A 72089-nucleotide genomic window follows, 5' to 3' on the forward strand; every position below is an offset into this window, starting at 1 on the left:
ACAGTTTTTATATAACCATGATGTTATACAGTTATTAAAGAATCATGGTATACAGTTTATACAGAATCATAGTAAAACAATAATACACAGTAATAGTATTATACAATATCAAAACCCTAATGGACCAAAACATATTACAGAGCACGGTGTCATAGTTACACAGTATAGATAGTGCAACCACAAATCTCAGATAGAGTGTGAAATTTATAGTCGATTGTGCCTAGAGGAGAGACAAAGGCTCCCTGGCAGTCAGGTCTAGGTTGAGGAGGCCAATTGTACTACAGAGGTTTACAGTTTGACTTAGCCTGGTAAGCTAGCCAGAGTTAAGTTCAGCCCACGGGCCGCACAACCCAAGCATGAAAGGTTAATTCATGCATACATTTATCCATCCAGGGAAGCTTTCAAAGTTATATAAATAAATGTATATAGTTTTACAGAGAACATAAACTATCTATTACAACTAAAAGTCTGTTCAAATAGAAAACTTATTTTAAAAGGCATATGTGTGAGTTATGATATGTTTTACATTGAAATGTTATCACAGTTATAGTTGATTTAATAATTATATTATTGAAGTAAAACTCATTTGCCACACACTAGATGTAACTTATTCCATCTTACTAAGAGGTGTCTCACCTTAGAATTCCAAACATTTCAGGTGATCCAGATAGACGTGCGAAGCGAGCTTCAAGATAGAGGGGACTTTAGTATTGCCATAGCTACAGGGTAAGTTTTTGAGTTGGGAGTTGTATTTTTGGGTATGCCCTAGGGCATTGTGTTGAATTTGGGAGATGTATATGTATATTTTGGGAAATACTAAAACTCTGGTATTGTAAATAAGGTTAAGGTGTTTTATGTTTTCCACTGCATAGATGGTATGTTTTAAAACAGGTATCCTCGGTACCGCTTTAGGTTTGAGACGTTATAGTGAATAGTATTATGGGTATCAGAGTAATAGTATATTATAAAAAAACTGGTAATAATTTTTGGGTCGTTACAAGTTTGGTATCAGAGCCTAGGTTGTTAGGTTCTGTAGACTTTGTGCACAGCGGAAAAAAATACCAGAGTATAGGAATGGATTTTGACGAGGGTAGATAGAGGAAGGACTAAGATTTTGGAAAAGTTAATGTGAGGGATTAATAAAAGAATTTAGGATTTTATCTCGCAGTTTGGAGATAGGAACTTCGGGGTGATTTCTGTGTTTTTCCTAGGGTGACGATTTCAAGAAAGTCATGGTAAACTATCGTCGGTTTTGTTTCCGAATAGTAAGATTGAGCCTTAAATTAGTGGGTTGGTGGTATGAAGATATGTTATGATTCTTAGTTAGATTAATATAAGAATTGTATTATGAAGTAAGGATTCTCATATTATTCTCATGTTATTGTAGGATGGACCCCGAAAATAGCAATGCACATGTTGGTGGTAGTAGTGATGCAGGACCTTTCGATATGGGTGGTAGTAACTCTAACCAGGTGCTGCACAGTGTAGCATAGCAAGTTATGGCAGAAATTGCCCGAAACAGTAGAGAACAAGGCTTCCCATTAGTTGATCAGAGTTGTACAATCCAACAGTTCACCGACATGACCAACGTTCTCAGGGGAAGCCGACCCTGTAGTTGCCGAAAATTGGATGCAGGAAATTAAGAAAACACTGATGGTGCTGCACTGCACTGATGATCAGAGGGTCCTCTATGCCACATATAAGTTGAGGGGTAAGGCTAAGAGGTGGTGGACAACTGTGAAGTTGTTAGAGGAACAGAGACCCGTACCAGTAGCCATAACTTGGAGCCGATTAAAGGAGGTGTTATTCAATCCGATATTTCCCCACCACTATTAGAGAAGCTAAGGTAGAGGAATTCTTAAATTTTATGTAAGGGCATCTGACGGTCCAGTAATACGTGGCAAAGTCTATTGAGCTGTCGCATTTTGCCCCATATATTGCCCTAGATGAGGCTAAGAAAGTGAGGAAGTTCGAGAGGGAATTGAGGTAGGAAATCTATGAATAGGTGGCAGTTTTGAAGGGGCAAGACTTTTCAGAATTGGTCGACAGAGTCGTTGTAGCATAGGTGAGCAGGTAGAGGGGTACTGGGATACCGAGCTAGAGAAAGAGGCCCATGCCTCCTAGGTTTCATGCATGCACTAGTCTGGGCCCATGGAGGGGAGACCGGTATGACGGAGGTTAGAGGCAAGTGATGGGAAACCATGGATATCAGGATGAGCAGACTTGTCTTATATGCCCTAGATGTGGCAGGAGGCATATGGGACAATGTTGTATGAGAGAGAATATCTATTATCGGTGTGGACGGCCCGAACACATTGCCAAAAATTGCCGAGCTCAGCCAACTAATTTACCAGCTCCTAGACCATTCTGGAAAAATAACCAAGCACCCCGAGGAGGCCAGCAGAGGGGCACAGCCCCAACGAGGGTCTATGCGATGACACCGGGAGATGCTGAGACTGCGGGTGATGTCGTGATAGGTACTATTACTGTTTATCATATAAAGTTGTTATTTTATTTGACTCAGGGGCCACACATTCTTTCGTGTCTATTGGGTACGTCAAATTATGTGGGATAGAAACTCAGCTGTTAGACACCAAGTTGTTAGTAGCTACACTGATAGGGTCAGTAGTGAGGTGTAGATGAATGTTTAAAGGTTATCTAGTGGGTATTCAGGAAAGAATATTGCCGGTTGATCTTGTGGTATTAGATATGCAGGGATTTGACATGATTTTGGGAATGGATTGGCTAGCCACTAACTATGCCAATATTGATTGTCATTAGAAAGAGGTGATATTTAGGCCTCCTAGAGAGCAGGAATTTAGATTCATGGGGTCTTGTGTGCGCGCCTCATCACAGTTGGTGTGAGCTATACAAGCAAAGAGACTACTCTGGAACAGTTGCCAGGGGTACATAGTTTGTATAAAAGAAATGCCAGAGGGAGAATTGAAACTTGCTGATATTCTAGTAATCAAGGAATTTTTAGATGTTTGTCCAAAAGAGTTACTTGGTTTACCACCGGATCGTGAAATTGAGTTTGCTATTGATTTATTTCCAAGGTCGGCACGGATTCCTAAAGCACCCTACAGAATGGCTCCAGCAGAATTGAAAGAATTGAAAGACTAATTGTAATAATTATTAGACAAAAGATTTATCAGGCCTAGTGTGTCGCCCTAGGGAGCACCAGTTTTATTTGTAAAGAAGAAAAACAGGACGATGAGGATGTATATCGACCACAGAGAGATCAATAAAGTGATAGTTAAGAACAAGTATCCTCTTCCCCGTATTGATGACTTATTTGATCATCTCCAGGGAACTCGAGTCTACTTTAAGATTGACCTCCGGTTAGGATATCATTAGGTAAAAATTAAAGCAGAAGATGTTTCGAAGATAGCCTTCTGAACCAAGTATGGCCACTACGAGTTTTTGGTTATGCCTTTCGGATTGACCAATGCACCGACAGTGTTTATGGACCTAATGAACAGGGTATTCCACCAGTATTTGGAGCAGCTTGTTGTTGTTTTTATTGATGATATTCTGGTCTACTCAAAGAGTTTTGAGGAGCAAGAAGATCATCTTAGGATGGTGCTACAGATATTAAGAGAAAATAAGTTGTATGCTAAGTTTAAGAAATATGAATTCTGGTTTAGGGAAGTTACGTTCTTTGGACATGTGATCTCCGGGAGTGGTATTTTGGTAGATCCGAGCAAGATAGAAGCGATGGTGAATTGGATGACATCGAGAAATGTTTAGGAGATCTGAAGTTTTTGGGTCTGGCGGGATACTACCAGCAGTTTGTAGAGGGTTTTTCTAGATTATCAAGTCATCTGTCATGACTTATGAGGAAAGTGTGAAGTTCGAGTGGACCAACGAATGTGAGCAGAGCTTTTAGGAGTTGAAGAAGCGACTCGTCACCACACCAGTTTTGACCATTCCATTAGGGGATGGAGATTTTTTGATCTACAATGATGCGTCTCTAAGAGGACTTGGGTGTGTATTGATGCAGTAAGGAAAAGTTGTGGCATACGCTTCTCGGCAACTCAAGGAATATGAAAAGAATTATCCAATGCATGTTTTAGAATTGGCTATAGTGGTGTACGCTTTAAAGATCTGGAGGTATTATTTGTATGGTTGGAAATGTGAGATCTTTACAGATCATAAGAGCTTGAAATATTTCTTTACATAGAAAGAGTTTAATATGAGGAAGAGAAGATGGTTGGAGTTAATTAAAGATTACGATTGTGTCATTAGTTACCACCCAGGGAAAGCAAATGTAGTAGTTGATGCCTTGAGTTGGAAATCAGGGAATGCCTCTATGTCAGCCGTGGTGATGCAACATCATATTAGAATGGATTTGGAAAGGCTTGGGGTAGAGTTGGTGGAGGGAGATCACCAGGAATTTATTGCTAGCCTAGTACTTCAGCCAACTTTGCTGGAGAAAATAAAGATTGCTCATATGCAAGATATGGAATTAGTGAAGATCAGAGATAAAGTATAGAGCTGACAAGGAACCGATTTTACTATTTAAGATGATGGTGCTCTAAGGATTGGTACCAGACTGTGCGTACCAACAGTTACTGAAATTAAAAGAATCATCTTGGAGAAGGCGCATTGATCCTTGTATACAGTGCACCCAGGAAGCACTAAAATGTACAGAGATCTTTGGGAATCCTTTTGGTGGAGCAATGTGAAGAAAGAGATAGCTGAGGATGTATAGCAGTGTTTGACATGCTAGAAGGTAAAACACTGAACACTAGAGACTAGCTGGACAATTATAGTCACTCCACATTCCTGAGTGGAAATGAGAACATATTTCTATGGATTTCATTATAGGGTTACCGCCGACATTGCATGGACAGGACGCCATTTGGGTCGTCATGGATAGATTAACGAAGACTGCCCACTTTCTTCCCATCAGAATTGGCTACTCCATGAGTAGGTTGGTAGAGATATATATACAAGAGATAGTGAGACTATATGGAGTGCTTGTGTCCATCGTCTCCGACCAAGACCCACGGTTCACATCGCAGTTTTGGAAAAGTTTGCAAAGAGCCATGGGTACACAACTGACATTTAGTACATCCTAGCTGTACACATACACACGTTTCCCAAAAAGTTCTAAAACACTATGGGCTCCACAGACCAGCCCAAAACTCACCCCCAAAAACTACATTGACTTTACACCAACTCTACTTATGAATCGGCCCTGGTTGCCTTTTTGGATTATCCAAAATGTTTAATAATTTTGGGGTGAGACACCTCTCAGTTAGGAGAAACATGTTATCACTAGTGTGTGGCATATGAATTAGTTGGCAACATATCATTTAATTAATACTGTATATGATATACATCAAGAAAACATCTTTATAATAACATATGCTTATATCATATAGAATATGAAAATTTCTGAGTTTTTTATTTAAAAGTATTTCTATCAATAATATGTAACTCTACTTTTTGTGTGTATTATATATAGCTATATATCTGTAAACTTCCCCCTAGATGGCTATATGTCATGACTTACCCCCTCATGATTGGGTTGTGCAGCCCAAAGGCAGGGCTAAACACTGGTTGGCCCTCTAGTGCTAGCCTAACTGTATGCATATCTAGATGCGTATAGCACGAAAGGCCTACTCCACCTAGTCCAGACACCATGGAGCTAACAATTCTACACGAGAGCACAATCAGTTATACCATACTCTATTTGAAACGTATGGTCGCACTGTTTATACTGTAACGCAACGATACTGTGATTTGTAAACTACTGTATTCCATCGGGGTCTGATACTATATAATAATATTTCTATATAAATTTAGCTGCTTTACGATGATTCTGTATTTCTGTAATAACCATGATTCTATATTGACTGTATAGCCATGACAGTGTAATAACTGTATATCTGTATATTCTGTAATGTTGTAACCGTAATTCTATATTTTGTATGTCATGACTCTATATTCTGTATAATTTGTATTTCTATATATCATGGTTCTATAGTCTATATATCATGATTCTATAAAATTTTGTATAATCATGGTTCTATATTTTGTATATCATGGTAATAAAACACTGTATAATCACTCTATAAAATACTATACAATCATGCTCTGAAATATACTACATAATCATAATTCTGTAAAATACTGTATAAGCATGATTCTGTAAGATATTGTATATCATATAAACTATATTTTTATATAATCATGTATAGTTGTACCTCTGTATATAAAACTGTATAAGCTATGTTTCATAATTCTCTAGGCTATATAATCATGCTTCTGTAAAACTGTATAACATATTTTATAATATTCCAGTATTTCTCATGCCACACAATTTAATAAAACTCTATAAATATGTTCTGTAAAATTGTATAATTTTCATGCTCTGATCAAATACTATATTATACTAATAAAATGTCTAATAAGGCTGGCATAACATGTATTCCCCTTACCTGGCTCTAGCTACTATTTAACAATCTTACGCAAGCAGCGTTTATAATTTTCAACTCCCTGAAATAACACCCATATAATCCCTAGTCACAACTGAATTTACTAGAATAATTATCACATTCATATTTTCCCTAACTCCACATATTCAGCATTTCTAAACTATAATTTACCTAAGTTCTTGGAAATATATCCGCTGGGATCCTCAACCCATACCTGCAGGGTCCCCAAAAACACCCTAATCCTGAAAACATAATACCCCAGTTTTAATCCACAAAATACCAGTATATTCCCATACAACACAGAATCTAAACTCAGAAAAACTTGGTAATACTAAAAATACCCAAATATTCAACTTACCTTGGTTTTGAGATGGTGCTCAAGTTGGCCTAAATAACAATCTCTTCTAACAGACTTGAAGAGAATCTTCCTAGGAATAGCATGGCGACTTCCTATCGTCGAATCGGTGAAGAATGAAGCCAGAATCGTAGAGAGAAGGAGGAGGAGATGAATTCTAGAGAGAGAGAGAGAGAAATTTTGCATGAATTTCTCACTGAAAATCGAGTTAGGCCTATATATAAAATGTGGATTCATCGACGAGACATGTCACCTCGTCGACAAGTCCATGAAGAGAGTTTGTTGACGAACTCAAATCCCTTGTTGACGAACTTAAGGCTCTACTAAACCCCTCTCGGTAAGTTCTCGTCGACGAGACACGTGTCCATGTCGACAAGCCCAAGAAGTATACTCGTCGACAAGCGTCCTGTGTTCGTCAACGACGAGACCTTGTGAGTCCCTTTTGAAATTTTACTTTTCCTCTATTTTCTTTTATTTTTTAATTATTATAATTCTTTGGGTCTCTACATGGCATGCACCTCAACTAAAGAAATATGGGATAAATTAGATGTTACATAAGAGGGCACTAGAGATGTAAGGGATAGTAGAATTGACATGTTAACTAGTGAATATAAGGTATTTAGAATGAACTCTGGTGAATCCATACAAAGCATGGACACTCGATTCAAACACATCACTAACTCATTATATGCACTTGGTAAGACTTACCTTACTTATGAAATGATTGGGAAAATAGTTAGAGGTCTTCCACCTATCTAGGAAGCTAAGGCTACTGCCATAGCCGAAGGAAGAAATCTGAAAGCTATGTCACTGGATGAACTTATAGGGTCACTCATCACCTATGAAATAGCGATAAATGAGAGAATAAGTGAGCACAATAGAGAAAAGAAAGTGACAGTACTTAAAGATTCTACTAGCTGCTCTAGTGATGATAGTGATGAGGATCCAGATGAGTACATGGCACTACTGACAAAAAAATTTAGTAAATTCTTTTGAAAGAACGGGAGAACGTCCAAAAAATTTCAGAGCTCAAAATTTGAGAAGGGAGAGTCGAGCAAGAAAAAGTAAAAATCAAATCCTCTAATTTTCTATAATTGTAACAAAGTCGGTCATATCAGACCCAAATGCCCACTGTTGAAAAAGGATTCAAAAAAGAAGAAAAGGGCAATGAAAGCCAATGCATCTTGGGATAAACAATGTACCAACGGCTCAGGAACTGAATCCAGCGGCACTGAAGTTGCAAACTTGTGTTTAATGGCGCACAGTGACCACAAGGTATCACCATCTTGCTCTTTATCACCTTATTATTCTAGTGATGATTCTAATTATGATAGCATGCCTACATTTAGAGAACTGCAACTTGAGTATATTCGTGCATGTAAATCACTTGAAAAAATGACTAAGAAAAATAATGATTTGGAAAATAAATGCAATAATTGGTCAAAACTATTTGAAATAGGAAAACACTCTCATTCTACTTCACTGAAAGAAAAGATTTGAAAATTGAGTGTCTTGAAAGAAAATTGGAAGATTGCTCCAAAATTATTTATAAATTTAGGGAAGGCCAAAACAATTTTGAAAGACTCCTTGGGGCCCAAAGAAATTCTCTTGATAAAGAAGGCCTTGGTTTCAATGGGATAGAAAATAGGAGACAGAAAAATCTCTACATGGGAAACTTTGTAAAAGAATCAAAATCAGTTACCCCATCTAAAGACTCCTATAGACATACTACTTGTTTTAAATGCAAAAATATAGGCCACATTAAACTTGATTATCCATTTAAAAACAGAGATGTAAAAATAAAGAAAGTCTGGAGAATCAAAGGAGTATTAGGCACTAACTCCTATGGACCCAATAGAATTTGGGTACCAAAATCAGTTAATTGAGTGTTTTTTGTAGGGTCTGCCTGAGATCATCCACCTCTAGGGAAAAATGGTACATGGATAGTAGCTGCTCATGACACATGACTGGAGATAAGGTCAAGTTCGCTTCCATAAAATCCCAAGAAGGTGGATTCGTGACCTTCAGAGACAACGCGAAAAGCAAGATCATCAGAGTAGGTAAAGTTGGTAAGTAACCCTCTCTTGTTATAGATAACGTTTTACTTGTTGATGGATTGAAGCATAACTTGTTAAGTATAAGTCAGCTGTGTCGTAAAGGCTAGAGGGTGTCCTTTGAACATGACAAATGCATTGTAGAAAATAAATCTGACAACAAAATTTTGTTTACTGCTGAGCGTCATGACAATGTGTATACAACTAGTTTTGATAATTTAGCCTCCCAACATGTGATATACTTTTTTTCTTTAAATGGGGCTAGTTGGCTTTGACATAGGAGACTAGGACATGCTAGTATGGATTTATTGTCAACGCTAGTTAAAAAGGAATTAGTTAGAAGTTTACCAAAGACACAGTTTGTGAAAGATAAAATTTGTGATGCATGTCAATTAGGTAAGCAAACTAAATCTAACTTTAAGAAAAAGAAAGTCATCTCCACTACTAAGCCACTTCAAATGCTACATCTAGATTTATTTGGTCCTAATCGAATTTAGAGTTTAGGAGGAAAATCATATGCTTTTGAAATTGTTGATGACTATTCTAGATTCACATAGGTATTGTTCCTAGATCATAAAGATGAAACATGTGAAAATCTAGCTAGATCATGTAGAAAGATCTAGAATGATAAAGGATATAAAATCTTACATATCAGAAGTGATAGAGGAAGAGAATTTAAGAATAAAGATATGAAGGAATTTTGTGATCTTCATGGTATATCTCATAATCTCTCTACACCTAGGACTCCACAATAGAACGGTGTAGTTGAGAAAAAGAATAGGTCTCTACAAGAAATGGGTAGAACAATGCTCAATGAACATAAATTACCTAAATACTTCTAGGATAAGGTTGTTAACACTACATGCTATGTTATGAATAGAGTCTTGATTAGGCCTACTCTAAAAAAAACCCCCTACGAATGGTGGAATGGCCATAGACCTAATATTTCCCACTTCACGTTTTTGGTTGTAAATGTTTTGATCTAAGGGATAATGAGAACCTAGAAAAATTTGATTCGAAATCTGATGAGGGTATATTTCTAGGTTATGCATTAGATAGAGTCCATCCATGTAGTATTTGATTAGTCCAATCCCTTCTCCAGGAAGACTGATGGGGATGATATTGAAATAACTAAGAGATTATAGAAAATTTCCATTGAAAATAACACTAAAAAGAGCACAAAAATTAATGAAATACCTGCTCAAGATTATCAAGAAAAGAATAAGGCACATGAGCTACCTAGAGAGTGAAAGTTTGTAAGAAATCATCCCATGGATCAAATCTTAAGTGAACCCTCACGTGGTGTTGCCACCCGTTCATCCCTAAGAAATCTTGTTAGCCACTTTGCATTCTTATCTTAAGAGGAACCTAAAAATGTAAATGAATCCATAGAGGATGAATCATGGGTAATGTCTATGTAGGAAGAAATAAATCAATTTAAAAGAAGCAAAGTCTGGAATCTAGTTCCTAGACCTGAGGATCATATCATTATAGGAAACAAATGGGTCTACATAAACAAGAATGATGAAAATGGTGTTGTAATTAGAAACAAAACCAGATTAGTTGCCTAGGGTTACAATCAAGAAGAGGGAATAAACTTTGATGATACCTATGCTCCTGTAGCTAGGATGGAAGTCATTCGAATGTTACTTGTATATGCTACTTTTAAGAATTTCAAGTTGTATCAAATGGATGTTAAAAGCACTTTTCTTAATGGGTACATCAATGAGGAAGTGTACGTAGAACAACCTCCAGGATTTGAAAACCGTAAATTCCCTAATCTTGTTTATCAATTGACCAAAGCCTTATATGGATTGAAGCAAGCTTCTAGAGCTTGGTATGAGAGGCTAAGTGATTTTCTACTTGATAGTGGATTTGCTAGAGGAAAAATTGATGCAACACTTTTTATAAAAACTAAAAATGAAAACATGCTCCTAGTACAAATTTACGTAGATGACATCATTTTTGGAGCTACAAATGATGAGTTATGTAATAAGTTTGCCAAATGCATGCAAAATGAATTTGAATGAGCATGATGGGTGAACTTAATTTCTTCCTAGGTCTTCAAATACAATAGGACAAACATGGAACATTCATATGGCAATCAAAATACATTAGAGACTTGCTCAAGAAATTTAACATGGAAGATGGTAAAATTTTAGGAATCCCTATGAGTTCTTCTACAAACTTGACAAAGATGAGCAAGGCATACCGGTAGATGTTAAACTCTATTGTGGGATGATTGGCAGCCTATTGTACTTGACTGTGAGCCGGCTTAACATTATGTTTAGTGTATGTATGTGTGCTAGATTTGAGGTTGCACCTAAGGAATCCCACTTTATAGAAGTCAAGAGGATACTTAGATACCTTATTGGAACTATTGAGCTTGGATCATGGAATCTTATGTACACCACTTTTAAGATTGTCAGTTATTCTGATGCTGACTTTGCCGATAGTAAAATAGATTCAAAAAAGCACAAATGACACTTGTCATTACTTAAGACAATCTCTGGTTTCTTAGTTCTCCAAGAAATAGAATTATGTTGTTCTATCCACAGCCGAGGCTGTATACATTGCGGTCGGGAGTTGTGCTCAAATGCTTTATATGAAGCAACAACTGTTGGACAATGGATTGCACTATAACACAGTAACCATAAAATGTGACAATACTAGTGCAATTAATATTTCAAAGAATCCCGTCTCACACTCACGAACTAAGCACATTGAGATTAGATATCACTTTATTCGTGACCATGTGCAAAAAGGGGGATGTAACACTTGAATTCGTGTGCACTAATGAACAATGGGCTGACATTTTCACGAAACATCTTAAGGAGGACAAATTTATACAGATTAGACGTGAATTAGGCCTAATGCACAGTAGAGAAATTGCCTAGAGATATGATGGAGTGCATAAATTGAGAGGGAGCATCTCACTTAAAATAACTACGGCTCTAAAATTCTTTTTACTTTCTCAAACTTATATATATACTTAATGTCTTGTGAGGAATAAAATTCCCATCTTTATTAAAATGAATGTTTAAACTATTTTATGGATCATAGGGTGAACTTCTTTGGACTATATTGAATACTTTGCATGCGTGCTTGTAATGCCTCCTTCATATGGCTGATGCAGTAATAAAAATTGCATGCTTGATTTGAATGATGTTCAATACTGTCAATTGCTTACTAAAATCAATCAAGTCTTTGATGTACATATTTTTTTTTTTGTTTTGGGAATTGCTTTATTTTCAAATGGTATGCTGCCAAAATTACATAAAATTTATCTCAACCATAAATCATGTACTTGAATGACTATGACTCAATGAAGACAAAGATTGTGTTCAGATTGATTATACTTTTACCTTAACCCTTTTGTTGATGCCAAAAGGGGGAGAGATAACTTAGCAAAAATTGGGGAACAAAACAACACATATTTGAGCTATATTGATTGCCAAATAGGGGAGATTGTTGACTTTATAAGTTCGATCCTATTTTGATCATGACAAATCACTTTATTTCTTACCCGTGCACTGAGTTTTTAAACAAGATTAATTCTTAACATGCATGGATGGTAAGGACACAATGGAAGTCATAAGGAATTCAAAAGCTCCCACCATATGATGGCTATTAGAAGAGCAAAGGGAATGAAGACCTATAGTTTCTCAATTGTAAAAATATTTTATTCTTAGTCTGTAATAATTGCATCTCATGCATGATAAGGATTAAATGCTCAAACTCAAAGGTCATAGATTGACCATAGGTTCCAAAACCCTTTAAACTTAAATGTCATAACTTATTCACAAAGGGTTGAAAAAGTTTAAAGAACAAAAACAGGGCCAAAGCTTTACGTTTAAAGAGCCTTGGTCGACCAACCCATACATATTAAAATCACCTCAGCCGACTGAACTTGCCTTGAGGGCAAAATTGTATTTTTGGACATGTTTAGCCGACCAACCCCATATTGAACTATAATGCCTGACTGACCAACCATGTGTATATGATCTCTTATCCAAAGCCTCGGCCGATGATCCTTTTAGTTCAAATATGCCACAGTCGACTGACCTGCATGAACAGCTGACTGACCTTATGCCTAGGTGGACCGATCCTACGAAGGGTTCAGAATCTCTTCGGCCAGTTGACCAACGGTTTCCTCAGCAAACCGAGTCTCTTTTGACTTGGCCTGGTCGACCGGCTATGCCCTGGGTCGATCGAACCTCTCGGGTTGTCGAATTTTTACTATGCTAATCAAGGTTATTTTTTAATTAAATAAATTTTAAAATTCCCACCATGTCCCTAGCGATCATAATTTTTGGGAAACTTATATATACCCCATCATTTCTCCTGATTAGTAAAAATTCTCTCTAAAATTATTTTGTGTTCTCATTGATAATATACTCAAATTTCAAGAAGATTATACATAATCTCATTCATTCTTTCTTGCTAAGATCTTTTTAAGAAGAAAGCATTATTTTTTTTATACTCCTCATTTTCAAATCAATTGCAACTTGGAAAGAGTTTCATTTTCATTGTTGTGGGCATATTCATATATCATCTTTCAGCATATACACTCACATATCCATATACATTTTAAAATCTTTCTTAAGAGTTAGCTTTGATATTTTTCCCGTATTATTTCAAATTGATAAATATTGTTGGGGAAATCTCCTCTTAAGCTTGTGAGTCTTTTGGCATTTTCATTGCAAAACTCAAAAGATTTTTTTTGTGCTTATTACTAAAAATATTTTTGTGAGCTATATCCAACATCTCCTAAACTTTATCTTGAAAATATTTTTGGAGATATTATTGCAAGAATTAGATCTTTGAAGAGTTTTTAATATAAAATTTATTATAACTCAAAGATCATTATCTCTTACATATTGCTTTTGAGAGATATATTTACACAAACTCTATTGAGCATAAATCTTTATCATACAAGAGTGCATTGGTTATATTGTGGTACATATTTGCTTAGTATAGAAGCACTTTTATTATACACAAAATTTATATTTGTTGATTATATTCCAGGTGTAGCCTGAGGAGGTGTTGATCTAGCCTGTAAGGATCAATTGTAAAGGTTGGGTTCAGCCCTGTGAATGTGAGCTGGGGTTTCCTTTGCCTAGTAAGGAGAGGGTGTTGTAAACGGTGTTGCTCCACCCATTAAGTGAGCAATAATGGAATCCTCAGGCTAGTTAGCTAGAGGTGGGGATGTAGGTACAATTGCCAAACCTCGATAACATATAGAGTGTCACTATTCTTTTATTTCTCTTTACATTCCTGTGCTTATTTGCATTTTGGTATTTTTTGAATTCATTGCACTAATATTTTGATGCGTATTTGTGTTTGCTTGAGAAATATTGGAACTGCTTTATTTGTCTAACTTATCTAATCATCCTTGTATATGTTGAATTAGAAGTGTCTAGAAAAGACCTTAGGTTGAGTTATATTGATTGTGGATTGAATAGAAGTAACATAAAAAATTTTAAATATCCAATTCACCCCCCTCTCTTGGGATTACACTAATTACATCACATACCTATTGAAATACACTACATGCTTATAAAATATTGCAAGTAATATGTATACACCATGCTAGAACTCCATACACACATATACACTCACCTCACCATACATACACACATACATTTGTAAATATAATCTCACCTGTATCTATCCAGATAGCTATATACCTACTAGCATGCATATACACTCACCCACTTAATTGTATACATTCAAACATATACAAACATACCATGCATACACTTGTGTCAGAATATGCATTGCTATAATCCAAGAGCACGTAAGGGACTTTTGGATGAGAGAAATGATAGTTTCCTTCTTGAAATGTGTAGGGTAAACGATAAATGTAAATTGTAGACCAAAAAGGATATGAACAGTGCTACTGGGCTACTTGAAATGATGACGTTTTAGGCTTCCTACCTATTTTTTATTTTTCAAATCAACATATGACGAAACGATGTTATTTTTTTATTTATTTTATCAATAAATATAAATTGTAGACCAAAAAGGATATGTACAGTGCTACTGGGCATACCCATGAGAAAGGAAGCCAAGACTCCCAAGCAAAAGAAAAAAAAAAAAATCAAACCTGGGTATACCTAGGGCCCAAAAAGGCCAAACAAAACTGTTCAAGACAAAAGAACAGACTTAAAGCATGAAGACCAATAGGGCTGAAGTAATCAACTACAAAGGAAAAGGAATGCTAAAACAAAATCATCCATTTTAAGAAAGCAAGCCAATTCCAACATTCTTCCAAGACTTTGAAAAATTTGGGTATTTCTTATAAAGAATTTTGAAAGTGTGCGACTAAATAACTCAAATCATAGAGGCCACTGAAGGATCCTTTCCCTCAAATTTCTTTTTATTTACGAAATGCCACAGTAGATAAATCATGGAAGTAAAACATACTCATTTGGCAGTGGATTGCACTTCTGTTCCTTTATCTTCCTTATGAAGCCATTTCAGGAAAGCTTTGATTGTAGACATTTTTCTAGAACGGCCCAACCAACTTATAAGCTACTCCCAAACTTCATTCAAGACATTGCAATTAAACAACAGGTGATTCGAGGATTCAGGTTCTAAGCTACACTGAACACACAAACAATCTACACATCCCACCCTAATTTTATCAGCTGTAAGGAGCTTGCCCCTAACACACAGCTAGGAAACAAAAGTGTGCTTTGGGATACTGCCACTTTTCCAAATAACAGAGCACTAGGGTTGTAACGACCCGAAAAAATTAATTAATAAAAATAATAAAAGAAGAGAAAAGGGAAGAGAAAGAAATATTTTAAAGGGAACCAGTAAGAAATCGTCGACGAACCAATCGATCTTGTTGACGAGCATTTTGCCTTGGCTTGTCGACGAGGGCACATGTCTCGTCGACGAGGAGTTATCGAGAGGGATTTTCATATAACTAAAATTTGTCGACGAATTTTTGGTTTCGTCCACGAACGGTGTGCTTGGACTTGTTGATGAGTTCACGTGTCTCGTCGATGAATCCCTGCCTATAAATAGAGAATCATTTCATTTTCAGCGAGGATTTCTGCATGTACCCTCTCTCTTTATAGAAAAACGGACCACTCACCTTCTTTATAAGTTTTTGGCCCCGTTTCTCCTCTATTCAACGATCGGAAGCAACCATGAGATTCCTGGGAAGATTCTCTGCAACATAGGAGGAGCAGAATTTCGATCTGAGAAGTTTGGGAATCATCCTAAAACCAGGGTAAGTGAGATAATTTAAGGTTTTATTATTATTTTGAGATATATGGAACCTAGGAAGTATTAAATGGGTATTTTTCTGAGATTTGAGAAAGTTAGGATTTTTAGAATATAGGGTCTCGTTTTGTTCGGTTTAGGCAGGAATCTCGAGGAGCAGGTAAAGGGAAATATTTTATAACCGCATTTTTATTAATTTTAAATCGACCAATTTTGGGTATAAACTCTACATATTTAGCTATAATTTTCTAAACGTGTAGATATTGAAAATATTGTTTTTGAATATATAATATATGGGGAAAAATTGTGTGGCATGAAAATAGCTTTGAAAATTTAATGGTTGCGAGTACTGTGGGATGATGATTTATTATGATTATGAATACTGTTTGGGTCGCGATTTCTGTTTGGTTGGAAATATTGATTGGTTGTGGATACTGTTTGATTGTGTATACTATGGTAGATGTGTGGATGTGTGTTGAGTGGTTGGATTTGCTTTTGATTTGTGTTTTTGTTTATGTAAATTGCGATATAGCGTTGGTAGTGGTATGAGGAGGTCGTTATATCGTACCTGATATAATCGTCATATAACGTTGGTAGTGGTATGAGGAGATCATTATATGGGCATTTATATTGGGGGGTAAACATTGGCAGTGGTATGAGGAGTTTGTTTACCTATTTACCATGAACAGGGTGTTTGTGTTGTAATCTATGTGATGATTAGTCCTGTGTGGACCGTGTAACCTGTGTGTGTATGATAGTCCTGTGTGGACCAGTCTTGTGTGGACATTGCATTTTGTGTGGATATAAACCCTGTATGGGTGTGATTGAAGAATGTGTGAATTATCCTGTGCGGATTGATTGTGGTATGCATACATGTGTCAAACTCTATGAAATGATTGGTATCGATTGTGTGTAACTTTAATTACATGAGTGTTTATGGTAAAGTTAAATTCTCCACCCGAGGGCTTGTTGAGGAAGGCGACTACTTTGGTAATTATTTGTGGATACCAGAGTAGAGGGAAACCACTTGTATAGGCGGGTGACCTTCCCTATTCTTGGAAACTTTACCTGGATACATAACTCAAAGGTTTACTGAGAAATGTGAGTGCCCTGGTGTTAGCACTAGAGTAGGGGAAATCTACTTGCATGGATGGGTAGACTTCCCTATTTTTGGGAATTATCAGTAAAAAATAATTATGTATGTGTGTATGTGATTGGGTGATAGAGAAGTTGACAATGGTGTGATTATGAATGCGTCTTCTTGGCTGCTATTGGTAGTGAAATACAATTGTATGTATATTTTGTAATATATATTAAACACTTCAGTCACACACTGTTGTAACTTATTTCTTCCTTACTGAGAGGTGTCTCACCCCGTCGATTTATCAATCTTTTCAAGTCTTTTAGGTGATCGAGCTTAGAAAGCTCCAGGGCGGGGTAGTTTTGTGAGTAAATAAAAAGAACAGGTATGTACAGTTTTATGTTTAATTATTCTGGTCATGTAATATGGAGAACGTGGTTGTAGTTTATGGGTTTGCATATGTAAATATAGAACTCTGGTGTTATGTTTGAGTTTATTTAATTTAATTCTCCTACGTGAATGGTATTAGAGGCATATGGATGGTCTCATAACACTTCGGGCTCCACGTGGTGGTTCCAGGGCGTTACAAGGGAACTTTCATATTTTTTTTCCTCCAGTATTGGTAAGCAAGAGCCACAACTTTATTTCTATTACTACAGGACTGAAGTTGAAGATCTTCAATTTCTATAATTTTCATGATAAGAGGAGAGTCTTCATGTCTGGCCACAAGGTCCTAGATGCACTTTTTTTTAAGTACACTTGATTGACCCACTTAGACCATAAGGATTCCTTTTTAGAATGAATGTTCCACAAGACTTTTGTGATTAAAGCATTGTTCCGAATATTAAGATCCAAACCCCAAGACCCCCTTCATCCTTTGGCATCGTAATGTCCTTCCAAACAGCCAAGGGTTTTTTCTTATCCCCCCAAAGAAAAACTCCACACAGCTTGATGATGAGTTTAAAAACTGCTTTGGGAATCGAAAAAATAGCTAGCCAAAAGCAACATGAACCTTGCAGGACTGATTTGATAAGCTCAAATTTTCCAGCATACGACAAACTTTGACAAGGTCATGATCCAATATGACTACTAATCTTATCAATGATAGGGGAGTACTGCATAATATGTAACCTTGATGTAGTCAAGGGAATGCCCAAATATCTGAATGTGAATTTACCTTTTGAAAAACCAGTAAGCCTATTGATCATCTCCAAGTCATGGCACTTCACCCCTTCCAGCTCCTTTAACAATCTAGAAAGGTATTGAAGGCAAAGAACAAAAAGGAGAGGGGACAAGGGGTCTCCTTGACTATGTTATTTAACTTAGGCTCGTGGGTGTACGTAGCTAAAAATATTTGACTACTGACTTGCCAAAGAGGTTTGGTGTGTTGGCGCATGCAGCCACGTGCTAGAATATTTTTTTATATTTTAAATTAATTTTAAAAATCTTTTAATTCACTAAAATGAAGAAAAATACAAAATGAAACCACCCCCCCAAAAAAATCAAAAAGTCTAGAAAAGCCTAGAAAATAGTATAAAAGGAGGCAAATCTTAAATGATAGAGGTTTTTCAAATTTCGTGCAAAAAGTTTGAAAAACTTTCTTGAAATTAGGAATAACTTCCCAAGAGGGGGTGTGAATTGGAATTTTTTTAATTTGATGAAGTACTAGCATAAAACTTAGCTTCCTTAACAAAATATCCCATGTATAGCTTTTTATTCCTTTTATTTGCTTTACCGTTGAAGCCTATTCTTTCTTTGTTTCCATGAAGCCTTTGCTGTCCAATCATCTTTTCAAAGTTTTCGTTTCCTTTGGTAAAATCATAGATAATCTTGTCATTATCCTTAATTACTTTTTTGAGTTCATTTATTTCTAAATCTTTCTTATTCAATCCTTCTTTATGAGTGTTATCTAACTTTTGTTTTACTATGTTTATTTCTTCTTCCAGCTGCTTATTATAAGTATGTCTTTCTTCTTCAATAACTTTGAATGATTCAAGTTGCTTTACTAGTTCTTGATTTTGATCTTTTAAAGTTATATTTCTTTTAGATACTTTTATAAATCTTTTATGTAGTGAGAATAATTCAATTTGTAATTCCTTATAAGAAGGCAAGCTATCACATGACTCATCACAAGACTAATTTTGAGATTTAGATGAAGAGTAATAAGAATTTACCTCTTCATTGTTCGCCATGAAGCATATATTTGTCATCTCCTATTCACTTGATTCGATTTCAGTTTTTATGGAGGTCGAGTCATCCCAAGTAGCTTTCATTGTTTCCTTCTTTTTCTTCTTGTCTTTCTTGAATAATGGACAATCTGGTTTGATATGCCCTGACTTTTTGCAATGATAACAAATTGGTAGTTCATTCTTACCTTTACTTTCTTTTCTACTTGTCTCTTTTTTTTCAGTTTTCTTTTTATTAAACTTTCTAGGAAACTTTTTATTTCTTCTATAGAATTTTCCTAGTCTCTTAGTAATGAAAGCCAGCTCATCTTGATCTAAGTCACTTGTTTCGCTTTCTTCTTCACTAGTGCTATAGCTAGATGCTTTTAGAGCTATGGATCTTTTATGCTTAGGTTCAAGATTTCTTTTTTTCATTGCCATTTCATATATGAGAAGTGAACCTATAAGTTCATCCAATGAACTAGTTTTTAAGTTTCTACCTTCCGTGATGGTTGTGGCCTTTGGTTCCCAAATAGAGGGTAGGCCTCTTAGAATTTTTCTGATCATTTCATAAGTAGTATAGGTTTTTCCTAAGGCACTTAAGGAATTTATTATGTGAGTAAATCTAGTGTACATGCTTGAAATCGTTTCATCAAAATTCATTTTGAATGCTTCGTATTCACTCGTTAACATGTCTATCCTATTATCTTTAACATCTTCCTTCATAAGTTACTTCTAGTTTATCCCAAATCTCTTTAGCTATTTTGCAGGCCATGACTCGGTTAAACTCATTAGCATCCAATGCACAATAGAACGCATTTATAGCACTTGCATTTATTTGAAGCATTTTATAGTCTAGGTCAGTCATATCTTTCTTTTCTTTTGGAATATGTTTTCCATCGACTATTTTAGTGGGGATAAGATTTCCATCCATAACTACTTCCCAAGCTTTCCAATCCATGTGTTGGAGATATATTTTCATTCTCTTTTTCTAGAATGTATAATTGTGTCCACAAAAGATTGGTGGACGGGTTGAGGATTGGCCTTCACCAAAGGGTGCTACTCCAATGTTTGCCATTAGATCTTTTTATAGTTTCTTGTTAGGAATTTCTATAACTAGGCTCTGATATCAATTGAAATTAGGAATAGCTTCCCAAGAGGGGGGGTGAATTGGAATCTTTTTAATTTGATGATATTTAATCTTTTTTTTTTTTTTTAAGATACTAAAGAAAGCACAACAGATAATTTATAAGCACACTTTAGAATACTTGTAATTTAAATGAACAAGACAATCAATAAAGCTAAAATAATTCAATCACTCAATCAAGGATAATTTTGCTTTTGTTGATTTCCCTATGAATGTTTATCACCTTCTTTGAATTAGCTTTTAGTATGCACTTCTCTTGATTAAGATTTCCGCAGATTAACCAACGTACTCCCTTTTGGGTTTCCGCAAACGGTTAATCGAAACGTACTCTCTAAATACCAAGAGTCTTTGTTTCTTTCTCTTTGGAACTTGTAACCTACACTTTGAAATTATACAACATAGCAAGTATAGTATGTAAAATAGAGAGAAAGACACAATATTTTTACGAGGTTTGGCTTCAACACAGCCTACGTCCTCACTTTTGGCAAAATACCAAAGGATTCCACTATAGCAGTTCTGTTACTGGGTGGAACAACGCCTGTTTACAACCACTCCTTTAGTGAAGGCTAGAGCCCGCCTTCTCCAAACAATATGCCCTTTTTTGGTCAACGTTCCAACAGCCTGGAATCGTTCAAAATCTACAAGAGAAATATCAAAATTTGGTGTACAAGAGAAGCTCACACAAAAAGCAGATTAGTACAAATAAAAAATATGTACTTCAAAAGATAAAATATCAAGAATGAAATAAACTTTTGAAGCTTTTCAAAGAATTCACCAAAATCCTTTTCTCTAGATGAGAAATCAGTAATTCTTTAGGATTTGATGAACAAAAGATCACAACAACAATACTTTCAGCTTTGCAAGAGATTGAGTAAAAGAGATTTTGAGAGCAAGAGAGCTTTGAGAGAATTTCAATGCTTGGGATAAGTTTTTGATTCAAAAGAACCATGTATTAATAGGCTTCTAAGTAGGTTTCCTTAAAAAATTTCCTAAGATATTAGAAAATTTGGGTTTCAAATGGCTACAATTTAAAAATAAGAGTTTTAAAATTTTTGCCCATTGAACAGTGTTCAGACATCTAAAGAGTCAAGGTTAGACGTCTGAAGTTCCTGAAACCTTTGATAAATAAAACTGGATACAGAGTTAGATGTCTAAAGTCAGGGTTCAGACGTCTGAGGTCGCAGGTTCAGATGTCTGAAGTCTCAAGTTCAGACGTCTGAACTTACTACTGAAATTCTCTGCCTATTCTGTTAATTCTTCAGACATCTGCACTTAATCTTCAGATGTTTTAAGTAATTCTTCAGATGTCTGAACTTACAGTTCATTTATCTGAAGTCTCTACTTCAGTCATCTGAACTTAAAAGTTTAGTCATCTGAACTATTAAAAATCTGTTTTATAAAATGTCTTTCTTTAAAATTATATTTCTCTCCCATGATCTTTATAAAAACTCAATTTAATATATTTAAATAGGTTTTTAAATCTTTATAATCTCTTTCAAAAGCTTCAAAATATATTTCAAATGATATTTTGCCTTTTGAAATACTTACAAATATGTTTCCTAAGCCTTCATGCTTAGGTTCTCTTTACTCTTGAGATTCTTTGAACAATTTGTTTGAGTTGGGCTATATTTGAACTTTGCTTTAAACCACACTTGATCCATATTTCCTGAAACACCTTGCTTTGAACCACACTTGATCCGTATTTCCTGAAACACCAAAACTCAACCTTTTTCAAGTTAAATCATCCTTTGTTTGTTATCACCAAAACCAATTGAAAGACCTTGTTAGGCCAACAATGTCACGACCTGCTTATTTTTCTCATTTTTTTAAAAAATAAAAATAAAATCAATATCATATATCTTAAAACCCAGCTCAACCAATCATAATCCACCTGGACCCGTGGGTACCAGGGATACATCAGAACACAACTGGACGCCTAAGTAGCAGGAAATATATATATTCACAATATTGTAAATGCAAAACATCCATCATTTTACGACAAATACAAGAGCCACTACAACCACCGTATTTCCGTATATACATCTCAAAAATAAGACCTAAGGACATTTCCCCAAAAATCTAACCGTCCCTACAAAACTTACCCTTCAAAAGGGCAGATAAACAACACTAGTTCAGTGGGGCTTTTTCCACTCTCTTATCTGGGGTTCCTGAAAAGTTAATAAGATTTAGGGATGAGACTCCTCTCAGTAAGGGAAATAAACTAATACTAGTGTGTGACAACATGAGTATTCTGTGTTCAACATATATCATACATAACATGTTCAGTACTGTTTATCAAATCTGGGAAAACATACATATACCATCAAAACATGGCAGAACATACTGCATTTTTCATAATCATATTTCATCTCATAATAATAATAACATAAAACATTCCTGATAGGTTAGCTGGCTGTTGTCATGTATTACCCCCACATGACTGGGTTGTGTGGCTGAAGGCGGGACCTAACAATGGTTGGCCGACCACTGCCAAGTCAAACAGTATTCTGTAGGTCCGATGGGTCTTCCAGACCTAGTCCGTACACTAGGGGTGATCAGCACACTTCTTATAAACCACATCGATCATTCAATCTCACACCACTCCGTACAACGGCGTTAACACAAATATCATGATCACGAAGACCATGGACACATAACAACGGTACCGTGCAAGTGTTAGCGTAGACCAAGCCAACCAGGTTCTGATATCATATACATATACTAAAATCGTGATACATGGATATATCATATCAATAATTATCAAATCAATCATATCATTTTTCACATACATATTTCATGAAAATCATCAGCCCATATGCCGGAATTACACATTTTATCATAACTCGGCCCGTACACCGGCAAATCATAGCACAGCCCGTACGCTGGCAAATCACATCCACATAGCATGGCCCGTACGCCAGAAAATCACAGTCACATAGCACGACCCGTATGCCAACAAATCATATAAAAATCTCAGCCCGTACGCTGGTTTTCCATCATTAAAATTCATATCATCCACATTCCCAAAAAACAATATTTCACAACATTTTTACTCATGCCACACAAACAGAATTTCACATATTCAATCATACGATCATTTTCACAGTATTTTGCAAATATAACATATATATATATAAATATATTTATTTTCCATAAATCAGATGCTAAATATATATATATATATATATATATATACAAGTATTTTTTCAAAACAAAACTAGTTTAGTTTATCCCCTTACCTGACTACTGAGAAAGCCCCCAAAACAATCTAGTCTAACCCCCGTAAGATTTTCCTAACCAATACCCTGAAATCGAAAATTTTCAGTATTAAACTTTAGTATTTTTGTACGTACACATTTTCTATAACAGCCATAAAATCAAATTTGGCTTAAAAAGTCTTACCTCAACTTAGGGATGATTCCCAACGTTCCCAATCAACACCCTTGGAAACGAAAACTCCCAGTATTAAACTTTAATATTTCAATGCGTATAACACTTTTCTCAACTGTCACAACTTCAAATTTGGTTTAAAAAGCCTTACCTCAACTTAGGGATGATTTCCAAATTACTTTCTCCAACGATTTGCTCTGGCAGATTTGCAAAGAACTTCGCCAGGAGCGTCGTGGTGGCTTCGTTTTGTCGATCCAGCATAAAACTGGCCCGAAATTGAAGAGAGAGAAAGAGAGAGTTGTAGGAGAGAGAGAGAGAGAGAGAGAGAGAGAGCATTGGCGCAGGAAATCCAATTCCAATTGGATTGTCCAAAATTAAAGCAAACTTCTTGAAAAAGCTTGTACAATTATATATATATTAATATCATAATAACTACTAATTAAGGTAAAGCTTCTTGAAGAAGCTTGTACAACTTTATATATATATATATATACCTTTAACTTATATATATTAAATATATATCATAATAACTTTTATATATATATAGATGTTTCAATATATATATATATTTTCCTTATCATACTATTCATTTTACTTGTTAATTTAATTAATTTATTTTATTATTATTATTATTATTTTTAAATTTTATTTTTCCCGATTACTACAAACAATCTCCCCTTTTTGATGATGACAAACAAGGAGTAAAGATAAAAGATTTATGTAAAATGAATTACTCCCCCTTACTATGAACATTAACAAGCAAGTAAAAAAAAATACTCCCCCTTGCTAAAAGCCATATAAAATTTTAAGTTCATATATCAATGTAGTTCATATATAACCAAGAACCACGTTCTCATGTAAATTCACATATATTCATAATCAAGTTCACACATGGATCATCAAAATATGTTGTAGTTTATCCATCAAGATCAAAGTTTATTCATCAAGATCAAATTCACATATATGTTTGTAGTTCATTTAGCAATATCAAGTTCACATATAGCATTTTTCATTTAGCCTGAAAGTATCTTTTTTTAAGTTCACTTGTACTTTTACTTAAGTTCACATGTACTTTTTCATAATCCATTTATTTTCAATTTTTATCTTTACTAAGCACTACTCTTTCTCCCCCTTTGTCGTTATTCAAAAAGAATAAGTCAATTATAAAGAACAATCAAAAGTCATTCTCTAAAGAGATAATATATATATATATATATATATATATATATATATATGTTCCATATAACAAAAAGTTACATTGTAGCAAAAGTACAGATAATTTAAGATACATAAGTTGTGATTCTTTTAAACAAAAGTTACATAGGAACCTAAACTAGAGAACATCTAGCTTTCCTAGTCCTCTTCTTCAGAGCCATCTCCTTTCTCTTCTTCTTCTCCTTCTTCTCGAGTCCCTTCTTCTTTAGTATTTCCTTCATCACCTTCATCTTCAAAATTTCCTTCTTTTTCTGTAGAAGCATCATCATCATCATCGCTAGCATCATTAGCTCCACTCTGAGGTGCAGAGCTAATGTCCATGGGATCACTGCTTTTAGAGGATTTGGCTTGGTATTTTTCCATATGAGTGACCCATTTGTCAAGTGATGTGACCTTTTCTTTGATATTCTGAAGACCAGTGCGTACTTCAGAAGAGAAACTAGAGAAATCTTGTTGAAATGATAAGAACCAAGAAGGTGCTTCTGGAGATGAGCCAAGTTCTTGTGTGGAAGAGGATTGAGTAGCTGTTGATACTGGAGCAGAGGTTGAGGCTGAAGCTGAAGCTACTGCAGATGCAGGTGGTGCATGTGTAGTCTTTGCAGCTTTCAAATACCATTCGGAACTTCCCTTATCATATCCCATTTGTTTGAGAGAAGTTTCATTAAAAAGATCATATCGAGTCCTTTTTATTAAAAACTCAGAAACATTGGTAATGTTAAGTTGAGTAAAGAGGAGAGTAAGAATTCCTCTATAAGGAAGAATAACTCGATTTGATTCCAATTTGGTCCACATCCAACGAACAATCAAACTAACCAAATCTAATTTCTTGCCTTTAAGTAGACACCAAAGAACAAAGCATTCGATATAAGAAAGATGATCAAAAGAGCTTTGTTTTGGTAAGATATTATTTGAAATTAACTTATGAAGAATTTGGCCTTTTAAATTCAATTGCTTGTACAGTGGAGGATGTGCAAAATAAACAGGCTCATGTTCCATAATCATAGGAAGAAATTCTGTAGGAGTGAATCCTTGTTCTAGGATCCAAGACTGAGCAAACATAGGACTATTAAAATCTCCTGGAGTAATTTTGAAAATGGGAGATAATATTTTAGAATTCAACAGTATTTTCTTTCCTTTAACTTCTGAAGAGAAAATCCCATCTTCATATTGCATATTTGCATAGAAGATTTTAACTAAATGAGGAAAACAACCCTTGGGTTGTTGAGTGATAAAGTCATACCATCTAATATCACGAAACAAGGTAAGGATATCCGAAATTCAGTGACAAAGAATGATACATCCAAGACTTTACCTAAGATTGGTTCTACAGAACTCAAGAAATTTTGATAACAAGGTCGAGCTCGAGGAGCAACTAACCATTTGTCGATATTTTGAGTTTCCCTCCCTGAGGAAGAACCTTTGTTCGCAGTCTGTTTGATTCAAGGCATGGAGATACAAACTTTTAGAAACCCTAGATGTCGTGTGATGAATCTGAGTAGGGTAGAGGTTTCGGAGTGAAAGGAAAGTGAGGGAAGATAAAGTGTTTGAAGTTCAGAGGTCTGAAGTTAGGGTTTAGTGCGCTGGAAATATATAGATCCTGCGACTTCAGATGTCTGAAGTTTTAGAAACCTGGAAATTTAAAAGTTAGTATGAGTTTAGACGTCTGAAGTCCTAGGTTCAGTCATCTGAACTTTTTTACTACAGTGTTCAGACATTTGGGGTGTGAACATCAGACGTATGAAGTGCATATAAATTTTGGAATTTTACTTCTAATATACTTCTCTGCTGTGGATTAACCCAAGTTCCCTCCTAATATGTATAAATTTTTCTTTACTTAGAGGTTTTGTAAAAATATCAGCCCATTGATCACTTGTATTTATAAATTCAAGAATGATATCTTCTTTTCTCTCAAAAAATGATGTCTTATGTCTATATGCTTAGTTCTTGAATGTGAAATTGTATTTTTAGATATATTTATGACACTTGTATTATCACACTTTATCGGAATTTTTTTATATTCTAAATTAAAATCCTTTAATTGTTGTTTCATATATAGAATTTGTGCACAACAACTTCCTGATGCTACATATTCAGCTTCAGCGGTTGATAAAGCTATAGAATTTTGTTTCTTTGAAAACCATGACACCAATGATTGTCCTAGAAAGTGACATGTGTCACTTGTACTCTTTCTATCAATCTTACATCCTGCATAATCAGCATCAGAATAACTTATCATATTAAAATCCGTGTCCTTTGGATACCATAACCCTAAATCAAGTGATCCTACCAAGTGCCTAAGAATTCTCTTGACGGCTGTTAAGTGTGATTCCTTAGGGACTGATTGAAATCTAGCACACATACACACACTAAACATAATATCCGGTCTACTAGCAGTTAAATATAATAAGCTACCAATAATTCGTCTATAGTGTGTGATGTCTACTTGCTTTCCTCTTTCCTCTCTATCAAGACTTGAAGTTGTACTCATAGAAGTTCCTATAGGTTTACTCTATTCCATGTCAAATTTTTTGAGCATATCCTTGATGTACTTAGTTTGATTTATGAAAGTTCCATTTTTAGCTTGCTTTATTTGTAGTCCTAGAAAATAATTTAACTCACCCATCATACTCATCTCAAATTCTTTTTGCATACATGTGGCAAAATCTTTACATAGATCTTCATTTGTTGCTCCAAATATAATATCATCCACATATATTTGAACTATTAGCATATCTTTGTTTTTGGATTTAATAAATAAGGTACTATCAACTTTTCCTCTTGTAAATTCATTTTTAAGTAAAAATTTACTTAACCTCTCATACCAAGCTCTTGGAGCTTGTTTCAAACCATAAAGAGTCTTTGTCAATTTGAATACATGGTTTGGATTTTTAGAATTTTCAAAACCTAGAGGTTGTTTGACATACACTTCTTCATTTATATATCCATTTAAAAATGCACTCTTTACATCCATTTGATATAACTTAAAATCCTTATGGGCTGTATAAGCTAAAAGCATCCTAATAGCTTCCATCCTTGCCACAGGTGCAAAAGTTTCATCATAATCATTCCCTCTTCTTGATTATACCCTTGTGCCACTAGCCTAGTTTTATTTCTTATAACAACTACATTTTCATCCTTTTTATTTCTAAACACCCATTTAGTTCCTATAATTGATTTATCTTTGGGTTTTGGTATAAGTTCTCATACTTGACTTCTTTCAAATTGATTTAATTCCTCTTGCATTGCTATAATCCAAGAATCATCATTTAAAGCATCTTCAATATTTTTAGGTTCATCTTGGGACAAAAATGCATAATGATTACAAATATTTTTTAGTGAGGCTTTAGTTGTTATCCCTTTTTATGTTTCACCAAGTATTTGTTCTTTTGGGTGGTTTTTGTAATATTTCTATTCTTTAGGAAGATTCAAATTTTCTGTAAAGTTTTCATTTGAAGCATCATTATCCTTTTCCTCTTTTATTTCAATGTCTTTTTCTTTTTGAGACATAACTTCTTTTTCCTCATTCATATCTTTAATGTCATAATTATTTGATTCATCAAAAGTTATATGAATTGATTCCATGATTGTAGAAGTTCTTTTATTATAAATTCCATAAGCTTTACTATTTGTAGAATACCCTAAGAAGATATCTTCATCTGACTTTGCATCAAATTTTCCTAAATCATCTTTAGTACTTAATATAAAGCATTTACATCTGAATACATGAAAGTAGGAAATATAAGGTTTTCTATCTTTCCAAAGTTCATATGGTGTTTTATCTATTTTTGACCTTATTGATACCTTATTTACAATATAACATGCAGTATTTACAGCTTCTGCCCAAAAATATTTAGGTATAATATATTCATTTAGCATTGTTCTTTGCATTTCTTGTAAAGTTCTATTTTTCCTTTCAACAACTCCATTTTGTTGTGGAATTCTAGGCGCTGAAAAATTATGAGTTATTCCTTGTTCATTACAAAATTTATCAACTTCCTTATTTTTAGACTCTCTTTCTTGGTCACTTTTAAAGCTTGTTACATTGTAACCTTTCTCATTTTGTAATTTCTTACATAAATTTATTAAATGGTTACAAGCTTCATCTTTGTTTGCTAAAAAGATTACCCAAGTGAATCCTGAATAGTCATCTACTATAACAAAAGCATATTGTTTTCTACTTAAGTTTAAGGTTCTAGTTGGACCAAATAAGTCTAGATGCAAGAGTTTTAGAGGTCTTTTAGTGGATATGTATTTTTTCTTCTTAAAGCTAGTTTTTACTTATTTTCCCTTTTGACATGCATCACACAACTTGTCTTTTATGAATTTAGTATTTGGTAGTCCTTTTACAAGATTTTTCTTAGATAATTTGGATAGTAGATTCATGCTAGCATGACCTAGTTTCTTATGCCATAACCAACTTACTTCATTTGTAGCTGTTAAACAAGTTATGTTTTGATTTGCTATTTTTTCAAGATTTATACAATATACATTATTTATTCTATAAGCCATAAACAAGATTTCTTTATTTTTGGGATTTTGGATAACACATTTTTCCTTCATGAAGATTACTTCAAACCCTTTTTCGCTTAATTGACTAATACTTAAAGGTTATGTTTTAGTCATTCCACTAATAACACATTATCTATAGTGAGTGAAGATTCTTTACCAATTTTTCCGATACCAACAATTTTACCTTTGGCATTGTCGCCGAAGGTGACGTATCCCCCATCCTTTTGTTTTAGAGTAGTGAACTTGGTCTTGTCACCGGTCATATGCCTTGAGTACCTGCTGTCCAAGTACCACTTGTCCGTTGTCATTGTTGTCCTAAGGCAAACCTACAATGAGGGACACTATATGTTAGTTTTTGGTACCCAAATTCTTGACTTTCTTTATTTTGTTATTACTTTCACTATTTGCTTTCCATTCTCCTTAAACTTTAACATATTTTCTTTGTAATGGACAATTGAACATCACATGACCTTTAGTTTTGCATATATAGCAAATGGTGTGTTCATGTTTGTTATTACCAAAACCAATTGAAAGACCTTGTTAGGCCAACATTTCTTGGATTGCTCCTAACCATTTCGAACCATTCTAGATCGATCAAATGGTAAAAAATGGCTAAAAAGAGTCAAAATGCTCTAAATCGGTAGGAAAATAAAGAATGAGTTTTTTTTTTTTTACAAGAAGCTCGAAAATTTATTAGACAGTCCCTTATCATTTTAGACTATTCCAGATCACCTAGGATGCTAAAAAATAACAAAAAAAAAAAAAAAAAACCCACAATGCCTTAAATTAAAAGGTAGAGAGAGAAGTAGATTTTGTCCACCAAAAGGTAGAGAGATAGAACAAGGTTATGTCCAATTTTGACTTTCAAAATGATGTTTTGAGTCAAGGTTTTGATAGTTCAAACAAAATGACCATCAAGAGTACTTTTTTAGAAAAAGTAATTTTTATTTTATTTTATAAGTGATCCAAAATACCTAAACCATAGGATCTAAAACTATAAGAAAGAAAGAAAAAGTATAATTCAACATTGCGTTTATAAAATATGCCACCAAAGGATTTGGGTAAAAAGGACTCTCTCATTGTTTCACTCGATTCCTATCAAAAGGAACTTGATCGTTTGATTACAAAATCTTAAAGATATATATATGAATTTGTATAGCCTTGTTAATAGACCGAAACCTAAACCAATGCCAGGAGACATTTATTGTAGTGCAACTTGAAATTCTAAGGTTAATCCTCTCACTCTCTAACTAGACTCCTGTTAGTATGAACTTAGATTTTATACACAAAATCCTAAAGAAATATATACAAATAAAAAATTTGTAAAACATCTAAAAAAAAAAAAAAAAATTTCTCAACCTTGACACTCAAAAGTATCCCAAATGCAAGATGGGAGCTTTTTTCTACGACGCAACATGAAATCGATAGAGTTAAGCAACTTTATTGTGGATGAGTAGTGTACATTGCATCCATGATTAAATTTCAATAAAATTGAATGCCAAGTATATAAGATGTTCCAACATTTCCTATGTAAAGAAAGTTCATCTTCCTAAGTTCACCAAATTTGACCTCCATTCCATTTCTCTTTCCAATGATTAAAACAAGTTTCAAAGGGTTTAACACATGATAATAGGCTGCCTCTACATATTTTTGGGATTCAAAAATGGATAATTTATTAGACAGGAGAAAATTTTAAGCTGCAGGTATTTTAGAGGGAAAATCATGTTCTTGCTACAATTAAACGACGTCGTATACTCCCTCTTCCTTCGCCTTCACCAAGTTTTGATTGAGAGGTAAAACCATACCACGCGCTGCCTGCTTGCCGCCGACTCTCTCTCTCCCCCTCTCAAAATTGCCGGTAAGTAACGGCTCTCTTAAACCCTGCCTCTCCCCCCTGTCTCTGTCTCTCTCTCTAACATATGCTAATTTAGTTCAGTGCCCGTTGCATTCCTTATATATCTCTCTCTTGAATTGCTGTTACCATAACGGCATTCTGGAAAACCCTGAAGCCATTCCATGCTCAGTTACTTTCATCAATGGAGAATCCTACGTTCTACTCGAAATTCTTTAGTCCTAAGTCCAGTCGCGTCTCTCTTGTTCAATAAACCCTCAGTTTCCGCTGCAGCAGCCTACGACGATTACACCGCCGACGATACTTACGCTTTTAACCCTAGAGACGTGGTTCGTGAAATTCTCCTAGGTTTGAAAGCCTTCGGCACTAGAAAATTTCTTCAAGATCCTTCCTTTCGAACTCTTTTTTTGATATTAAGTGCCCCTCAAGCTGATCGAATCATTGACAGCTTGAGGCTTGAGAACCAAGAGTCTGCCGTGGTGTTTTTTGATTTGTTGAGAAATGAGTATGGATTTCGGCATTCTAGGGTTTCATGGCTCGTCATTTCGCACATTTTGGCAGGAAACATGCGGCGAAACGAGTTGTGCCTGATGTTGAAGCAGATGGTGGAAGAAGAAGGTGCGTGCGAAGTTTCTTCTCGCGGGATCATTGCTTTTGGTTGCTGAGAAAATAATGAAAGGGCAAAAAAAAAAAAAAAATTGAACGGCAAAATGATAATTGATGTTAAGTCGGTCAATTTGTTGTAATGAGCACAACTAAACCTATGTTTGGAGAGGTCTTAGATATAGAATTATAGTGGAAAGTAAAAAATTCTGCCATATTTTTATAGCAACCAAATATAGCAAGTTATTGGCAACTGTAGTTACAGCCTTACTACAAGTAATTCTTTAACTGTTTTTAGCTCAAACAAGTAAGTAAATTCAATTGATTGTGAATAATTCATGGTTCCGGATCGCTATTCAATATTATCAGTTACATACTGAAAAGCTTGTGGGTATTATCTTTCTCATTTTGTTTGTATATATCTTGTGATGCCAATAGGCTCTGGATCTGCACCAGCTCTATGTGAACTTCTGCGTGATAGCTTCAAACATTGGGATTCAAGCGGTGTTGTGTGGGATATGTTGGTTTTTGCTTATTCAAGATCCGATATGATTTGTGATGCCCTTTTTGTTCTTGCCAAAATGAAAGACCTTAATTTCCAACCTTCCATGCCGACTTACAACAGTTTGTTGCACAATTTGAGACACACTGATATTATGTGGGACATATATGATGAAATCAAATCCAGTGGTATTTCTCATAGTGAATACACTAATTCCATCCTTATAGATGGCCTTTGCAGGCAATCCAAGCTACAAGAAGCTGTTTTGTTCCTTCTGGAAACCTTTGGCAAGGAGTTTGAGCCTTCTGTTGTGTCATTCAATACACTCATGTCAGAATTCTGTAAAATTGGCTTCTTAGATGTTGCAAAGTCATTTTTATGTATGATGCTTAAGTTTGGCATTTTTCCTGATGCCTTCAGTTACAATATTCTCATTCATGGGTTGTGTATAGCTGGTTGTGTGGAAGAAGCATTGGAGTTTTCAAATGACATGCAGCGGCATGGTGTGGAGCCGGATGTAGTAACCTATAACATTCTTGCCAAAGGTTTTCGCCTACTGGGTTTGATGAGTGGAGCTTGGAAGTTCATTCAGGACCTTTTGCATAAAGGATTGAATCCAGATATTTTTACATATACAATATTAATCTGTGGACATTGCCAAGCAGGCAACATTGATGAAGGCTTTAAGTTGTGGAAAGAGATGTTTTCACGGGGTTTTCAGTTGAATGTCATTTTGTACAGTGTATTTCTTAGCAGTTTGTGTAAGAGTGGGCATGTTAATGAAGCAATTAGATTGTTTTATGAAATGGAAGCATCTGGCTTGAAACCAGACCTCATAACATATTCTATTCTCATTCATGGTCTCTGCAAGCAAGGAGAATTACAAAGGGCTATTCAATTATATAATGAGATGTGCTCAAAGCAAATCTTCCCTAATTCTTTCGCACATGGTTCTATCTTGTTGGGCCTATGTGAGAAAGGGATGATATTTAAAGCACAGATGTATTTTGATACCTTAACAGAAGGTGGCTTGTCAGAGGATATTGTCCTCTACAATATTATGATTGATGGATATGCAAAAGTGGGTAATATTGGGAATGCTGTACAATTATACAAAAAGATAACTGAGAGAGGAATTGCTCCAAGTATTGTTACTTTTAATTCTCTTATTTATGGGTTTTGTAAGACTGATAAACTAGCTGAGGCTAGAAGTTTGTTAGATTCCATCAAGTTGTATGGGTTGGTACCAAGTGCAGTAACTTACACAACTCTAATTAATGCATACTGTGAAAAGGGAAATATGCATGCCATGTTTGAACTAATTCAGGACATGGAAGCAAAAGCTGTAGAGCCAACTCACGTTACTTGGACTGTAGTTCTGAAAGGACTCTGCAGACAGAGAAGGCTGCAAGAATCCATTCAATTACTTGAGGATATGTATTCTAAGGGTCTGCATCCAGATCAAATCACGTATAATATCATCATCCAATGTTTCTGCAAAGCTAGAGACATGAAAAAAGCTTTTGAATTACATGATGAGATGTTACTGCATGATCTTCAGCCTAGCCCTGTTACTTATTATCTTCTTATCAATGGGCTTTGTCTGGATGGTGACTTGGGTGGGGCTGATGAACTGATGGTTACTCTTCAGGCTCAAAATATCAGATTGACAAAAGTTGCTTACACGACATTAATAAAAGCACACTGTGCAAAAGGTACTGTAAATAAGGCAGCAGTTCTCTTCCATCAGATGGTGGAGAAGGGGTTTGAAATCTCAATCAGAGACTATAGTGCTGTAATTAATAGATTGTGCAAAAGGTGTTTTATAACTGACGCCAAAATGTTCTTCGGTATGATGTTAGCTGATGGCATTTCTCCTGATCAAGAAATCTGTGGTGTGTTGCTTGATGCATTCCATCGAGCTGGTGATCTCAATTCAATATTTGAATATCTTGCTGAAATGATCAAATGTGGGTTAGAGCCTGATTAAAATCACTGAACTCACAAGGAATTGATTCTTGCGCTTTTCACAAATGGAAAGATTTTGGTTCACACAAAAGTTCAGCACATCAGGTATTATACCATATGTATAATTTTTTTATAATTGCTTCACTCGTGGAATTAAGTTAAATCAGAGATGAAACCTATTTCACACGCTATAAGTAGAAATACGGGCTAAAATGTGCTAATTGTAGAATCCAATTTGGCATAGGGTTCCCAAGCGTACTGGAAAAATTACACTTATTCGTACATGGTGGTAACTGGTAACGTTGTTAGTTACCGGTCAATCTGGTAGACTACAATTGTGTGTGTGTGTGTATATATGTGAATGGCTGGTGCTTGGCAATTAAAGGAATTCCTTAATTATTGTCAGATAAAAAAGGTGCTCTTAACTTGTCAAGTTGTTCTGTCTTGATGTTTTTATATTAATCAAAACAGAACAAAGGAAACATAGAAAACTGAAAGACAAGAAAAACGGAAGAAAAGATAATGCAAAACAAAACCCAAAGAAATGGAGGAAAATTCTATCCAAAAACCCTAAATGTAGTTTTGTGTTATTAATTCTTTTTCCCCTTAGTTCATTTGCTTATAGTCATAATTGTTTATCACTGAATTTTCAACAGATGAATTCCGTGGTCCGCTCCTTCCCTGGACCCTGCATGCAGGAGCTTTATTCACCGGGCTGCCCTGACAACTTGTGTGAAGTAAGATAAATAGTTAATTTTTTTATCAGCTGTTCATGCCAATCGGCATGTTGAATCTGAATAATTACAATGAGTTGAACTGTTTATCTGAGAAAGAAAAGCACATGGCGAATGTATATAGAACTATAGAAGGAATATCTTCTGACTAGTTATAACTTCTGTAGAGACAGATGCTTTAGCGTCTACACGCATGCACAATGACACATGTTGTCTTTTGCTAAGGACACATGTCATTACGCAAAAGATAATTTCAGTAATTTGGAAAGGAACAAGAACAATGTAAAAAAAAAAAAAAAGTGCCCAAAGCTCCCATGTATGCGGGGTCTGGGGAAGGGGTGGATCACAATGGATCTATAGTATGCAGCCTTACCTTGCATTTTTGCAAGAGGCTATTTCCACGCCTCGAACCTGTGACCTCCAGGTCACACGGCGACGACCTTACTGTTGCGCCTAAGTTCTTTGATATTCTTGAAAGGACAAAAAGAGATATTTGTCACTAATATGATATTTGCCAAAATATTTTGGATTTTGTGAGTTTTAGATGAATATGTTAGAAAATCAGGTTATGCTACCCTCAAGAAATATTACGTACATGATACAACTATTTGAAGCTTTAAATTATCATAGATCAAAATTCAGTGCATTCTGTCTGATCAACAACTAGTCAAATTGTTGTAGGTTAAGTTGATGTGACTTTGGCGAACTAGTAACGAAGAATGTAAAGTTGGTTGAAAGATTGGGTCATAATAGCATGACAATCTTGGCTGCAATGGGTGCCTCAAAAATTTTAGAGAAGCTGAATTTTCATGCATAATAGCTGATTGTAGTACTTGAAATGCCATGCTAGCATTACTAGTTATTATTTTGACATGAGAAGGAGACAAGTCAACATTAACCTTACCTGTCTTTGGGGGGAAAAAGAAAAGAGAAAATGAGGCTAGGACTGGGCTTTAAACTTGCATAAACCAAGGTTCAAGCCTCTCCTTGGTTTATTTGCTTGCCTCACCTTGCAGCACCAATAACTAACTCATAAGGAGCTAATTGCTTGCCATCATAATCAACAAATCATTCACAACAACAGTAATGATATTTGTCTTTATACGTGAATGGCATTGTAGTAACTTTTGCAATTTCCCGTTGAGTGGATTTCGCCACTTTTTTTTTCAATCTTTGGACAGAAGATAGAAAATGAAAAACCAGTGACATTTGAGCAGTTATGTTCCATTTTAATTTTTAAAAATAATAGAGCTAGAAAGCCTGGGGGACATGGTTAACAAGATCATTTGAATAAGCCAGGTAACTGGTTTCTGAATCTATGCAAAGATCCAACCAAATTCATGTAGAGCTCAATACTTCATTAATAATTTGTATGGTCACAAGGTATATTTTACCATGCCTTTATTTGTTGGTTTTTACGGTATTGAAGATGAATACTTGGTTTTATTGGTGTTTGTATGCATCCAGTAGAATCATAAAGAGGTTAACAAGGACAAAATAATGGCCATATCATGCAATTTTTAAAACAAAAATGTTTAATAATTAGTTTTGAAGTATATAACCATGGGCACTTGTGAACAAATATCCAACATGGATTGGCACGAGTGTCATTTTGAATAATCAATGATATGGTAACTTTCATCTAGATGTGTCCGAAAAATAATAGGTTCAGTCACTTTACCATTAATTAGGGTTTCCTCTGCTGTTAAATGTTGCTGGTTTTGCTAACAGAAAGAGGCCTTTACTAGTAATCTAGTTTTTCCCCCCTCTTTGTTTTCCACTTTTCCTTTGATTATCATCTTGTTTCTGTGAATTCCTAACAATTTGAAGACAATGACCTAGAGCTTCCTCCCTATAAGGCTTCACCTGCTTTCCATGCAGTTGTTAACTTGATGATTTCTTGGACTGGTGGAATCAGCCACCATATGGTTTTGACATTAGTGGATAGCTTTCTAGCAGTTGAAAAATTGCAGTGTTAATTGTATCAGTAGGATTATAGGGCAGAAGCTGGGGTAGGCATTATGGTGAAGACATTTATAAAAGTGAGTCTGGGTTATGGGGTTCAATTTTTACAATTAAGAGGATAACACACTATGTGCTCCATATAAGATCGCATAAACCCATCCCTGGTTCATTTATTGATCTACTGTAAACTTTGTTTTCTTAAATTAAAAAGAAAAAACACTTGTGTATTCACTCTTCCCTTCTCTTTTGCAGATAACTTTGACTAGGAGTGGGGAAGTTTTGCACATCATTGACCTGGTAGGTCGTTTCATGACTATTGTCAATAGTAATAAAGCTAGACCTAAAGCAGGTTGTTGCATCTATAAATCAGACTGCTACTTTTCACACTTTTCACTGCAGGAGCTTCCTGTGATGCTGTGTTCGCTGTTATGAAGCATTGCCATTTCACTTGAATGGCATGTTAGTTTTCCTGTTTTGGACATGTGTTTGACACAGATGCTTTTGACATGTCCATCTTACAGTTTGACACAGATGAGGCAACTTTAGAAATTGTTCAAATGATCTGGGTGTTCCTTTTTTTTTTTTTTCTTTTTGTAATATTGGAAAATGTTAGTTTAAAAAATAAAAAGAGATGTTAAAACTTGAAATTTAGAGGGAGGAGGACTTCCTACTTGAAGCTTTTCCACTCTGGAAAACCCTAGATGGTCTTGTGCATTAAGCTTGCACTTAATATACCAGTTGTAACTTGTAAGTTGATTTTTTGTTTGCACTCTTGCAGTCTTTAGGCTTTGACATAACCAACTTGTTTTCACATTTAGTAGGTATGTTGTATTTATATATCTCTATATTTTTATATAATTACATCCATGTTTTTTTTTAATTTTTCTGTGTTGCCATGTTTGTGTAGAGTCGTGCGCTATGCTTGTGTCTTTCAGACACAGACAGGTGATCTTCCAGGCCCTTTGGGAACCTGCATTACTACCAACCAAAGCAAAATTTTAGGCAGAGGGATAACATGATAAGTAGCCTATACCATCTTGCTTCAATTGTTTGAAGTGTTATTTAGTTATTATCCGAAAGAGAGAACCTGAATATTATCTAGTTTAGGTGCTGGGGAGGGAAGGAGCAGGCAGCCTTGCCCTTTTTTTTTTGTGGGGTTAAGATGGGAAAGGAGGTGTTAAGGAATCACACATCTGCATGGACAAATAACACTGATGAAATAGCATAAAAAACCACCCTACACTTGAAAAGCCTAGGTGATTTTTAGAGGCAAGGAAGCCCCTTTGAGAACGAAGGTGAAGGATAAAATCCATCAGAGCAACAATGTTCTAGGGCCGATTCCAATGAAATGCAGGCACAACCTTGACTCAGTTTCTATATTCAACATTGAGTGCAGGAAGGAAGCAACTTCCATTTAATGTGTCATGTAAAAAGCCAAGGATTAAATTGTTCTTCAGGCTATCTAGGCCCTAACATACCTCTCATAGTTGAAGGTTAAAAAAATTTGAGGGAGGAGGGCTTCTCCTGGAAGCTTTTTCATTTTGGAAAAACTCTAAAAATGTGCTCTGCACAAAGCTTGCACATCTTCTGGGAAGGCTACCACTTGTTAAGTTAGTTTTGTGCTTGCACTTTTACTATATTTTAAGCTTTGACATTACCAACTTCTTTTCACATTTATTTGATATGTTGTATTCATATATATAAATCTTCATATTTATATAGTTATATAATAATTAATATGTATGTGTGTTTGTGAACGCATGCCATGTTGCTGGCTCTATGATTTTCTAGATTTTGCTGTGTCACTGCTTGGATCTGTCCTATGTCCATGCCCTCATTCATGCTTCCTAGATCTCTTGCAATCCCAGCTTTCTATTGTTTTTATCTCTCAGTGATGGAAGTTATGTGAACCATCAAAGGCACATAAATAGTGCTTGACACAACATTTTCTTGTGTTCCAATTACATATTCAGGCAGGATAATCTTCTTTCATAGGAGTCGGCCTACTGATGGCACATATGCAAGTTGTCAAAGGGAATTGATGAAATGCACCCCAAATCATAAAGAGCTTGTGGTGGCCTGAGTATTGACAGCTTATGGATTCTTCTATACAATAATTTGATCTTGGAGCTCAAAGAGTAAGCATTTTTTCTTCTTTATTATTTGAAGTATTCTGATTTTTATGAGAATTACTGAAAAATTTTGAGGGGAATTTAAACTTGACAGCTGAACAATATTTTGTATCCCCTTAGCGTCTCACTTGACTCTGTTATTTGTAAGATGAGTTCTTGCTCTCAGTCTTTAACCAATACAGGGAATGTTTGGGCACTGTAAGCCAAAGATGTACCACTAAATCCTTGAACCCAGAAATAACATCTTTCAGAAGATCTTGAAGATTAGAACTTTTCTTTCTATTGAGGTTGAATTTGCGCCCTTGCGCCATGTTTGGTAGGGAGAAAGAAAAGATGAAGGAAAAAGGGTTGTGGAAAAAGGGTAGTGAAAAAAATCCTTCTTCCCCTTTGTTTGGTTGGTGAAAAGTTGAGGAAAGAAAATGGGGAGAAAGTTTCAAAATCTCCCCAAAAGTTGTAGAAAAATAGATCTGCCCATGAACTCATTGAGTGATGGTCCTCCATTTTCTCTTGTTCAATCAAACAGGATGGAAATGAAAGCGCACTTTCTTTGCTTCCTTTACTCCCCTATACTTTTCCCTTTCCCTTCTTTTTCCTTCCTCCTTCCTCTCCTTTTTCTTACTCATTGCCAAACATGGCATTAAAGTTTTGATCTGCTTTTTATGCTTCGCCAGTAAATGTTCGATTGATGGTCCTACGCTCATATTCCCCTAGATGGATGCATTGCATGACGTCTCAAGTCATTTGCATGGCAGGATCACAAGGATGGGAGTTTGGATCTGTTGTGTGTTGGGAGCATTGCATACCCTTAATGCCAGAAACTGGATTTTTTTTTTTTTTAATTTATAAGCTTGAGCCAATATAGCAGGCCTCACTTGATACTGACAGTCCATGGTTGAATTATGAAAACTTTTAACACGAGTCAATGAGCCAACACAGAATTTTAGCCATCAAAGTTGTGGTTTTACTGTTGAACCAATAGATAGGTGGCTAGGATCATCAACTGTCCATGGCACCCCTCTTGAATTATTTTTCTGTTGTGCAGGAGAGAAGTGCTTGGTATGTGGTGGGTGCTAGGAGAAGAGTTGGGTCATTGTTAAAAGCTTTTATGATCTGCAACCAGAACAGCTCTGGGGGAGATTTTGTTTAGCATGCAAAATAAAACCAAATGGATGGACTTGAAATGAGGCAAATGTTTCTGGTGCAGGTCATCAGTTGTTTGCAGGTTCTAGTGGAACGGCTAACCTAGGTGCTGATTTCTCTCCTTTTCCTTCTCCCTCCCTTCCCACAAAGGTTCTTTAGGGTGCCATCATTGTTGTTATATTTTGAAAACTAATAAATTAAAAATCAATTATACCCAGGATTCACAGATGCAAGAAATTGAAGCTGTGACTGGAGGGAATGAAGCCGGCACATGCAATCAAGAGCAGTCTTTGCCAAAGCAGAAGATGCAAAAAATTTTGAACTTCTTATAGGCAAGTATTTTGGTCATAGAGGTCTTGCATGCTATTAGGTATGCTCTAGATTAGTGCAAAAACTGAGCAGTAGCTTCTAATCTTGAGCAATTGCTTCAAAATGACAGGAAATGCGTGCTCCGCCCTCTCAGCAATCAACCATGGTTGTCCAGCTGTATGGAATCCCCTGGGGAATGAAAATGATAGGTAGACCAGGAGGGGGTGGAAGACTTACTGCAAGTAATCCTTACGATTCAATACCTTTTTGGCACACCAATTATTGGTTCGATTTGAATAAATCACCTCCTACTGTAATTCAATGATTGAATGAAATGCTATTCAATAAAATTTGTTTTTGTGGGATGCAACATGAGCTCAATATTCAAATCTATCACTTAATTTCTTCACGCTCTCCTTTTAAAATTTCATTCCAAATTACATGTTTGCGTAAATATAAAATGTGCTGGATGTTTCATTTGATGATAATCTTAGGACAGATCGGACATGAAGCTTTCTCCTTTTATGCAAAAATTGTGGCCAGTGTTAAAAGCTTCCTTCTTCAATTGGGTTTTTGTTCTTTTGATCTTGTTTATGTTGTTCGGTCTCAACTAGTAAACTTAATTCTTTTGGAAAATTAATACTCTTCCACACTTAAAATGGGAGCACTTTAGTCCTCTCTCGTCGGTGGACTTCTGTCACCTGATGAAGTTGGGCCAACTCTTTCACCAGGGCATGTAAATCCCTAAAAGAGCTTCCACCTTCCTCCACCGCACCAAATGCCTTCGCCCTCAGCTCCTCTGCTCTCTTCCTCTGTGGCACATCCTCGCTCATTGACTCGGCAATGGTCCGAGCCAACTCGGCCGAGTCAGGCACTGCATCCTCACCCTCGCACACCTGGACGGCCGCCCCCATGTCCTCCACCAACAGCCTTGCATTCACAAACTGGTCCGCCTCCATAGGCCACCCAAGTATCAGTACCCCTGCCCCTATCCCTTCCAACATCGAGTTCCACCCACAGTGACTCAAGAACCCGCTCACGGCTCGGTGACTCAGTATCGACTTTTGCGGGGCCCAACCCCTTATCACCATACCCCTTTCCGCAACTCGTTCTTCGAACCCATCTGGGACGGCCCCAGAGGACCTGCCTGCCTCCGGTTCGGGCATCCCCGACTTGACCACCCAAACAAATCGGGTCCCACTCCGTTCCAGACCCGAAGCTAGGGCCTCCAACTGGGTCCTCTTCAGCAATTTCTGACTCCCAAAGCACACGTACAGAACAGACCCATCCGGCTGCCCATCTAGCCATGGCAGCACATGGGCGCCCAATTCTGAATCGGGGTTAGTCCGGTCTATTGGTTCTGCCCCGCCCATCAAGCTGAGCGGGCCAATTCCGTAGATCCGCCCGTTTTTCAATGTTTTCTTCAAGTGCTCCAAATACTCCCCCTCCAAAGCGTCGAAGGTATTAAAAACGCACCCCCAACTCGAACAATTTGCGATCATGCCATTCTTTATAAGCTCCCAATCGGGATCTGATTCCCTGTAGTTACGGAACACGGAAGGGAGATGCTCCTCCGCGAAGGACGGCGATCTCGGGAGTTCGGAAAACTCGACGGCGGTGGAGGAACGGACGGCGTTGATGTTAAGCCAGAGATAGTTGCTGACGGAGCTTAGGAACGCGCCGGAAGAGTAGAAAGCGATCCGGGGGATGCCGAGGTCGGCGGCGAGGTGCACGGTCCAGCCGAGGAAGAAATCGGAGACGATGGCGAGAGGCGGCGAGGGGTGTGAGTTGACCCAGTCGGAGATGGGGCTGTGGAGGCGGCCCAGGGCGGCCATGATGGGTATGTTGCCGTGGTTGCCGACGTCGCGGACGTTTTCGGTGCCGGCGGGAAGGGAGGGGTGAGGGGGGAAGGGGAGGACTAGAGTTTGGAGGGAGGGGTGGGCGGAGAGGAGGGGGCGGAGGAGAGGTAGGTTCTTGGGAGTGACGACGACGGTGACGGCGAGGCCGCGGAGGAGGAAGTGGCGGGTGAGGTCGAGAAGGGGGAGCATGTGGCCCTGGGCTGGGTAAGGGAAAACCAGGATGTGGGGGTTGTCGCCGGAGTTGGACATGGATACCGGGGAGAGAGAGTTAGGGAGGTGGAGTTGACTGGGAGGTTGGGGTGGACAGGGAAGTGGGTGATTTACATTTGATCAAGATCGTCTTCGTCGCCGTTGGGTGGGGGGTGGGGCCTTTATCTTTATGACATCACTTGCCCAGCGTAAGCTCCACAAGCTCACTATTTTGTCCTTTCTCAAAAGTCACTGCCTGTGTAGACTCATAGGCAAAAACCCAAATAAATTTTTTTTTTTTTAATATCGCTGGGTATCCGTGTCTATTTTACGGTCTGCGACTAATCTACGCCCTGTGAAGCCGACCCCACAACTCCACAGGGGGTAAATTTCAGAAGCCTAAGGGCAAGAATCGAACCCTAGAGGCATTTCTGCTAACTGTCAAGCGATACTCCCGAGGTTCGCCTTGCCACCTGAGCCACACCGTGAGTATATTTTTTTCTTCTTCTTGATTACATGGAGGGGCAACATGTGCATGTGCATGTACATTAAATACTATTGAAAAAGAAAACATATTTTAATATGATTAAAAATATAAAAAAGTTAAATATTAATGAAAGCTTAGAGGGACATTGGCATGGTAGTTTCACTACTTCATTATGTTATATATGTTTGTTTCATAAATTTGTCAATTAAGTTTACTTTTAATTTAAAATTTACCAAAGTCTGATAATGAGTATGAGTTCGGATCTTAGTTAATACTTTAATATATAAGCATGCTTTATAAGTATATTTAATTATTCAAGTTCAACTTAAACTAAACTTGACTTTCAGCATTATTAAGAGTTTAATTAATGAGTATGGTAAAATTTTTGAATCAACTTGTTTTGAGCTTGATTAATATTTTAATGAACAAGTTTAAATAATATTCAACTTATGTTCAAGCTCATCCTGAAGTTGAATTCGGATAAAAATGCAATCAACAAGGTTAAATATGCATGCTGAACCTTAAATCGACTCATTTGCAAACTCTTCGAATTGAGTTTATTGGAATACCAATCAATTATCAAATTCGATTCTCTAGTAGTGTTTTATTAATGAGTAATAAAGAATTGATTAAAGACACCTGATAGTGCGGTGGTATGCTCGGATACCACTTGTCGGTCTGGGCGTATAAAGTCAAAGTGGGGAGGGGGCGAATGGATTCCTTTCGCGTATTTTCACTTTCTCTACAAAATAATAATCTTGGTAAAATGGAAGCAATTAAATCACAATATATAAAATAAAATCATGCACAAGATAAATAATCAAGAGTAGGGTAGAGAAGCTTAACACCGGTGCTTTAACGTGGTTCGACAATAAGCCTATGTCCATGTCTTGAGACCAACTTAAGGATTGTCAAATCCACTAAGGAGCTCCTTCACCGGTGGAGAAGCCTTAGAACTCGGGAACAAATCCCTACCGCTCATCAAGAGCCTTTACCAAACGGTTCACAAAGAACCTTTTACAAGAAGATGGATAAACAAACCAATGCTCTACAAATGAGCTGATATCAATTACAAATCAATTCTCACACTATTCTCTCAAGGAATTAATCACACAAAATTAAGGAGCAAGAGAGAATTAAGCACTTGTGATATATAATTAATATGCAAAGTGCTTAGGGTTGAATTCAAATTATGTTTTTTGTGAGGAATGGTGTGATCCCAAGAGGAGGGGGGTGAATTGGAATTTTAAAAACTTTTGCGGATTAATTAAACCAATTCACCAACCAATATCCCAATAATAATTTAAGCATGTATGTAAATCAATCATGATAATAACTAAACAAACATACATGTGCAGAAATATAAATAAGATAAGGGAGGGGGGGGGGGGGGGGAGAGAGACCAAGATTTTTAACGAGGTTCAGCTATATCTGCCTACGTCCTCGCCTTGGGCAAACCACCTAAGGATTCCACTTCCTTCAAATAAGGCGGAGCTACCTTATACAATCTGCTCCTTCTAGGCTTAGCTGCCTCTGTAGACGATACCCCTCCTTTTTCAATAGGGTAGAGCCCCCCTTTTCAAGCGATACCCCACGCTTGGTCTGCTCCTTCTAGGCGAAACTACCTCTCCAAGTGATATCCCCTCACTCGGTCCTCTTCTTCTAGGCGAAGCTGTCTCTCCAAATGATGTACCCTTAGGCCTGGCAAAACGGGCGGGCGGACCAGGTTTGGATGGATCACTAACGGGCCGGGTCATAAACGGGCCGGGTCATAAACGGGTCGATATTAAATGGATCACACACATGCCAACCCTAACCCGCCCGTTTAATAAATGGGCGGGTAACGGGTCACTCGTTTAAAAATTATAATTTTTTTATTTTAAAATTTCATATAAAATGACATTTTTTTTTTTTTTATAAAAAAAGCTGCATTTTATTTAAAAAAAAACTCCATAGCTCCACCTCACGACGATAACAAATCAACTATGAGTGTAAGCCCTTTCAAGGTCCTTACCCACTTAGCTATATGAGAATGCTGTAAAACCTTACCCAGATTGGGAGTTTTCTCCAATTTAATGCTATTACTCATACTTTTAATAGCCATTATTGTACTGTAAAGAATGCCAATTTTTTTGTGAATAAATGGTAGAGATTAAACAAAAAAATTTCAGCTAAACCCCCCTCCTGCTGCTGTTATTACTGCTACATATGATTTGCTCACAGCAGTGCTGGCATCAGCATTGTACAGACGTGTGTAGGAGTGGTTTGAGCTTATGCTGTGTCCAGACCTTCAAGTCATTTTTGTTGATGGCTTTTGCTCACAGCAGTGCTCACGCAGGTTAGGGACTTGGGGTTACTGGGTTAGGGAGTCGGGAAGGGGAACTTTACATAGTCTTACGGTTTTTTTTTTTTTTTTTTTGTGATTGTGAAGTGTGAACTGTGAGGGTGACTGGTGAGGCATGTGGGAAGAAGGAAGAAGCATTGAACTGAAATTAACGGGTCACCCGCCGGGTGACCCATCCAAACCCACTTAACCCGTTTATAAACGGGTTGACCCGTGACCCGCCCAATTATTAAATGGGTTAACTTTCTTAAACCCGAACCCGTTTAAAATGGACGGGTCTGGGTGACCCGACGGGTTATGACCCGTTTTGCCAGGCCTATGTACCCTCACTTGGCCACGATTCATTACCCGAACTGCGAAGGGCTGCTTCGAAATTCAATTTTTCGTACAATGAAATGCTTCTCAAAAAGCTGATTTGTACAATTTAAAACTATATGTACTCTCAAATGATTTGTAAATGAAGTTCAGTAGAGTTAGGGTTTTCCTCTCAAAAATATTATTCAAGTAAAATGAGTGAGAGTATGGAAAGTGATTTTTCTTAAAAATAATTGATCTTTGATAAATTAAATGTAAGATGCCTTTCAAGTAAGAATATATAAGTGAATATGTTGCTCAAGGCTCTCTTGAAAAACCAAGTAATTTTCTCCAAAAAAAATATTTTCAAACAAAGGGATAGGAGAACCTAGGGTTTTCTTTCTAAAAATGATTGCATTTTGAATATCAAATGCAAGAAGGTTTTCAAGCAATATATATGAGTTGAAATATATGCTTAAACCTTTAAAAGATTAACTCAAAAATTATTTCTCCAAAATGATTTTCAAAATAAAGAGTATAGGAGAAATTTGAACTTTAATCTTCAAAAAATAATAAGGTGGCTTTCAAGCTATATATATGAACGTGAATATAAGCTCAAGCGCTCCAATAAACCCTTAAAAGGATTTTCTTGAAAAAAAAAATTCAAAAGAAGAGTAGGAGAAAATATGGATTTGATGCACAAATAGGGTTTGAAAAATAGAGGGGAATAAAAAAATATATATGCAGTTATGCTCTCAATATTTTTTCCCACCTTCCCCAAGTGTTTAGGATTGATATTTGTAGGTAAAAATTAATTCTGATAGTTATGTGACCATTGGGCAATAAAATATTATTTTATTTTGAATTTTATGACCATAATATGCCTTGAAAATAAAAATCCCGAGAGGTCCGGTCGACTAACCTGAGGTTCAATTGACCGACCAAAGGCGATTTTCCAATTTTGCACTCTTCGGTCTACTGGGCTTAAGATCCGGTCTACTTGGATCATGATTTGGTCTATTAGATCATCCTTCCTTATCAAGGCCGGACGACTAGGTCAAGAGACCAGTTTGCCAGGCCTTTGAAAATTACATTTTTGGCTTTATAAATGCTCCGATCGATTGGGCCTAGAAGGCTGGTCAACTGGGCCGTTTGTAAAAACACAATTTGGCCATGTGCACACTTTGGTCGACTGGGCCTATAAGGCCGGTTGATTGGCCCTTATGAAAAACTTAGTTTTTACCTTCTTTTAAGTTCAAAACCACTTTAAACCTTTTGTAAGTTAAGCATTTTTGGTAAAAAAAAGGTTTTTCATGAAGTTTTTGGAGATCCTAAGGTCAATCTAAGGTCTTTGTTGAGTTTCAAATTAAATCACGAGACCATGCATGCACAAATAAACCTAATTACTATTACAATTGAAAAATGTAAAGTCTTCACGCCTTTTGGTCGACTGAAATCCTATGGAATATGCTGAGGTATGTTCGTTTAGGTACTTTCATGGCTTCCATTGCATTTGTCATTCGTGCTTTATGAAACTTTACCCGTTCAAATACTTAATGCACAAATGAGATGCTGTGATTTGTCATTATCAAAATAAGGATAGGACTCAAAGAGTCAATATTTTTCACTAAAAACTTGTAAACCTTAAAAACTTGTTTAATCAAGTATAAGGACTTGTATTTATAGCCAAAATGGGCTACTAGCCATTTTATGGCCATTGAGGTGATATATTATATGTTTAAATTGAAAAGTAGCCGTTTATTGGCCCCCATTCTCGACTATTGGCCTCCATTCATTGACTAATGGCCCCCATTCGTCAACTATTAACATTCTTCCTGAGATCGTTAATATTCTGCCTAAAGTCATTGATGAATTGCACCCAATCGTCGACGAGTGCCCCAAATTAGAAAAAGTCTTCAACATGAAAGTCGTGATATTTTTTGCTTAACTTTCCATAGACACCAAGATCATATATTTTGGAATTTTTTCAGCAAAAGTTATGCCATAAATACCGAAGGATATTTAGAAAATTTGAGAGGTGCATAACTGAGGTTTTAAACCCAACAAAGACCAAGTTTGTAAAAGATTATAATATTGATATAATTTAATACTTGTTCTTATAAAATCCCATTTGAATATAAGATATTTTGTTTATGAAAATACGTTTGAAAGCTCATTTTGATATCTTATATATTATTATGTCCTTTATAAAAATATACTTGACTTTCTTGAGTCTTTAGCACATAAAACATGTTTTGTTAAAACCGGGACCAAGTATGAAGAAGTTCATAAAACCAAGATGTTTGAAAATTTGTCCCTTCCGAAAATAAATTTGAGTTTAGGATTCTTTTGTCAAACTCTTTGATTTAACTTTGAAAACCATGAGAGCTGAGTTTGTGACTTTAATGAAATCTTATAAACTCATGTTGCCTAACATGCATGTGCATTTTGCCCAACTCTGGCTCATAAATCGTGCATGAAACAAAACTACAAGAGTTACAATATACTACCTCAAACACTCCCCATTGCATATATTTCATATATTAGATTCCTTGGATGTGTTTGAGTACTTCCGAGTGAGTGTCCACTTTGATCTTTCCTACTTGACATCTACTCGATCCGATCTTTGCATTTGATCGAGTACTTTATGTATTTATCACTTGAACTTGTACTAAACATGATCCACAAAGATGAGAAAACACTAGGAATAACAAATAAATTAATATCATCAAAACATATTAAACATGATTATGTAACCACCAAGGCTAACAATCTCCTCCTTTTTGATGATGTATAAACTATTACGAATTTACTTAATCTTTGCATTTGAGTTTGTACTTATCATAGCTTGATATGCCAAGATTAGTTTACCTAGAACTACTAATGAATTGTTATCATTACAACATGACAATTAAGATCACGTAGCCACCAAGGCTAAAATCTTTTTTTTTTTTTTTTTTTTTATAATGACAACCATTGGTGTTTTTTATAGGGTATAATTCAAAGTTCCCCCTCAATTTATGCATATTCTTAAATGAGACTAAAATATGATTCCCCTTACTATATGCATATCTAAAATTTGCTCTCCCTTACATTATGCATATAAGTTATAAGAAAGACATTCATATCATTGGAGCTTTAACATGCAATTCATAAAGTAGAAAGTTCATTCAAGATAAAGCAATAAGCAACTTGAACTTTCACAACACCACATGCATTTCTCCTTCACATGCATTTATCCCTAACACCACAAAACTTCTCCCCCTTTGATCATCATAAAAAAGAGAGGTTCTTATTCATTTATCTAAAATAATTTCTCCCCTTTAAGATTAGTTTCCATGGTGGTGAGATGAGTATGTGCTAAACACATATGTCAATTGTTGGTGCTAAACCATAACATTTGAAATGCCTAGATTGGCTTCCTTACTTACTCATGAATGATGATTTCTAATAATGCAAAGTTCTATTTGATTTTTCTAATGTTGAGAACTTAAAACTTGAGTAAGGATAGATACCACTTATCAGTGGATCAAGCATTCTATGTTAATCAAATATGGACATTTTCCATAAAGAAATCATGCTTGTGATTTAAGCATGGTAGGTATGTCACTACTTGGCAAAGAGCATTTAGATGTAAACTAGGCTTTATTTAGCAATGCCCTAAGATTTAGGAGATAAATTCTCCCAAAAAGCCACTAATGGGAAGGTATTCTTCAAATTAAATATATGTTCACAAAGATAATGCAAATGAAAACTTCATTAAGAATACCACTTGTTGTTATGATTAACTTCACTAAAACTCAAGTTCATGTATGAGATAGGTTATGCTATGCTTTATGTATTCTCACCATGTATCCAAACTTAAGCATATATCATCAAAAACATATCTTTTTTATTTTTTTTCCAAAAGGGATGGATTTACTAATCATAGCATGCTTTTGAACCTTATATTCAAAACTTTAGTAATTCACATGAGAAAAAAAAAAAATAACAAAGTTTCTCCATTTGCCACTCAAAAATATATTCCTAAGGAGCAAGCTTTGAGTGCATGCTTTTTTCATTCCATAAGAAATAGCCAATACTTTCAACAAAAAAATAAACCAATCAATAAGCATATATACAATTTAAGAAATCATATTGGTTTTAACATTTTAATCCATCAATATCGGCTTGAATCTCTAAAGTTCCCAACAAAGAAATTAAACAAACTAAAATGCATAATATAGGATTTTATACTTTGAGTACAATCTTAGTCATCACATTCCCTTTCTATTTTTACCTAGGTGTAATTAAGTCTACCTAAATCCTATTTTCTAATCCTAGGTGCTAAGGAAGCACAATTTACAATTATAATTTTCTTTTCAAAATTTCTCTGTGTTTGATCAAGGGACAATTTGTTATGATATGCCCAATATTTTTGCAATTGTGACCCTTAATGTTTTTATTTTTGCTTGTTTCTTCTTTCCTAGCTTGCTAACTAAGATGTGATCCTTTTACTAGGAATTCTCTAAATTTTTTTGTGAGCGATTCTATCTCACTATCCTCATCATCTTCTTCTAGCATTTATTGGTATTTTGAACTATATGATTTTAATGCCATACTTGTATCCTTTCTAGGTATTTTAGGATCCAAAGTCATGTTTTTATTAATTTTATAGGTCATAAGTGATCCAGTTAGCTCATCAAGTGTACTTTGGTTAAATACTTTGCTTCCTCAATGGTGGTTGATTTAGCATGCCATGATCCGGGTAAAGATTGGAGAACTTTTTGAACATTATTCTCCATAGAATAAGTTTTATTGGGTGTTTTAATTCATTTATAATGTGTGTGAACCGAGTGAATATGGATGTGATATATTCCCCTTCACCCGTTTTAAACATTACATACTCATTAACTAGCATGTATATTTTGGACTTCTTAATTTGGGAAGTACCTTAACCACAAATTCGATTATATTCATTATCACTCGATGCCCAATAAAGGAAATTTTTGGTTTTGAGGTTAGGCTCAACTAACCTTGTTTTGGTATTTGACAACTCCTTAAGTTGTTTTGGTTCACCTTTGTTATTTTTGAACTTATAATCTCCTTTTGAGATCACCCGCCACATTTTGAGGTCGTGTGCTTGGATGAAGATAGTCATTCGATTTTTCCAAGCCAGATAGTTTGAGCCATTGAACAATAGTGGTTTGGTCACGGATTCTCCTTGGGAAGAGGTGCCCACCAAATACTTCATTTGATCTTTTACGCTTTGGATTTTACTCCAAAAAAGCAAGCTCCTTTCTCTGATACCAATTGATAATGCGATGGTATGCTCGGATACCACTCGTTGACCTAGGAGTATAGAGTCAGAGAGAAGGGGGTGAATGGACTCTTTTGGCGTATTTTCACTTTCTCTACAAAATAATAATCTTGACAAGATGGAAGCAATTAAATCAAAATATATAAAATAAAATCATGCACAAGACAAATAATTAAGAGTAGGGTAGAGAAGCTTAACACTGGTATTTTAACGTGGTTCGGCACCAAGCCTACGCCCACACCTTGAGACCAACTCAAGGATTGCCAAATCCACTAAGGAACTCCTTCACTGGCAAAGAAGCCTTACAACTCGGGAAAAAATCCCTACACTCGGGAACAAATCCCTACCGCTTACCAAGAGCCTCTACCAAATGGTTCACAAAGAACCTTACAACAAACGGTTCACAAAGAACCTTTTACAAGAAGATGGGTAAACAAACCAATGCTCCACAAATGAGCTGATATCAATTTTAAAACAATCCTCACACTATTCTCTCAAGAAATGAATCACACAAGATTAATGAACAAAAGATAATTGAGCACTTGACTAATATGCAAAGTGCTTAGGGTTGAATTCAAATGATGTTTTTCACTAAAAACTTGTAAACCCTTAAATATTTGTTTAATCAAGTCTATGGACTTGTATTTATAACCAAAATGGGCTACTAGCCGTTGGGTGATATATTATATGTTTAAATTGAAAACTAACTGTTTATAGCAGTTAGGGACTGAATCCCGATGCCAATTGTCGACTTTTGGCCCCCATTTGTCGACTATTGGCTCCCATTAGTCGACTATTGACATTCTGCCTGAGATTGTTAATATTCTGCCTGAAGTTGTCGACAAATTGCACCCAACCGTCAATGAGTGCCCCAAATTAGAAAGAGTCATCAACATAAAAGTTGTGGGATTTGTTTTTAACTTTCCATAGACACCAATATCATCATTTTTGGACTTTTCTAGTAAAAGTTATGCCCCAAATACCGAAAGATGTTAAAAAAATTTGAGAGGTGCATAGTTGAGGTTTTAAACCCAACCAAGACCAAGTTTGTAAAAGGTTATAACACTAATATAATTTAAAATTTGTCCTTATGAAATTCCATTTGAATATAAGATATCTTGTTTATGAAAACATATTTGAAAGCTCATTTTTGATATCTTATATACTATTATGTCCTTTATGAAAATATACTTGACTTTCTTGAGTCTTTAGGACATAAAACATGTTTTGTCAAACTGAGACCGAGTATGAAGAAGTTCATAAAACCAAGATCTTTGAAAACTTGTCCCTTTTGAAAACAAATTTCAGTTTAGGATTCTTTTGTCAAACTCTTTGATTTAACTTTGAAAACCATGAGAGTTGAGTTTGTGACTTTAGTGAAATCCTATAAACTTATGTATCCTAATATGCATGTGCATTTTGCTGAACTCCTGTTCAAAAATCATGTGTGAAACAAAGCTGCAAGAGTTACAAAATATACTACCTCAAACACTCCCCATCACATATAATTCATATATTAGCTTCTTTGGGTGTGCTTGAGTACTTCCGAGTGAGTGTCCACTTTGATCTTTCTTAATTGACGTATACTCGATCCGATCTTTGCCTTTGATCCAGTACTTCATGTATTCGTCACTTGAACCTGTACTAAGCATGATTTGCAAAGATGAGTAAACACTAGGAACAACAAATAGGTTAATATCATCAAAACATATTAAATATGATTATGTAGCCACTAAGGCTAACAATCTCTCCATTTTTTATGATGTTTAACTTATTAAGAATTTACTTAATCTTTGCATTTGAGTTTGTATTTTTCATAACTTGATATGCAAAGATTAGTTCACCTAGAACCAATAATGGATTGTTATCATCAAAACATGATAATTAAGATCACATAGCCACCAAGGCTAACACCAACTTGTTTGGGTTTTGGACCAAAATTCTATTTGACTATGTAGTATTCAAGGGTGACCCTAGATGCACACTCGTGTGGGGCTTTTTAAAAAATAATATAGTACTAGTAAAACTAGTCCACATTTTTCTTGGGCATACATATATGTTGGAATTGGTGTATTTCCAAGAGGGGGGTGAATTGGGTATTTAAAAATTCCTCCTAGGTTTAGTTCAAATTCCACAACCAGTATTACACAAACCTAGGGTCTTTTTATTAGTTCATAAACCCAATAAATCTCAATAGAAAAACATAAACATTCAAGTGCTGGAATTTAAAATGCGGAAATTAAAAGTAAACACAAAAAATGTTATTGGGGTTTGGCCAACTATGCCTACATCCTTGACTCAAGCTCACAAGCAAGAGAATTCCACTAAGGGCTCACTTCAAGGGTGGAGCGATACCGTATACAACTAGGTCAATTAACGGGGCTGACCTCAATCTACAACCGCACCTTACTAGAATGATGCACCTAACTTTCCTAACCGGGTCTAAGCTATTCTGGAACTCTTCAACAAGGCTAGTCTCCCTCCTCAGGCACATGCCTGGAATACAACATATTCACAATAAACTTTGCATACAAACCATATGCTTCTCAATCAAACAGATTTGCACCAATATAATCAACATACTACTAAATGATAAGATATGATAAGTTCAGTGTAGTCTTAATATCTATTCTCAAAGTTTAATGCAAATATGACAATCAATATGTGAGAGTGTGTATGTGAGGATCTTTGTATCAAGATAATAGTATCAATCACAATGCAGCAGCAAAGATCTTAAGCACACTTCAAATATTTTCAACAAATATATATCTCAAAATGAACTATAGGAGATATTTGAAAATTGGTTTGTAAAAATATTATTCCACAAATAAAACGTAATATGAACTCTTGAGTATTGCAATGATTATGCAAAACCCATAAGCTCGAAGAAGTTTTCGTACGGAAGACTTATTTACGAAGTATCCTAGAAAAACTTAAAGCTTATTCTCAAAATAAAAATATCTCAATCAACAAGAACAAATGAGAGTGCAAGCTTAGTGAGAAAATAACAAGAACACTCTTACTAGATGATTTCAGCAATAAGAATAAGTAAGAATGAGTGTAGGGAGCTTGAATATGAGAAATGGAGTTTTTGGAATTTCAGAGAAAAAATCACTAATCGTTTTTGCTAATCTCTCTTTAATCTTTGCAAATGAGGGGGCATATATAGACACCCCTAAATTTTTTACCGTTTAGGACCTATTAGTCATTTCTGAAAAAGTTTAAATGAGGTTAATAAAAAATAACAGTGTTTTAATCTTAGTGAAACCCGAGCAACTTGAGAGGTTCAGTTGACCATTTTCATGGTTCAGTCGACTGGGTTGCCAAGTTCGGTCAACCAGGTGATTTTTGAACTACAGGTTCAGTCAACCATCCAAAGGCGATTCTGAACCCTCTGAGGTTCGGTTGACCGAACTTCATCTATTTCGATCGACCAAGTCATTTTGAACTTGGAGGTTCGATCGACCAGGGTGTTGGGGTTTCCCACGTGCTGGTTCGATTGACCAGAGCATTGTAGCTTATTTTGAGTTTAGTCGACTGAAAGGTCAAACTGTTGACCTGGTGGAGGTTCGGTTGACTAAACATGCCAACTTTGGGCATTTTGGTCCTGTTCCTCTTATACAATGTCCTATTCATATGATGATTAACTTTAAGTCAATAGGGCACATTTTCATACAAAAAATGACAGTCTTAAGTTCAGTCTAAGTCCTTTTGAGCTTATCTATCCTATCATGCAGGTAAGAAATTAATTATTACATACCATTGAACTTACATTATTATAGACTCAAAATCCAAAATGCAATTATAATGAAAAACAGAAAAGTCTTCAGTCTTCATGCTCTTCACTGAACGAGATATGCCAAGTGAATGTATATAATATGTCTTGGTCTCTGTGCTCTCTATCCCTTATGTGTGATCTCAATCATAGACATGTGCACATGCTAAACACACACATAAGTTCTTGGTGTTTCGTCAGCATCAAAACAGAGATTGGATTCACAGTGTCAACAATCTTCTTTTTTATGATGACAAACACGTATGAGCAAAATAGGTCTAGCCTGAAAAGGCTCCCCCTAAGAATATGCGTAAAGAAGACATAAGACATAAAATAGTATTAATTGCATTTAGAGTGTAAAGCGCATGCATGCATTTTGCTCTCACGAAAACTTTCTCCCTCTTTTGGCATCAACAAAAGGGTTAAGTTAAGGAGGAAACGATAGCTTCCCAAAAAAAAAATAAAAAAAACTGTTTAGCGCACTCCACATTTTTGTAAAAAAGATATAGCATTTTGGCACATAGGCAAGAAACAAAGATATAGTTAACATAAAACCATTTCTTGCTGGATAGAATTATAAACATGTACATATGTATGTGTAAATGTATATTCCCCTTTTGATGTAATCAAGAAGTACTGGGGGTGTGCTTGCTGAAAAAAAAAAAAAAAAAAAAAAAAAATTTAATTGAATGCATGCAAGCTCAAATTTTCTGGTTTACCACTTATGCACACAAAAGTATAACTAGAAATGCACAACCACAATGATCCTAAAGATTTAACAATCACACGTAAGATCATATGACAAATCAAATGATTGTGGCAAGTATTATATTTTTCACTTAAGATATTCAATAAACATAACAATTAAGCACATCCCACAATACATTTCAATGCACATCTAAGCTTAAGAATATTGGTAAGCACAAACAAGATAGAAAGTTTATTTGAAGAGCCCCCCCCCCCCCAACAAATAGATTTGAAATATAGCTTTGATGAACTGATTTGCTTGCACTAATTAAATATGAAATTCATTTATCATGCAAAGTGTAATCAATCATGTTAGCTCCTTTAAGTGTTTAATGATTATGCCAGGAAGAGGTTCAATTATTATTTAAATTTTCACTCATCCTTTCAAAATATTTGAACTTTTATTTTATCATAATCATCAATGCACTTGTTTTATTTTGGGACAAAGTTTTTCAAAATTTTGGCAGCATGCCGTCTGCAACTTGAACATTTTCCCATAAAAATAGGTACCTGAAAAGTTCAAACAAGCATTTTATATCTTAGTTTGAGCATCAAAAACCTATGATCATCCACCAGCATGCAATTTCACATCCATTGCATCCGCCATGCAGGAGGCATTCTAAACTAAGCATGCAACCAGGTAGTCAACAATCCATATAAATATGCCATCCATCAAGGAATATACATGAAAAGAATGGAGAATAGCAACTAGATATATATATATATATATATATATATATATATATATATATATATATATAAAAGATAACGTGATCATGAAAGCATACAAATACACTTGTCATGAACAACCAATGCTCCCCCTCAGTTAATAACTACTGACACACATAAATAATTGCAAATGACCCAACTATCAGCAGAAGCCAAAATAGACAGTGGGCGTGAGTGTAGTGTAGTCAGTGAAAGAGAAAAAAAAACAATGTAAGCTGTTTATGGATACAGACCAGAGAATAATAATAATCTCAGCTCCTTCAGGGTGCTCTCCCGGTATCAATATGTCACCCCCATCATCAAAGTCATGTCCTCCATCCAGGTCAAAGTCCATCTGCATTCGATCTCTATCATTATGCAATTCATGAATGTGGTCATTTAGCTAATTGAAATGAATAGCTATGATTCTCTCTAGCTCTCTGTACCTGTTCTCTAAAGAGATTGAAATTGTTTGAACTCATTATAAAGAGTAGAGTACTATGCACTAGATGACGATGCCATATCCCTCAGCTCCCTAATGTCTAATTGAATGGACTGAGTAATCTGAGACTGAGAATCTTTATACTGAGCAAAAGAGTTTGTAAACCCAGTGATGCCTGCCATTGCCATCAAATCAGTGTTCGTCGGCTGTGTAGGCTGTGGTGGCATCTCCTCTAGGGCCTCCTCCTGATCTACTGGTCTCCTAACACCCATGGGTACCCACATGTTGCCAACCAGCTCATACCCCATCAACCTCAGGGTAATTGAGGAGAACATGTCTGCGCCCCTCCTCCTCTTTAGCACGCCAATGTTAAATCTGGTAATGTCCATTGCTAAGAATAGTTTGTTCAAGATTCCCCCATTGGACATAATGATCCAACATAATGATCCAACACCCAATAGTTTTGGCCATCATCCATCGAATCATCAAACTGGGTAGTTCAAGTTTCTTTTGCGTAAACAGACACCACATAATGAAGTAGTCGAGAAAAGAAACATGCACCCTAGATCCTGCCTTAGGTAGAATATTGTACGTAATCAGGTGGTGAACTATCTTGGTCTCTAGAGTGAAGGATCTATAATTCATAGGGTGATTGGGGTTTGCAAGTGGGTCAGTTATAACCAAGTTTGTGAATGTCCCAATAGTAAACCTCTGTTCATTTATCCAGGAGATCACTGAATCAGGGCACTCAAACTCAGCTCGCCCTATGTCCAGAATATCAGACAAGTACTCAGCGTCGAATGTAATGTCGGTCTCCAAAACCAGATAATAATACCCGTCCTCATCATTTCCTTGATTGGTGTAAAATAATCTAACAAATGTAGGATAGTGGCCACTGGGCTGATATGTGATAAGTGATTCCCATCCCTGAAATTGGAACATATCTATAATATTGCTAAAGTGCTGTTGCATAAATTAAAGGTCGAGAATCTTACCAAGTATTACTTCCTTAGGGAAAAACTCCCTCACGTATCTGATCTTAGCTTGTTCTGAAAGGAACCAGTTATCCTGAGCGTAGGCAATATCCTGGGCATCATCATGCTCATTTGGTCTAGTCATGGAGGCCAGTGGAAGTGTTTTTGGTGCTAGGGTAAAGATGTAGGTGAATGTTTGAGGAAGCAGAGGAAAAGCTCTCAATTTCATGGTGAAAGTAAGCTTTTTCACGCGGAGAATATATATAGACCCGTGAGGTTTAGTCGACCAGGGGTAGCTTCGGTTGATCGACGCTTCATATTCGTCACAAACCGTAAATGTTCAGTCGACCGAAGTGAGGGATGGTTGACCCAAACTTGAAATGGCATTTCGGTTTCCTAGGGTTAGTCGACTAAGAGGATTTTGTTCTAAAAAAGGTTGGTCAACCGAAAGTGTCACGCCCCGAACCTACAGATGGGTCCTAGGTATGAAAATAGTAACCTAACCTGTCTCTATATCGATTAAAACATACATAATACAATACAATAAGAGGGTCCGACCCCGTGGGGTATACGGATGCACTATACACATACACATATACATCCACACTCATTAAATACGTTTCGGAAAATGTTTCATCTATCCATATAACATACCATACTAGAGTCTATACAACACTACGATATACAATCCCATAATTACAATATATACTTCGGGTGTCTACAAAAACCATCACGACAAACCGGTTACAAAACTCGTACCTACTCAGGCACTAAATGTAGCTAAATGACACCTCCACTTCCGGATACTAGGATGCTAGTTTTGGCTACCTGAAGGACCTGAAAACATTTGTATATACATTCGGGATGAGACACCTTTTAGTAAGGAAGAAAGTAGGTTATATCAGTGTGTGACATACTAGTGTTATTTTACGTAAAACATAACATCATACAACACGATACAGCTCAAAAACATTTCCATACAGTTCCAGTATTTTTACAAATCCATTCCAGTACATATGATATCCAAACATACGGTCAGTGTCGTCACACCAATATGCAACTACTCTATGAAACCCGAAACTTCACAACGATTACGTTGCCAGTACGGTGTATCTCACACCCCTCGGTGACTAGCCGGAACACACAAGTGATATTTCACACCCTCGAATATAGAGCCGAACACTCTCGCCCATAGTTTTGACACCGGTACATAGCACAGCATACGGTAATTAGCCACCACATAGCTATTTCAGCGTATGATAATTAGTCGTCACTAACTAATTTCACAAAACCTAGAATAATTTTCGAGCTCACACTCCTATACATATCAGCGTACGATAATTAGCCGCCACATAGCTGTTTTACAAAATACCTGGAACAATTACATACAACCATACATTCCACACTTATTTGGTTTGCGGTAAATCATATCGTTTTCCAATTCAAGCGTATAGTTTTATACAAATATGGATAACAGTCATCTCAATAATACAGTTTAAACAAAACAAACGGTTTTCCAAACAAAACAAAGCAAAGATGATACCCAAAATCCCCAAATTTTTCTGAAAACTGTAACCCAAAAATTTTGTATTTTACTCGATAGATTTTCCTAAATAAACAGTCAAAACATACATATCATCGTAGCCTACAAGCTTACCAATCCCAATTTCGAAAATAAATTGATGTAAACAAAATCCCCTTACCTTAACTGAAATTCCAATTACGAACCCTATGGTCCCCAAAACTATGAACCGAGACTCCAAAACCTATAAACCACAGTAGAATACAAGCTTACAACTCATACTACTATACGTATTTCGAATTAGAAAAGAAAATTGAGCCTTACCTCGATTTTAGCCTGATACCAGAAACTACTCGAAATGAGATTCTGATCCGCTAAAAACGTAGAGAATCCTCCCCTGATCTACGCGGTAACGTCGGATTTACGAATCAGGCGACGAAGGACGAAGAAACCTAGAGAGAGAGAGAGAGTTCTTTAAGTTCTAGAGAGAGAGGGAGAGGATATTCTTGAGATAACTTAGTGATTAAGCAAAGGAAAGTGATATTTATAGCCCTTGATTCGGCCGCCCTCGTTGACGAAATGGTGCCCTCGTCGACGAGCCACTGAAGACACCTCGTCGATGAGATGGTGACCTTGTCGACGAGCTTGAGATTCCTGATTTCCCAAAATCTCTCGGCTTCTCCTCTGAATTTCGTCGACGAGAACAGAAGGGACTTCGTCGACGAACTCTGGCCTCGTCGATGAACTCTGCACAATTTACCAATTTACCTTTCTTTTACATAATTAATCCATATATCACGGTTTGAGTTCTTACAACCTCCCCTCCTTACAAAAATTTCGTCATCGAAATTTGCAATCTCTCATTACAAACTCAATTATTCTACTGAATACATACATACTCTAAGAAGAATCGGCGGCCATTTATACGCAGCCCTATTACAATACATACATACATTTCCTCACTTCTGGTGGAGGAATATCGTGGTTACATACATTCACGATCTCGGGAGCTCACAATAATACAAGACTCTGCCAAAGACTAACCACCCAATTCTACTACGATAACAAAGTACTACATACATACATACAGACCCATACCGACCCTGTTATCTAACTACTACTCAGAACAACTGCGGATACTTCCGACGTATTTCTGTTTCTAACTCCCAAGAAGCTTCGTCAACCGTGTGATTCCACCACAATACCTTTTGTAGTGACCCGAATAAAAATGATATTTAAATAATAAAAGAAAAGGGAATGGGAACCGAAAGCAAAAGGAGGTAGTCGACTTCGTCGACGACATTGCATTTTGGAAGGAATAACGGAAAAGGGGATCATCAGGGCTTCGTTGACGAATACAGGGGATTCGTTGACGAAGGCTTAAGAGAATTCATCGAAGAAATTCAGAGGATTCGTCGACGAAGAATTACCGAGAGAAGGGTTTGAGCCGACTGAATTTTGTCGACGAAGGCCTGAATTTCGTCGATGAAATTAATGAGAATTCGTTGACGAAGGACGTGACTCGTCGACGAACTCTATTCTATAAATCTAGAAAATCCGAATTTTTAACTTCCAAAGGAAGCCAACTCTTCTCTCTTTCTCTCCTCTCCGATTCTCTCTCTCTCTCTCTCTCTCTCTCTTCGATTTTGGCCTCATCAGTCGCCGGATCGAAGATTTGAGGCTACCACGACGCTCCTGGAGAAGTTCTCTACAAGTTTGCCGGAGCGGATCATCAGGGAAACGAAGTTGGAAATCATCCCTAAGTTGAGATAATGCTTTATACTCAATATTCAGATTTTTGACAGTTTAAGAAAGTGATATGTGCGTAAAAATACTAAATTTTAATTCTGCGAGTTTTCATTTTCAGGGTGTTGAGTTGAGAACCCTGCGGGTGCGGGGAAGATTTTCTTAGGGGCTTTTCAGGAATCAGGTAAGGGGATAAACTAAGCTAATTCTTTTTTAGAAAATGTATGTATATATATATATATATTATTCGATTTCTGGAAAGTAAATATGTTTATATGTATATATGAGTTATATTTAGGAAAATACTGTTTAAATGATGTTATGTTGAATACGTGTAAAATATGTTCAGTGTGGCATAAGTATAAAACGTTGGAAATACTGTTTTCTGGGAATGTGAATGATACGGATTTTTATGATGGAAAATTGGCGTACGGGCCGAGGTTTTTATATGCTTTGCCGGTGTACAGGTCGTGCTATGTGATTGTGATTTGCCGACGTATGGGTCGTGCTATGTGGATGTGATTTGACAGCGTACGGGCTATGCTATGATATGTTTGCTGGTGTACGGGCCGTGCTATGATGTGATTTGCCAGCGTACAGGCTGTGTTATGTGTTGCCGGCGTACGGACCGTGCTATGATGTGATTTGCCAGCGTACGGGCTATGCTATGTGTTGCCGGCATATGGGCCGAACTTTGATAAAATGTGTAATACCGGCGTATGGGCCAATGATTTTCATGATACACGTATATATGCAAAATGATATGATTGATGTGAAAAAAAAATGATATGAGATATCTATGTATCACGATTGTAGTATATGTTATATGATATCAGAACCTGGTTGGTTTGGTCTAGGCTAGCACTTGCACGGTACCGTTGCTATGTGTCCATGGTCTTTGTGATCATGATGTTTGTGTTAACGCCGCTGTATAGAGTGGTGTAATATTGGATGATCGATGTGGTTTATAAGAAGTGTGCTGATCGCCCCTAGTGTACGGACCAGGTCTGGTAGACCCATCGAACTTACAAACTTCTGTTTGACTTGGCAGTGGTTGGCCAACCACTGTCAGGTCCCGCCTTCGGGCCACACAACCCAGTCATGTGGGGGTAATATATGACAATAGCCAGCTAACCTACCAGGATTGTTTTTATGTTATTATTATTATATGAGATGGGATATGTTTATGAAAATGCAATATGTTCTACCATGTGTTGATACATATATATGTTTTCCAGATTTGACGAAACAATATTGAATATGTTATGTATGGTATATGTATAACACGAAATACTCATGTTGCCACACACTGGTATTAGTTTATTTCCCTTACTGAGAGGTGTCTCACCCATAAATCTTATCAACTTTTCAGGAGCCCCAAATAGGAGAGCGGGAAAAGCCCCGCTGATATAGTACCGTTTATCTGCCCTTTTTGTAGGGTAAGTTTTGTAGGGACAGTTAGATTTTGCAGGGAATGTCCCTAGATATGATTTTTTTTTGGGATGTATATATGAAAATACAGTAATTGTAATAACCCTGGTATATTGTGATATATGGTATTGAGATCTACATGATTGTATATTTTCTGCTGCTAGGGCTTCTGCTTTATGTTCTAATATATCCCTGGTACCCACGGGGTCAGGTGGATTGTGACCTGCTGAGCTGGAATGTGGAATATGTGATGTTGATATAAAAAAAAAAGTGAAAAATGAGTGGGTCGTGACACCTTTACCAATGGTATTTCCTTGGTACGCAACTTTTGAACCTTTCAGTCCAGAATCTGAACAGGTACCTCCTCATACGCCAAAGTATCCCCAATCACGAAAGACTCGTAACTAATAACATGCGACAGATCCAACACGTACCTCCTCCACATGGATACATGAAATACATCATGAATCCTCGAGAGCGCAGGGGGTAGTGCAATCCAGTAAGCCACCGGACCCACTCGTTCTAGAATCTTGAATGGTCCGATATACTTTGGGCTTAACTTGCCCTTCTTCCCGAATCTCATCACTTCTTTCATCGAAGCGGCTCTCAAAATTATTTTACCCCTCACTTCGAACTCTAACTTGCGGCGGTGAACATCCGCATAACTCTTCTACCGACTCTGAGCCGATTTATTCCTATCCCGGATCAAACCCACCTTCTCAGATGCCTGCTGTACAAGTTCAGGTCCTAACACCTGACGTTCATGGACCTCATCCCAAAACAGAGATCAACACCTCCGACCATACAAAGCCTCGAACGGTGCCATCCTAATACTAGCCTGGAAGTTATGGTTATAGGCAAACTCCACTAGTGGTAGAAAATGAATCCAAATACCACCAAAGTCTAATACACAAGCCCGTAACATATCCTCCAAGATCTGTATCGTCCTCTCCGACTGTCCATCAGTTTAGGGGTGGAACGTTGTACTGAAAGTAAGCTTTGTCCCCAGTGCTTCCTGCAAGCTCTTTTAGAATCGAGAAGTAAACCTCGGGTCTCGATCTGAAACAATAGACATCGGTACCCCGTGCATTCTTACTATTTCATGCACATACAAGTCCGCTAGCCTAGGTAGCTAACCTTCATCGGTACAAAGTGAGCAGCTTTCGTCAACCTATCCACGATTACCTAGATAGCATTTTGTCTGTGAAGCGCTAGCAGTAATCTGATAATAAAGTCCACGGAAATATGCTCTCATTTCCACACCAGAATAGCTAAGGGCTGCAATGGCCCTGCCAGCCTCTGATGCTCAGCTTTCACCTGCTAACACGTCAGAAACTGTTCTACGAACCGGGCAATCTCCCTCTTTATACCACTCCAGCAGAAGGACTCGCACAAATCCCAATACATCTTTGTACTACTCGGATGTACCGTATACAAAAAATGATGCACTTCCTTCAGAATCGTCCTTCTGATCTAGTCATCGTTTGGAACACACAGTCTGGTCCCAAACCTAAATACACCTCTCTCAGAAATGTTAAATTTTGCAGCCAACCCCTACTATACTTTCTCCACAATCTTAGCTAACTTCGCATCATTAGCCTGCGCGACTTTAATATGCTCAAACAAAGTTGGTTGAATCACCAAGTTAGTAATGAAAGCCTGATGATCACCAGACACCAACTCTACGCCAAGGCTTTCCAGATCCTGTCTGATATGATGCTGAGCTACAACTACAGATACTGCTGCATGCTCTGACTTCCGACTCAACATATCTTCTACCACATTAGCATTCCCCGGGTGATAACTGATCATGCAATCGTAGTCCTTGATCAACTTTAGCCACTGCCTCTACCTCATATTCAGCTCCTTCTGCGTGAAAAAGTACCTGAGGCTTTTGTGGTCAATGAAAATCTCACTGAACACCATACAGGTAGTGTCACCAGATCCTCAGGGCATAAACAACAGCAGCTAACTCTAGATCCTGCGTAGACTAGTTCTTCTCATACTCCTTAAGTTGCGGAGAAGTATAAACTACTACCTTACCTTGTTGCATAAGCATACATCCCAAACCCTTCAGGGACGTGTCGCTATAAATCACAAAACTGTCATCCCCCGAAGGAATGGTCAATACTAGAGCAGTAACCAGCCGGTGCTTCAACTCCTGAAAACACTGCTCGCAATCACTGGTCTAGTCAAACTTCACCCCCTTCCTGGTCAATCGTGTAAGAGGTCTAGACAATTTAGAGAAACCCTCTACAAACCGACGATAGTAACCCACCAATCCTAGAAAACTCCAAACCTCCTAACCACTCTTCGGTTTTGTCCAGTCAACTACAGCTTCAATTTTGTGAGGATCAACTGAGATACCACCCTTAGACACCATATGGTCTAAGAACGCAACTCGATTCAACCAAAACTCACATTTCTTCAGCTTGACATATAACTTCCTTTCTCGAAGAATCTATAGTACCAACCTCAGATGGTTTTCATGCTCTTCTGGACTCCTTGAGTATACCAGAATGTCATCGATAAACACCACTACGAACTAGTCCAGGTACTCAAAGAAAACCCCGTTCATCCATGAACACTGCCGGAGCATTGGTCAAACCAAATGGCATAACCAAGAACTCATAGTGGCCATATCTAGTTCAGAAAGCAGTCTTCACTACATCCTTAGATCTAACCCTCACCTGATGATACTCTGACCATAGGTCAATCTTCGAAAAGACCTGTGTTCCCCGCAGTTGGTCAAAGAGATCATCAATACGAGACAACGGATAACGATTCTTCACAGTCACCTTGTTAATCTTACGGTAATCAATGCACATACGCATCAACCCGTCCTTCTTCTTCACAAACAAAACTGGAGCTCCTTAAGGCAAAACACTCGGTCGAATAAAACCCTGGTCTAGTAGTTCTTGCAACTGCTCCTTCAACTCTTGATGTTCTACTGGAGCCATCAGGTATGAAGTTTTAGAGATTGGCGCCTTGCCAGGCAGCAACTCTATCGCAAACTCCACCTTACGATCTGGAGGTAAACCAGGTAAATCTTCAGGAAACACATTCGAAAACTCGTTGACCACTCGAATATTCTCGAGCCTTAAATCCTTCTACGGCGGTTCCTTTACGCAAGCTAGGTACCCCTGACATCCGACCAAGAGTAGCCTCCTCGCTTGTAATGCTGATAGAACCTATGGCGTTGAACGCACACACAATCCTACGAACTTGTACTCCTGCTCCCCAGCAAGTTTGAACACTACTACCTTCCTACGACAATCAATCACTGCAAAACTAGGGGATAGTCAATCCATCCCTAGTATGACGTCAAAACCAGACATGTCGTATATTATAAGATTCGCTGGTAGGAGCCTCTCCTAAATTACAACTGGGCAGTTTTCTAACATCTTACTACAGATCATTACACTCCCAGTCGGCGTAGCCACAGACAACCTCTCGTCCATAACTCGGGTTTCAACCCCACACGACCTCACAAAACTAGCAGATATAAACGAATGGGTTGCTCCTGAATCAAATAAAACATTAGCTCTATTCAAAAGCAAAACCATGCTACATGTCACCACGTTCCCCGCGTGTTCCGCATCTGCTGGAGTAAGTGAATACACTCTCACCGGAGTCGTGGTTGCCTAGTAGTTTCCCCGAGGCATCTGATTACTCCCACGGTTCTGGCTCTGTGCAAGCGTATCTCTCCTCGGTGCCTGACAACTCTGTGACAGGTGGCCCGATTTGCCACAGTTGTAGCAGTTACCCCAGAATGGCTGACATTCGCCATCGTGCCATTTACGACACTTGGTGCACGGTGCAAAGGATGGATCCCCCTGATAACTCTGTCGCTCGGTGTTCTGCCGATAACCTGAGTTGTAGTTCTTCTTCTTCTTCCATGGTCCCTGCTGAGGACTATCTTGAGAACCAGAAGATACCAGCCTCTTCCTCTGATCCTACACCAACTCATTTCCCTGAAAGTCGGTCTCAACTATGGTGGCTTTATCCACCAAAACAGAGAACTCACGGATCTGTAGCATCCCCACAAGATGGTGGATGTCTTTTCTCATACCCCTCTTAAACCTCCAAGCGTTCTCGTACTCGTTCGGGACCAAGTATGGTGCAAATCGAGACAATTCGATGAATCTGGCATCATATCTCTGCATCGTTAGGGTACCTTGCATCAAGCCCAAAAACTTGTTGGCCTTCGCATCGCGAGTGGAAACCGGAAAAGTATCTATCAAAGAATACCTACTTAAAGCGGCCCCATGTCATACCCAATGGATAAGCTCTCTGTTACTAAAGCAAACTTACCGCAGTCCACCAACACCTTGCCTCTCCCGACAGCTGGAAAGTAGCGTAAAGGACTCTCTGCCTATCAGTGCAGTGGAGGACTTCTAGAATTCTCTCGGTCTTCTCAACCCAATCCTCCGCTATAATCGGATCGGGTCCTCCTGCAAATGTCGTAGGGTGCATACGTGTGAACCTATCGATGGTACACCCCACATCCATAGGAGAGCTCTCGCGTCTCCTAACACTCCGCCCAATCTCTCGCATAACCTGCCTCGTCAACCCATGAGGCATAGAAGGAGTCTTATCACTTGCAGTTCCCTCAGAACAGCTTTCCAAGTTATAATCCTTGGGCTCCATTCTGAAAATAGAATAGCAAAATTCCTATATCGTACACAGTTAACACAATCAATCACCTAATCATGTTAACTACCAATCCCACGGGTTTAGGCCTGTCCCGTCACACTGACATGAATCCATCAATGGTTTGTCATGATCTTTCTGAAATCATCATTCCAGGAAGGACACAGAACACTACCAATAAGTCCCCTTCTAGCAACAACACAATCCTCGACCTACACTACCCATTTCATACATCCTATACTCTGGTATGTACACATCAATACACCTAACCAAGTTTATAAGACCTAACAACCTGGTTAGCTCTGATACTAAGCTGTCATGCCCCGACCCCGCAGATGGGTCCCAGGTGTGAAAATAGTAACCTAACCTGTCTCTATATCGATTAAAACATACATAATACAATACAATAAGAGGGTCCGACCCCGTGGGGTATACGGATGCGCTATACACATACACATATACATCCACACTCATCAAATATGCAATGGAAAATGTTTCATCTATCCATATAACATACCATAATAGAGTCTATACAACACTAGGATATACAAACCCATACAACACTAAGATATACAATCCCATAATTACAATACATACTTCGGGTGTTAACAAAAACCATCACGACAACTTGGTTACAAAACTCGTATCTAGTTAGGCACTAAATGTAGCTAAACGACACCCCCGCTTTCGGATGCTAGGATGCTAGTTTCGGCTACCCAAAGGACCTAAAAACATTTGTATATACATTTGGAGTGAGACACCTCTCAGTAAGGAAGAAAGCAGGTTATATCAGTGTGTGGCACACCAATGTTATTTTACGTAAAACATAACACCATACAATACGATACAGTTTGAAAACATTTCCATACAGTTCCAGTATTTTCACAAATCCATTCGAGTACATATGATACCCAAACATACGATCAGTGTCATTACACTAATGCACAACTACTCTATGAAACCCGAAACTTCACAGCGATTACGTTGCCAATACGGTGTAGCTCACACCCCTTGGTGACCAGCTGAAACACACAGGTGATATTTCACACCCTCGGATATAAAGCTAGACACTCTCGCCCACGGTTTTGACACCGGTACATGGCGCAGTGTACGGTAATTAGCTGCTACATAACTATTTCAGCGTATGGTGATTAGCTGTTGCTACATAGCTATTTCAGCGTACGGTGATTAGCCGTCATTAGCTGATTTCACAAAACCTAGAATCATTTTGGAACTCACACTCCTATACATTTCAGCATATGGTAATTAGCCGCCACATAACTGTTTTACAAAATAACTGGAACAATTACATACAACCATGCATTCCACACTTATTTGGTTTACAATAAATCATATCGTTTTCCAATTCAAGTATACAGTTTTATACAAATATGGATAACAGTCATCTCAATAATACAGTTTAAACAAAACAAACTGTTTTCCAAATAAAGCAGAGATGATACCTGAAATCCCCAAATTTTCGTAAAAACTGTAACCTGAAAATCCCGTATTTTACCTAATAGATTTTCCCAAATAAGCAGCCAAAACATACATACCATCGTAGCCTATAAGCTTACCGATCCCGATTTTGAAAATAAACTGATATAAACAGAATCCTCTTGCCTTAACTCGAATTCCAACTACGAACTCTACGGTCCCTAAAACTACGAACCAAAACTCCAAAATTTATAAACTATAGTACAATACAAGCTTACAACTCATACAACTATACATATTTCAAATCAGAAAAGAAAATCGAGCCTTACCTCAATTTTAGCCTGAAACCTGAAACTATTCGAAACAAGATTCTGATCCGCTAAAAATGTAGAGAATCCTCCCCTAATGTACGTGGTAATGTCAGATTTACGAATTAGGCGATGAATGACGAAGAAACTGAGAGAGAGAGAGAGAGAGAGAGAGAGAGAGAGAGAGAGAGAGAGAGAGAGAGAGAGAGAGAGAGAGAGTTCTTGAAGTTCTAGAGAGAGAAGGAGAGGATATTCTTGAGATAACTTAGTGATTAAACAAAGGAAAGTGATATTTATAGCCCTTGACTTGGCCACCCTCGTTGACGAAATGGCGCCCTTGTCAATAAGCCACTGAAGACCCCTCGTTGACGAGACGGTGACCTCGTCGACGAGCCTGAGATTCCTAGTTTCCTGAAATCTCTCAGCTTCTCCTCGTCAACGAGCCTCTGAATTTTGTTGACGAGAACAGAAGGGACTTTGTCGACGAACTCTAGCCTCGTCGACGAATTCTGCGTGATTTACCAATTTACCCTTCTTTTATATAATAAATCCATATATAATTGTTCGGGTTCTTACAGAAAGTCATTCGATTTCTAGTTCGGTTGACCAGGGGTAGACCGAAGTGTGTTCGGTCGACTGAAGATGGCCAGTACGAAATGGTCAGTCGGCTAAAGAGTCAAAGTCAACCACACAATCAACCGAAGATGTTAGTTCATTTGTGGATGGTCGACTGAACTCCGTAAACTTCTTAATTTTCATCGTATTTTGACCTAATTCTTGCTTTAAGAGTAACACATGACTTTTAAGCTTAGGTGGGATCTATTTGGAAGCTTTCTAAGCTCAACTACTTCCCAAGCTGTCGGTTACTTCTACCCCACTATGACTTATCCTTTGATTCGGTTTGATTTCTTCCTGCCTCTCCCCCTGAGGAATTAGCTACCAAGATTACCCACATCATTACCTTATTTAAACCTTTGGCACTCTTACATAAATAAGCAAAATCGACGTGTCCTAGGCGAGCATTACATGCATACGAATGTGTTTGTTTATTTGTTCTATTTTGCTCAGAAGAGGCATTTGAGTTTTTATAACTTTGGGATTTAAAGTATGAACCCTTTTTGATTTATTTCTTTTGATTTCTAAGGGTTTAATATCCTTTATTTCTTCCTTTAGGCAAATGAATTTCAATATCTTGTTAACCTTTTTCTTCTCTAAGGTGCCATGACATTTTCTTAGGTCTGTTACTTGTTTTGCCAACTTTTTATCCTCAATTTTCAAAATTGTTTTCTGCTTAGACAATTGGACCAGAAACTTATGCATTTTGAATAAAGTACATTCTAGTTCTCTATAGGGCATGCTTTCATTAAAAACTTCAATACATGATTCATCTCAAGATTTGTCACAATACACATCACATGAATCATTTAGAGCATTATCACAAAATTTGTTAGATGATTCAACACACAATGCATTGCAATATTTTTCACTTGAATCATTGCACGCATAATCAGCAGTATTATTAATAGATGATTCAACATAACATGTGTCACAAAATTTTGTACACGAATCATCACAACATGCATCACAAAGAATATTGCATGAAACAGTACATGAGGCAGAGTCAAAATCATATACCTCATCGTCTACCAATGCAATTGGATCATGATTGGCCACTATCGGATCATTTTGACTCGAAACATTTGGAGTGGCAATCTTCTTTTCCTAGGTTAGTCCATACTTCTTTTCGAGCTCAACCCAGATTTCTTGTGCACTCTTACAAACCACAAACTCAAGAAAAATATCAAAATCTAAAGGGCAATATAAAGTCAATGGCATGTGAATTTGCATGCATTAAACAGTTATCATTTACTATTAGCGTGCAAATTCCTTTATCGATCACCTACCAGACCCTCCAGTCCATAGATTTTATAAAGATACTCATTCTAACTTTTCAGTGAGCGTAGTTAACACCACAAAACAATGGAGGATTAGAAGATGATCATTCCTCCATGAAAGGGGATACACCAATGAGAGCCATTGCGATCTTTTACATAAGCTGTTAAGTCAAGTGTAACGAGACTCTGATACCAATTGTTGGAATTGGTGTATTCCCAAGAGGGGGGGTGAATTGTATATTTAAAAATTCCTCCCAAGTTTAGTTCAAATTCCACAACCAGTATTACACAAACCTAGGGTTTTTCTATTAGTTCATAAACCTAATCAATCTCAATAAAAAAACATAAACATTCAAGTACTGGAATTTAAAATGCAGAAATTAAAAGTAGGCACAAGAAATGTTATTAGGGTTCAGCCAACTGTGCCTACGTCTCCGCCTCAAGCTTATAAGTAAGAGGATTCCACTAAGGGCTCACTTTAAGGGTGGAGCGACACCGTATACAACCAGGTCAATTAACGGGGCTGACCTCAACCTACAACCGCACCTTACCAGGGTGGTGCACCTAACTTTCCTAACCGGGTCTAAGCCAATCCGAGATTATTCAATAGGGTTAGTCTCCCTCTTCAGGCACACGCCTGGAATACAACATATTCACAATAAACTTTGCGTACAAACTATATGCTTCTCAATCAAGCAAATTTACACCAATATACTCAACACACTACCAAATGATAAGATATGATAAGTTTGGTGTAGTCTTAATATCTACTCTCAAATATTAATGCAAATATGACAATCAGTACGTGAGAGTGTGTATGTGAGGATCTTTGTATCAAGATAATAGTATCAATCACAATGCAACAACAAAGATCTCAAGCAAACTTCAAATATCTTCAACAAATATTTTTATCAAAATGAACGACAGGAGATATTTGAAAATTGGTTTGTAAAAATAATATTCCACAAACAAAACGCAATATGAACTCTTGAGTATTGCAATGATTATGCAAAACCCACAAGCTCGAAGAAGTTTTCCTGCAGAAGACTTATTTACGAAGTCTTTTAGAAAAACTTAAAGCTTACTCTCAAAATAAAAATATCTCAATCAACAAGAACAAATAAGGGTGCAAGCTTAGTGAGAAAATAACAAGAACACTCTTACTAGATGATT

General features: G+C 36.9%; 2 protein-coding genes across 4 annotated transcripts; one reads left to right on the forward strand and one right to left on the reverse strand.

The window, feature by feature from the left end:
* Positions 1-31383: 31383 nt before the first annotated feature.
* Positions 31384-41193, forward strand: LOC131153248 (putative pentatricopeptide repeat-containing protein At1g13630). 3 transcript variants are annotated; one of them, XM_058105423.1, is made up of 8 exons: positions 31384-31459; positions 32015-32071; positions 32495-34631; positions 35183-35263; positions 37478-37522; positions 39199-39363; positions 40400-40603; positions 40716-41193. In XM_058105423.1, the coding sequence occupies exons 2-3, from the start codon at positions 32020-32022 to the stop codon at positions 34546-34548; spliced, it is 2106 nt and encodes a 701-aa protein (XP_057961406.1). In that variant the 5' UTR covers positions 31384-31459; positions 32015-32019; the 3' UTR covers positions 34549-34631; positions 35183-35263; positions 37478-37522; positions 39199-39363; positions 40400-40603; positions 40716-41193. The 3 variants fall into 3 exon arrangements, with proteins under 3 accessions (XP_057961406.1, XP_057961403.1, XP_057961404.1); XM_058105420.1 differs by having other exon boundaries at positions 31403-32071; XM_058105421.1 differs by having other exon boundaries at positions 31442-32071; positions 40400-41193.
* LOC131153249 (UDP-glycosyltransferase 89A2-like) lies at positions 41182-43009 on the reverse strand. Its single transcript, XM_058105424.1, has one exon. It carries the CDS (start codon positions 42912-42914, stop codon positions 41460-41462), a length of 1455 nt encoding a protein of 484 aa, XP_057961407.1. The 5' UTR covers positions 42915-43009; the 3' UTR covers positions 41182-41459.
* Between the last annotated feature and the right edge of the window lie 29080 nt (positions 43010-72089).

This window comes from Malania oleifera, chromosome 4 (assembly GCF_029873635.1).
Source record: "Malania oleifera isolate guangnan ecotype guangnan chromosome 4, ASM2987363v1, whole genome shotgun sequence".
Taxonomy (NCBI): Eukaryota; Viridiplantae; Streptophyta; class Magnoliopsida; order Santalales; family Ximeniaceae; genus Malania; species Malania oleifera.

Excerpts from the sequence above, each read along its gene's own strand:
- LOC131153248 (XM_058105420.1), top strand. The coding sequence starts at position 31,618 with ATGCTCAGTTACTTTCATCAATGGAGAATCCTACGTTCTACTCGAAAT. Across the intron at positions 32,072-32,494 it reads GCAGATGGTGGAAGAAGAAG|GCTCTGGATCTGCACCAGCT; the intron begins GTGCGTGCGAAG and ends TGATGCCAATAG.
- LOC131153249 (XM_058105424.1), bottom strand. The coding sequence starts at position 42,914 with ATGTCCAACTCCGGCGACAACCCCCACATCCTGGTTTTCCCTTACCCA.